General features: G+C 41.3%; 3 protein-coding genes and 1 long non-coding RNA gene across 6 annotated transcripts in view; 2 read left to right on the forward strand and 2 right to left on the reverse strand.

Annotated features, from left to right (window-relative positions):
* The window catches only part of LOC109903238 (uncharacterized), a 41,461-nt gene extending 39,993 nt beyond the window's left edge, over positions 1-1,468 (forward strand). For all 3 annotated transcript variants that reach the window (XR_002256988.2, XR_002256989.2, XR_002256990.2), the window contains exons 2-3: positions 1,050-1,137; positions 1,332-1,468. This is a non-coding gene — a long non-coding RNA (uncharacterized LOC109903238). The remainder of the gene's footprint in view (positions 1-1,049; positions 1,138-1,331) is intronic.
* A 1,622-nt stretch (positions 1,469-3,090) lies between these two features.
* Positions 3,091-5,073, forward strand: dusp23b (dual specificity phosphatase 23b). Its single transcript, XM_020499885.2, has 3 exons — positions 3,091-3,328; positions 3,894-4,175; positions 4,395-5,073. The coding sequence occupies exons 2-3, from the start codon at positions 3,906-3,908 to the stop codon at positions 4,578-4,580; spliced, it is 456 nt and encodes a 151-aa protein (XP_020355474.1). The 5' UTR covers positions 3,091-3,328; positions 3,894-3,905; the 3' UTR covers positions 4,581-5,073.
* Positions 5,074-12,008: 6,935 nt separating this feature from the next.
* On the reverse strand, positions 12,009-47,031 carry LOC109886716 (solute carrier family 22 member 3). Its single transcript, XM_074933752.1, is given in 12 exon segments — positions 12,009-12,024; positions 15,726-15,825; positions 16,148-16,260; positions 21,094-21,202; positions 21,654-21,868; positions 22,627-22,742; positions 40,745-40,862; positions 41,262-41,430; positions 42,303-42,457; positions 42,755-42,858; positions 46,611-46,830; positions 46,832-47,031. Coding segments are annotated over 12 exon segments (1,635 nt in total).
* Positions 47,032-55,650: 8,619 nt separating this feature from the next.
* Positions 55,651-70,592, reverse strand: txlnbb (taxilin beta b). The gene is made up of 10 exons (XM_020478324.2): positions 70,484-70,592; positions 68,558-68,798; positions 67,653-67,744; positions 64,573-64,743; positions 62,298-62,492; positions 60,124-60,243; positions 59,801-59,875; positions 59,438-59,530; positions 56,916-57,011; positions 55,651-56,420 (listed from the first exon to the last, which is right to left on the reverse strand). Exons 2-10 carry the CDS (start codon positions 68,787-68,789, stop codon positions 55,752-55,754), a joined length of 1,743 nt encoding a protein of 580 aa, XP_020333913.2. The 5' UTR covers positions 68,790-68,798; positions 70,484-70,592; the 3' UTR covers positions 55,651-55,751.
* Positions 70,593-72,089: the final 1,497 nt, after the last annotated feature.

A 72,089-nucleotide genomic window follows, 5' to 3' on the forward strand; every position in this document is an offset into this window, starting at 1 on the left:
TCCTATCAGGGTTATCCTATCAGGGTTATCCTATCAGAGTTATCCTCAGTGAACAAGTTTCAGATAACAATACATCCATAAAGCCGTCAGAGTTATCCTATCAGGGTTATCCTATCAGAGTTATCCTACCAGGGTTATCCCATCAGAGTTATCCTATCAGAGTTATTCTATCAGGATTATCCTAACAGAGTTATCCTATCAGAGTTATCCTATCAGGGTTATCCTATCAGAGTTATCCTCAGTGAACAAGTTTCAGATAACAATACATCCATAAAGCTATCACAGTTATCTTCAGTGAACAAGTGTCAGATAGAGACCAAACATGGACATAAAACATTAGTCAGTCCTCTGAATACTGTAACAAGAGGGGGAAGAGTTGACTAGTCATGGGGCATTGTCATTTGTGCTTTCCTTGTGTTCCTGGACAATTTGCCATGCAGCTCCAGCTGAGTTGGGACCGAGCCGTGATGACATGTGCTCTTTCATAACAAATGCTCTAATAATTTTAACTATGTGTTGTTTTTGTGGAATACAAATGTGTATTAAAAAAAATGTACACAAAAAAACGCTAAAATATTTGACTGCTAAGTGGTAGCATTCTTGTTTTACTTTTGTAAATAAAGTGGTGGTTTGTTGAGGAGAAGAACTTCAAGCAAATATTTGCTTACTAGCTAACTTAGCTGGCCAACTTTAGCTAGCTAAACATCAGCTATTTGACTAATCCTCCATGGATATGGTACGTTTAAATGTTTACCTGTTGTAGCTCTCTGTGTGATGAGGATTTTGATATCCTCATAAAATGTTTCAGATTGATGATTTAATGAAATTATGTCCCACTTCAATAATGAAGGGACATAGGAGGAGCAAACATGCCTGTGCATTTGTTTGTAGTTGGTAAGGAAATGTGAACAGTTGACATAGACAATCAGACCTTTTTAATAGATTCTGACTGTTAAAGATATTTTACTGTGCATTACTGTTCTGTTGTGTCCTGCATGCCCACATTATGCCAATCGATCATTTATTTTCTTCTCTTTTTGTTCTTGCAGTAAGTGTCAAGACAAGCCAGAAAACTCAGGAGGTTGGTGTGTTGTGGGCTGTCCGTAAAGTCCTAAAATATGCCCCTGAGGATGCAAAGTATGTATGTGAGCAAGTTGCTCTTTTTTGAAAGCATCTCTAAGTGATAACTGCGACAAACTTCTTCAACCTGTACCATGAAATTACTTTTAGGTAGCTGAGTTCAGAAAGTTTCTTCAGGAATGACCTTTTCTCATTTTCTTTTAAAATCTTAAATTAATACATTTGTAATACGCTGACTCTCTTCACTGCAGATCTGACCCATCACACTACTCTTCAAGAGGGCCACTACGCTCCAGATTGTCTTCTGTCCTCAGAGGTCCTTGTTGAGGATCTACCCTATCATATCACTCATATTGTTCAGTAATACAAATAAAACAATGGGCCTTTATATACTCTGTGTCGCTCACTCTATGGGTGAATTACGAATCAATTACTGTATGCACATGTGCAAAAAAATTGTGATGAAGATTTTGTTTTGCTATTGCTTGTTATTGTTTTGCTATCTGTTTTAAATGTAAGATGATTTAGCAGATTTAAACTTTAATTGGTGACTATGGAAACAGACAGAGATGTAATGAACCATATTTTCAATATCCAACTTTATCCTCTGCAATACTTTTTACTGTAGGTAATACGCTGTAGTCAGGTGGTCGTTACCAGGTTATGATGAGGTCTTAACTATAACCAGTAGGCAGCATAATATAGCACATAATATATTGGTCAGAATTATGACCAGCAAGTCAGATAGAGCTCACAATCATGACCAACTGCTCGTATGGCGGTCACAAAAAGACGTTAAAAAATAACTTTTTTTCAACCAGTTTGCGACCAGAATAAGACATCGTAAAAAGACGTCATTTTGACGTCTTTTCACAAAGGTTTTGTTCAATCAAATGTAATTTGTCACATGCGCCGAATATCTTACCGTGAATGCTTACTTTCAAGCCCTTAACCAACAATTCAGTTTTAAGAAAAATACTCCCCAAAAAAGAAAATAAATAAAAGAAACAAATAATTAAAGAGCAGCAGTAAAATAACAATAGCGAGGCTATGTACAGGGGGTACCGGTACAGAGTCAATGTGCGGGGTCATTGAGGTAATATGTACATGTCGGTAGAGTTATTAAAGTGACTATGCTTAGTTAGAAATGGGACACTGGGACCTGTATGATGCCGCTAAGGTGGCAGTTGGAGGCCAGCTCCAGACCCTTACTGCAATCTCTCTGCCGCAACGGTCCAATTAAAAACCAATGGCTTCCGCCGCGACTTTGGCAACGCATGTCATCACAGAATAAGGAGCTATAAACAAGTTCTGACTACAAGGAGTACATCTACGACCAGAAGTGACTTTTCAAAGCAGGTTAGAATAATTACCGTGAGGGGTTAGGAGACTTAGTTTAAGTTTAGGAAAGGGGTTGGAGTTCGCTAAAATGCCCCCCTAACTACAAAAGGTCCCAACCAATGCTGTATATAAACCCTAGATTGTTGATGCTATGTATTGGCCAATGGGAGGCTTTAAAGCCACTGAGGACGCCATATTGGCACTCCTCAGAATAAGCAGTCCTCTGTCGGAATTTATGGAATTATACAGAATTTCAATTAAATGTTTCAAGGACAAAATTACATACATTTATGTATTTTGGTTGTTGTAGTGGGGACAGTAACATTAGTACTGTAACAACCCTGGGTTTACACCAATGTAATGAAACAGGCAGGGAGCAGGTCTCGAACCCTCGACCTTCTAGTCCGAGGTCCGGAGCGCTATCGACTGTGCCGCAAAAGCATGCTCGTGCGGCAGAGTCGATTTCCGCGCTTATAAACCCAGGGTCGTTACACGTACTTTTATTTTTTTTAAATCATACTTTTAAGATTTTATTTATATGTTTCGTTCAGATAATAATAATGCATTAAGGTGTCTGTAATATAATAAACGTGGCAAAAACAAATGTAGACATTATAAATGCATTTCTGTACAGTAACTTCCCAAACATTTTTTTTTACCACGGTGAGGAGTGCCAAGATGGAGGTACCGTGGCCTCAAAACAAAAATTGTCTAGTGTATGTATAAATGATTGTTCACCGTCATCGTTCTAAAGACGGATTAAGCTCCAGTGTAGGTTGTGTTCTATGTTGTTTAACAGGACATCACACACCACACCCTGACTTTAGTCGTTTAGCTAGCTGCAAAACCTTTTCACGCCAAATCTGACGTTTTTATACACGGATTTCTTCAGAAAACAATACTGAATGTAAGTAAATAAGTGTATTGCATTGCATGAATGAATTGACAGGTGCCAGTAGCATGCTAGCTAGCAACCTATTTTATAAACTTCACGTAAAGATAGCTAGTAAGCAAACTTTATATTACATTTTGATTTTTGGCAATATAGAAAATGTTAGTTTGTCATCTGTTTTGTTTGTACACAGACTTGACGCCCACCGTTTGTCATGGACGCTTATGGATTTATTTAGCTAACTCAACTAGTAGCTACTACTACTAACTAGCTGCTTTAGAGTGGGTTGAAGTGTCAAAGTCACAGATGAAAGGGGAAATCTTTAGTTAACTAGTTATACCAACCGTTTGTTTATAATAAACCTTGTTCGAGTATCATGCGGTCTCCCAGTGGAGTACAATTCAACTCGGCCAGATTTCAGTCATCTTTCCTAAATACTACACAACTGAGGCCAAACAGTTTCACCGTTGTAACGTTAACACAGCAATGGGTTTATGGGCATCTGAATGCACATTGTGACTGGCTGTGAATATGAGATTATTGAATGGTAAAACAATCTCTACATTTCACAATATTTCAGATTGACTTTGCCATGGCCTGTAGTCCACCCCCTAATTTCTCCTGGGTCGAACCTAAAAAGTTGGCAGGACTGGCTCTTCCTCGAATGACTGCCCACTACCAATACCTTCTGGACAATGGCATTCAACACCTGGTCTGCTTGTGTGAGAAAAAACCTCCCAACTATGATACCGTCCCAGGAGTGAAACTACACCACATCAAGATAATTGACTTCACCCCACCAACTCCAGAACAAATTCAGAGGTTTCTGTCTATTGTGGAGGAATCAAATGCTAAAGGCGAGGTAAGGGTTCAGTTACCCATTATTCAGCTACTACATCAGAGGACCTCCTTACTTCTGTTTTGACACACGAAACCAAACAAACATTGACCACTGAGTTCACAGTGGTCACAGTCAAAATGTACACAGTTTAATTATTGTCAACCATTGATGTACATTAACACACATCCTTCTGTATCTTTATCTATGTAAGTCAACCACATGTATTTCTCGCTGCTGTAGGGTGTAGCTGTTCACTGTATGCATGGCCATGGGAGGACAGGGACCATGTTGGCCTGCTATCTGGTGAAGACCAGGAAGATCTCAGGCATCGACGCCATCAGTGAGATCAGAAGACTACGTCACGGCTCTATTGAGACACACGACCAGGAGAAAGCAGTGGTGCAGTTTTACCAGCGCATTAAATAACTGTTTTTGTTTAAATATTTGACGTTTAAATAATTTTAAAGGGGAAATCAACTTGTATACCTGTACTGTACACATCTATAACTTGACCAATTGAAGTGGACAAATTTAAAAAGGGGGACACATTTTTATATATTGTGGCTGCATTTCTTCTTTAAAGCTGCTACTCAGGTTTGGAACTACATGGATTCTTTTAGGAGTGCCTGTTTTTAACTCTAGGACGGTGTCCTGAATTGTATGGGAAGTATACGGTACATCTATAATGTGTACCATGACCACTGTGCCTCTGCATTGCTCACTCTTTGGGGTTTTAGGCTGGGTATCTATAATGCACTTTGTGACAACTGCTAATGTAAAATGGGCTTTATAAAAACACATTTGATTGCTGTTGTAAATTTGCCAAAAATAACCATTAATTTATTACAAAAAAATCCATTAATGACGTACCTAAGTTTTGATTTGAGTTCAATTAAACAACATACTCATGCAATAAGCATTTGTGACTCATCGCCTGGATTCAGTCTTATGTAGCAACATTTGAAATTGGGTGTTTTACATTGGATAAAAGTAGAGACTCCGTTACAACATGGCATATCATACACTGCATTTTTGAGGAACAATGGATAAGTAATTCTGCTTTGAAAGTTGATATACTTGTAAACTGACTTTTGAGAAAATGGCCTTTGAATGTTTTGGTACCTACTGGAGAGCTCTACTTTGTCTATATTGTCTATACACATTCAGCACTGTTCACACACTCTTAAGCCAGCCCCACCCATCTCTTTAAGGATTCACATGTGCAGTCATGCACTGAACAGTGAGTAGTGTAGTAAAGATTAAGACTTAAAGTGGTAGTAGCCTACAATAAGGAAAGAGTCCAGGTAAACAAAGTTTCCAGATGTAAAGATACCTTAATAGAAAATGACTGAAGTTAAAGTCACACAGTAAAATACTACTTGAGTAAAAGTCTAAAAGTATTTGCTTTTTAAAAAAAATACTTAAGTATCAAAAGTACATGAACCTCTTTGGGCCGTTAAGTATCAAAAGTACATGAACCTCTTTGGGCCGTTAAGTATCAAAAGTACATGAACCTCTTTGGGCCGTTAAGTATCAAAAGTACATGAACCTCTTTGGGCCGTTAAGTATCAAAAGTAAAAGTCAGATTGCTTAAACCAGATGGCCCTATTTTTATTTTTTATTGACGGATAGCCAGGGGCACACTCCAACACTCAGATATAATTTACAAACGAAGCATTTGTGTTTAGTGAGTCTGTGTGGTATGTCACAAAATCATGTTACGACCACACATATCAATATTCATTTTATATATCAATATTTTGCTAAGTGGATGGGTCTTTACAGAAGGTGTAAATTATACAGCCAAATGGTTACATGCGTAGTAGCATTATCAGAAATAGTGCAAATATAAACTGATATACAGTATGTACACAAACAATAACAGTAGTGATAGACGAGGTAGTTGTATGCATACAATCAGGTAAAGTGGTGAGGCAATGCAGATAGTGCTGATGAGTGGTCTGTCCGAACCACGCATGAACAAGATAATCTATATTCGGAGAGCCTGTTTCTGCCCTGCCCTTGACTTTGGTGCAGGGCATGTGATGCCCATAGCCTCTTCATTGCAAAACTCCCTGATCTTCTCAAAAAGATAAGTTTGTCCAGTCCAGGTGGTGCTTGTACAGGTAGACCATCTATGGGAGGAAGGATGTCAGCGTTGTGCAGCAGCTGAAATCTGGTCCCGACTGAGTCAGAACGCTCCTTGGCGACAATACCACCAGGCTCCAGAGCACCGAAGCTGTAAAACAGGAAATAACAAAAATAGCTGTGCAGCGACGCTCCCCATCCATCTAGACAGAACTTGATAGGATCTGCAGAGAAGAATGGGATAAACTCCCCAAAACATCTTGGCCATGTTCTGTTATAATCTCCACCCGGCACAGCCAGAAGAGGACTGGCCACCCCACATAGCCTGGTTCCTCTCTAGGTTTCTTCCTAGGTATTGGCCTTTCTAGGGAGTTTTTCCTAGCCACCGTGCTTCTACACCTGCATTGCTTGCTGTTTGGGGTTTTAGGCTGGGTTTCTGTACAGCACTTTGAGATATCAGCTGATGTACGAAGGGCTATATAAATAAATTTGATTTGATTTGATTTGAAATACAATTGTGGCAAGCTTGTTGTGTTATACCCAAGAAAACTCTAGGCTGTAATCGCTGTCAAAGGTGCTTCAACAAAGTACTGAGTAAAGGGTCTGAAAACTTATGTAAATGTGATTGTAAAGTTTTTTATTTGTAATACATTTGCAAAACTGTCTAAACCTGTTTTTGTTGTGTCATTATGGGGCATTGTGTGTAGATTGATGAGGGGGAAAAACTATTTCATCCATTTTAGATTAAGGCTGTAACGTAACAAAATGTGGAAAAAGTCAAGGGGTCTGAATACTTTCTGAATGCACTGTATGTAGTGTGAGTGGGTGGGGGTTTTGTGTGAGAGTGTCAGTGTAGTGTGTGAGTGTGTGTATATAGTGTGAATATATGGTCTTGTGAGTGTGCATAGAGCCAGGCGCTGGTGGAGTGGAAGAGCTGGGAGAACAGCTGGATGGTGAGGGCTGCGTTGACCTGGCAGCACAGCAGCACATACATGTCATACATGTTCAGTACGCCATCTGGTGGTAGGAATAGGGAGTGACAGAAACTAGTAAAAACTTAATCTCAAAACAGAACAAAATCTTGCGCGTTAAAACATTTTGGAGGGGGGATTTGTTCACCAGGTATTCCCACACACACACAAAAATAGACATATACGATCGTCTCTCATCGTAATCGAGGTATGAACTGTTTAAAAAAATGTAATACAATCTCTTTTTGGGTTTAGTTGCGGTCAATTTGCAGAGTAAAAAATATAATTATATTCTGGCCCCGAACACCCACTCCGAGAAAAATCATCCCACAGCTGAATCTAGTTCTCTAGAAGGACACTCCTCCCAGTTGTCCTGTATATACAACGAACAAAAATATAAACACAACATGCAACAATTTAAAATATTTTACTGAGTTTACCTCTGCCACTCTTCCTTCCCTGTCATGTCCAGTCAACCCAGTAAATACTAAAGGGACAGTGTTGGCCACACTCTGCCTTCATTGGCCACACTCTTCCTCCAGTGCACTATCCTGCAATTTACAAGAGAGCAAATCCAAAGCCTTTTCCTGTGTCTCCTGTATTACCCATCTGTAGTACAACTCTGAATGCCTATACATAATAACGTAAATACTTTCTCTAGCAGCAGGCCCTGGGACGCCTCCTCACCTCTGTTAGTGGCGGGCCATTGCACCCTTGTTATGTGTGACAGCAATGGACTGGCCTCTTTATCAAATTATTATAGCTGCTACCCAGATGACTGTATTGATCGTAGCTGCTACCCAGATGACTGTATTGATCGTAGCTGCTACCCAGATGACTGTATTGATCGTAACTGCTACCCAGATGACTGTATTGATCGTAGCTGCTACCCAGATGACTGGATTGATCGTAGCTGCTACCCAGATGATTGGATTGATTGTAGCTGCTACCCAGATGACTGTATTGATCGTAGCTGCTACCCAGATGACTGTATTGATCGTAGCTGCTACCCAGATGACTGTATTGATCGTAGCTGCTACCCAGATGACTGGATTGATAGTAGATGCTACCCAGATGACTGGATTGATCGTAGCTGCTACCCAGATGACTGGATTGATAGTAGATGCTACCCAGATGACTGGATTGATCGTAGCTGCTACCCAGATGACTGGATTGATCGTAGATGCTACCCAGATGACTGGATTGATCGTAGCTGCTACCCAGATGACTGGATTGATCGTAGATGCTACCCAGATGACTTGATTCTATAATAATACATATTTCACTTCCTGTGTACAATATTATAGCATAACAATATCAACAGTAAAATCAACATCACCAAGTCTATGGGCCCAATAGCTATTGTTTTTACTGTAAAAGTGGCCAGTGTCCTAGTTCATTTCATAGTCAACTAGTGTGGATAATCTGGTATGGGATGTATGCCTATGAAAAACTGGGAAAACCCCCACACCCTGTGGTTTATGGTACCCCCTTACAAGCCTAATCATCAAAGTGTATGCACAATATCTTCTCATGGAAAAAGTATATTCAGTCACTCTTGAGGCAATGAGATGCAGCTAGTGTGTTCAGGAGGTGTCTGGTGCAGTGTACCCTACTGATACAGTTCAATCATTGATCTGAATCATGACGATACAGTAGATACCCTGAATCCTAAAAGTCAGCCCCAGCTTGCTAGAGTATGTTTGAGCACATTCCACCCTCCTTTAGTGGCGTCCGGGAAGTTATCATGTTTGAGTGGAGTCCGCTTCTGATGGACATACATTGGGGCAAAAAAGTATTTAGTCAGCCACCAATTGTGCAAGTTCTCCCACTTAAAAAGATGAGAGAGGCCTGTAATTTTCATCATAGGTACACTTCAACTATGACAGACAAAATGAGAAAAAAAATCCAGAAAATCACATTGTAGGATTTTTAATGAATTTATTTGCAAATTATGGTGGAAAATAAGTATTTTTGCACATTTCTGTTTGAAAAAGCTAGCCTTTGCTTTTCTAACTGCCTGTGTATATTGATTCCTAACTTCCCTGAAAAGTTGCATATCGCGGGGGCTATTCAATGCTAATGCAGTACACCACAGGATGTTTTTGTGCTTGTCAAGGGCAGTCAGGTCTAGAGTGAACCAAGGGCTATATCTGTTCCTGGTTCTACATTTTTTGAATGGTGCATGCTTACTTAAGATGGTGAGGAAAGCACTTTTAAAGAATAACCAGGCATCCTCTACTGACTGAATGAGGTCAGTATCCTTCCAGGATACCCGGGCCAGGCCCATTAGAAATGCCTGCTTGCTGAAGTGTTTTAGGGAGCGTTTGACAGTGATGAGGGGTGGTCGTTTGACCGCAGACCCATTACGGACGCAGGCAATGTGGCAGTGATTGCTGAGATCTTGGTTGAAGACAGCAGAGGTGTATTTGGAGGGCAGGTTGGTTAGGATGATATCTATGAGGGTTCCCGTGTTTACGGATTTGGGGTTGTACCTGGTGGGTTCATTGATCATTTGTGTGAGATTAAGAGCATCTACCTTAGATTGTAGGATGGCCGGGGTGTTAAGCATGTCCCAGTTTAGATCACCTAACAGCACGAGCTCTGAAGATAGATGGGGGCAATCAATTCACATATGGCATCCATGGCACAGCTGGGGGCAGAGGGTGGTCTATAGCAGGCGGCAATGGTAAGAGACTTATTTCTGGAAAGATGGATTTTTAAAAGTAGAAGCTCAAATTGTTTGGGCACAGACCTGGATAGTAAGACAGAACTATCAGAACTGGATAGTAAGACAGTAGATTGCAACTCCGCCCCCTTTGGCAGTTCTATCTTGTCGGGAAAATGTTATAGTTAGGGATGGAAATGTCAGTGTTTTTGGTGGTCTTCCTAAACCAGGATTCAGACACGGCTAGGACATCCGAGTGTGCTAGGGCAGTGAACAAAACCTACTTCGGGAGGAGGCCTCTAATGTTAACATGCATGAAAGATAATGTAGTCACCTGGAAAGCATTTACATTATCAGGTGTGCCTTCTTAAAAGTTAATTGGTGTAATTTATTTATTTATTATTGTGTTTGAGCCAATCAGTTGTGTTGTGACAAGGTAGGGGGTATACAGAAGATAGCCCTATTTAGTAAAATACCAAGTCCATATTATGGCAAGAACAGCTCAAATAAGCAAAGAGAAACTACAGTCCATCATTACTTTAAAACATGAAGGTCAGTCAATACGGAAAATGTGCGGTCGCAAAAAACATATAGTGCCATGATGAAACAGGCTCTCATGAGGACCGCCACAGGAAAGGAAGACCCAGAGTTACCTCTGCTGCAGAGGATAAGTTCATTAGAGTTACCAGCCTCAGAAATTGCAGCCCAAATAAATGCTTCACAGAGTTCAAGTAACAGACACATCTCAACATCAAATGTTCAGAGGAGCCTGTGTGAATCAGGCCTTCATAGCTGAATTGCTGCAGTGAAACCATTACTAAAAGGACACCAACAAGAATAAAAATAGCTTGAGCCAAGAAATACAAGCAACGGACATACCAGTGGAAATTTGTCCTTCGGTCTTATTAGTCCAAATTTGAGATTTGTGGTTCCAACTGTCATGTATTTGTGAGATGCAGTGTGGGTGAACAGATGATCTCTGCATGTGTATTTCCCACCGTGAAGCATGGATGGGGCGGTGTGATGTGTGGGGGTGCTTTGCTGGTGACACTGTCAGTGATTTATTTAGAATTCAAGGCACACTTAACCAGCATGGCTACCACAGCATGCTGCAGCGATACGCCATCCCATTTGGTTTACGCTTAGTGGGACTATCATTTGTTTTTCAACAGGACAATGACCCAACACACCTCCAGGCTGTGTAAGGGATATTTTACCAAGAAGGAGAGTGATGGAGTGCTGCATCAGATGACCTGGCCTCCACAATCCACCGACCTCAACCAAATTGAGATGGTTTGGGATGAGTCGGACCGCAGAGTGAAGCAAAGGCAGCCAACAAGTGCTCAACATATGTGGGATCTCCTTCAAGACTGTTGGAAAAGCATTCCAAGTGAAGCTGGTTGAGAGAATACCAAGAGTGTGCAAAACTGTCATCTGTGGCTATTTGAAGAATTTCAAATAGAAAATATATTTGGATTTGTTTAACACTTTTTTGGTTACTAAATGATTCCATATGTTTTGATGTCTTCACTATTATTCTACATTGTAGAAAATAGTAAAAATAAAGAAAAACCCTTGAATGAGAAGGAGTTCTAAAACTTTTGACCGATAGTTTATATATGAGGGATTGGAAATGCTGCAGACGATTACATTGATAGAAGCCACAATCTATCTGCAATAATAAAGCTGATCTACTCCCTAATCTTTTATAAAAAATATTTGCTATTGTCGTCTGGATGTTGAAAATGCTATTGTATTCCATCATTCCATCAGTTTTAATTTTCCAAAATGTATTACAATACACAATTACTTTCAATATCACATTTATCATGGGTATACAATTGTGTTCCTTAAACAAACAATTGTTATGGTATGAAACATTTTATTTTATGATGCTATAAACATTTTACAGACAAAAAGTTTTTCATTATTGCTCCTCTCGTCTCTTAATTCTACTTTACATGTCACTTTTCTTCCTCCCAAGACTCGCGGAGTAACAGATAGCAGTACGTGTATAAATGTGTGTGTATACTGTATGAAATTCACCAAATTCACCAAAATATAGGGAATATGTTAGATGATGTATTATTTTCTGTTACTTCTGTTGGCGTCGTTTCCTTTTGAGACTTATCTGTATCTCCTCCTGGTAACACAGAGAGTGCATAATAAGGGACTAATGCTAATTAATATAAACATAAACACAAACATAAACATAAACACAAACACAAACATTAACATAAACACAAACACAAACATAAACATAAACATAAACATAAACACAAACATTAACATAAACATAAACATAAACATAAACATAAACATAAACACAAACACAAACACAAACATAAACATAAACATAAACATTAACATTAACATAAACATAAACACAAACATAAACATAAACATAAACATAAACATTAACATAAACACAAACATAAACATAAACATTAACACAAACACAAACACAAACACAAACACAAACATAAACATAAACATTAACATAAACACAAACATTAACATAAACACAAAGACAAACACAAACACTAACATAAACATAAACACAAACACAAACACAAACATTAACATAAACACAATCACAAACACAAACATTAACATAAACATAAACACAAACACGAACATGAACATGAACATAAACACAAACACAAACACAAACACAAACATTAACATAAACACAAACACTAACATAAACATAAACACAAACACAAACACGAACAAACATTAACATAAACACAAACATTAACATAAACATAAACACAAACACAAACACGAACATAAACACAAACACAAACATTAACATAAACACAAACACAAACACAAACATTAACATAAACATAAACACAAACACAAACACTAACATAAACATAAACACAAACACAAACACTAACATAAACACAAACACAAACACTAACACAAACATAAACATAAACATAAACACAAACACAAACACAAACACAAACACTAACATAAACATAAACATAAACACAAACACAAACACAAACACTAACATAAACACAAACACAAACACAAACACAAACACTAACATTAACATTAACATTAACATTAACATTAACATAAACACAAACACAAACACAAACACAAACACAAACACTAACATTAACATTAACATTAACATAAACATAAACACAAACACAAACACAAACACTAACACTAACACAAACACAAACACAAACACAAACACAAACACAAACACTAACATTAACATTAACATTAACATAAACATAAACACAAACACAAACACAAACACAAACACTAACATTAACATTAACATTAACATTAACATAAACACAAACACAAACACAAACACAAACACTAACATTAACATTAACATTAACATTAACATAAACATAAACACAAACACAAACACAAACACTAACACAAACACAAACACAAACACAAACACAAACACAAACACTAACACTAACATTAACATTAACATTAACATAAACATAAACATAAACACAAACACAAACACAAACACAAACACAAACACTAACACTAACATTAACATTAACATTAACATAAACATAAACATAAACACAAACACAAACACAAACACTAACATTAACATTAACATTAACATTAACATAAACACAAACACAAACACAAACACAAACACAAACACTAACATTAACATTAACATTAACATAAACATAAACACAAACACAAACACAAACACTAACACAAACACAAACACAAACACAAACACAAACACAAACACTAACACTAACATTAACATTAACATTAACATAAACATAAACATAAACACAAACACAAACACAAACACAAACACAAACACTAACACTAACATTAACATTAACATTAACATAAACATAAACATAAACACAAACACAAACACAAACACAAACACTAACATTAACATTAACATTAACATTAACATTAACATAAACACAAACACAAACACAAACACAAACACAAACACTAACATTAACATTAACATTAACATAAACATAAACACAAACACAAACACAAACACTAACACAAACACAAACACAAACACAAACACAAACACAAACACTAACATTAACATTAACATTAACATAAACATAAACACAAACACAAACACAAACACAAACACTAACATTAACATTAACATTAACATTAACATAAACACAAACACAAACACAAACACAAACACTAACACTAACATTAACATTAACATTAACATAAACATAAACACAAACACAAACACAAACACTAACACAAACACAAACACAAACACAAACACTAACACTAACATTAACATTAACATTAACATAAACATAAACATAAACACAAACACAAACACAAACACAAACACTAACATTAACATTAACATTAACATTAACATAAACATAAACATAAACACAAACACAAACACAAACACTAACACTAACACAAACACAAACACAAACACAAACACTAACATTAACATTAACATTAACATTAACATTAACATTAACATTAACATTAACATAAACATAAACACAAACACAAACACAAACACAAACACAAACACTAACACTAACATTAACATTAACATTAACATAAACATAAACATAAACACAAACACAAACACAAACACTAACATTAACATTAACATTAACATTAACATTAACATTAACATTAACATAAACATAAACATAAACACAAACACAAACACAAACACAAACACAAACACTAACACTAACATTAACATTAACATTAACATAAACATAAACATAAACACAAACACAAACACAAACACTAACATTAACATTAACATTAACATTAACATTAACATAAACACAAACACAAACACAAACACAAACACAAACACTAACATTAACATTAACATTAACATAAACATAAACACAAACACAAACACAAACACTAACACAAACACAAACACAAACACAAACACAAACACAAACACTAACACTAACATTAACATTAACATTAACATAAACATAAACATAAACACAAACACAAACACAAACACAAACACAAACACTAACACTAACATTAACATTAACATTAACATAAACATAAACATAAACACAAACACAAACACAAACACAAACACTAACATTAACATTAACATTAACATTAACATTAACATAAACACAAACACAAACACAAACACAAACACAAACACTAACATTAACATTAACATTAACATAAACATAAACACAAACACAAACACAAACACTAACACAAACACAAACACAAACACAAACACAAACACAAACACTAACATTAACATTAACATTAACATAAACATAAACACAAACACAAACACAAACACAAACACTAACATTAACATTAACATTAACATTAACATAAACACAAACACAAACACAAACACAAACACTAACACTAACATTAACATTAACATTAACATAAACATAAACACAAACACAAACACAAACACTAACACAAACACAAACACAAACACAAACACTAACACTAACATTAACATTAACATTAACATAAACATAAACATAAACACAAACACAAACACAAACACAAACACTAACATTAACATTAACATTAACATTAACATAAACATAAACATAAACACAAACACAAACACAAACACTAACACTAACACAAACACAAACACAAACACAAACACTAACATTAACATTAACATTAACATTAACATTAACATTAACATTAACATTAACATAAACACAAACACAAACACAAACACAAACACAAACACTAACATTAACATTAACATTAACATTAACATTAACATTAACATTAACATTAACATTAACATAAACACAAACACAAACATTAACATAAACGCAAACATACCCATTTAAGTTCTCCACGTCTTCTATGGTCTCAGGGAAATCGATGCCTCTCATCTCTGGTCATAGCATGACCAGTCCACTGGACAACACGGTCATGACACCTACAGATAGACATGGTACGGTATTATCAAGCAGTGGAGCTGACAGTTCTGAGATGCAGAGATATGAGCTGTATATCACAGTAAGATCAATCGTTTGACGTCAATGTGAGAGTTTAATAATATTTTCTTCATCAATTTATCTGCATGTATTTCTAAAATACAAAATATGCAAAGAAGAGGAGGGCACTCAACAAACGTGAGTGGGGGTGCAACCCCCCCAAAACATTTTTTTATAATCTTTGCAAAGGAAAGGCACAAAAATACAAAATAAATGCAAATATATATATATATTTTAAAAATGTAAAATACAATTGTGAAATACCATAGAGGAAGAGAGGCAGTTCCTGCCAGATACTGGCCAGTCTGTAGAGCAAGAAAGGGGCAACTATAGCTCCTATATCACTGGCTGATGAGCACACAGACACGCCCAGGTTTCTGTCAAATACAAGCGATATTAGTCTTGATATACAGTACACTACGTCATATCAATATGATTTCATTATTCTTTTCAAACACTCGATCATACAGTAGTGTTTACACATATTCCAATGTGTATTATTGCATGTTACGGTTCACATACACTTAGGTTGGAGTCATTAAAACTCGTTTTTCAACCATCCACAAATTTCTTGTTAACAAACTAGATTTTTGACAAGTTGGTTAGGACATCTACTTTGTGCATGACACAAGTCATTTTTCTAACAATTGTTTACAGACAGACTATTTCACTTATAATTCACTGTATCACAATTCCAGTGGATCAGAAGTTTACATACACTAAGTTGACTGTGCCTTTAAACTACTTGGAAAATTCCAGAAAATGATATCATGGCTTTAGAAGCTTCTGATAGGCAAATTGACATAATTTAAGTCAATTGGAGGTGTACCTGTGGATGTATTTCAAGGCTTACCTTCAAACTCATTGCCTCTTTGCATGACATCACAGGAAAATCAAAAGAAATCAGCCAAGACCTCAGAAAATAAATTGAGACTTCCACAAGTCTGGTTCATCCTTGGGAGCAATTTCCAAATGCCTGAAGGTACCACGTTCATCTGTACAAACAATAGTACGCAAGTATAAACACCATGGGACCATGCAGCCGTCATACCGCTCAGGAAGTTCTGTCTCCTAGAGATGAACGTACTTTGGTGTGAAAAGTGCAAATCAATCCCAGAACAACAGCAAAGGACCTTGTGAAGATAATGGAGGAAACAGGTACAAAAGTATCTATATCCACAGTAAATCAAGTCCTATATCGACATAACCTGAAAAGCTGTTCTGCAAGGAAGAAGCCACTGCTCCAAAACCGCCATAAGAAAGCCAGACTATGGTTTGCAACTGCACATGGGGACAAAGATCGTACTTTTTGGAGAAATGTCTTTTGGTCTGATGAAACAAAAACAGAACTGTTTGGCTATAATGACCATCGTTATGTTTGGAGGAAAAAGGGGGAGGCTTGCAAGCTGAAGAATACCATCCCAACTGTGAAGCACAGGGGTGGCAGCATCATGTTGTGGGGGTGGCAGCATCATGTTGTGGGGGTGCTTTGCTGCAGGAGGGATGGTGCACTTCACAAAATAGATGGCATCATGAGGGAGGAAAATTATGTGGATATATTGAAGCAACATCTCAAGACATCTGTCAGGAAGTTAAAGCTTGGTCCAAAATGGGTCTTCCAAATGGAGAATGACCCCAAGCATACTTCCAAAGTTGTGGCAAAATGGCTTAAGGACAACAATGTCAAGGTATTGGAGTGGCCATCACAAAGCCCTGACTTCAATCCCATAGAAAATATGTGGGCAGAACTGAAAAAGCGTGTGCGAGCAAGGAGGCCTACAAACCTGACCCAGTTACACCAGCTCTGTCAGGAGGAATGGTCCAAAATTCACCCAACTTATTGTGGGAAGCTTGTGGAAGGCTACCCGAAACGTTTGACCCAAGTTAAACAATTTAAAGGCAATGCTACCATATACTAATTGAGTGTATGTAAACTTCTGACCCACTGGGAATGTGATGAAAGAAATAAAAGCTGAAATAAATCATTCTCTCTACTATTATTCTGACATTTCACATTCTTAAAATAAAGTGGTGATCCTAACTGACTTAAGACTGGGAATTTTTACTAGGATTAAATGTCAAGAATTGTGAAAAACTGAGTTTAAATGTATTTGGCTAAGGTGTATGTAAACTTCCGACTTCAACTGTACTACTAACAGCAGTGTTGTGTTCGAGACCGCCTAAAGCGAGACTCAAGACCAAGACCGGAGAAGACCGAGACCAAAAAAATGGGAGTCCATTTCAAGACCATGATTGCAATTTTGTCAAATAATCACCATAATAAGAGTTCTAAATGTCCAGTATTTCTGTGTTCATATTTCACAACAACATCTGGATTCTTTAGACATTTAGAATAGTGAAAAAATGCATTCTGGGGGAAAATAGAGCCCCTCTACAAATTATTACTAACCCAAACACAGTGGGGAACAATGGGCCTTCAACTCCTTTAGAGAAGGGCTAAGGATTTATACAAATAATTATTATAATAATAATTATCATTATATTATTATTTTCAATGATGTTCTAATTTAATCTCTTGAGGTTTTGTTGGAAAGGAAATAGTTATCATTGCCCTTGCCAGTTAGATTCTATTGACATTTCCAGCCTTAGTTACATTCGTCCGTTTTTGTCCAGAATATTGAGTAATTGAAACTGAAACAGTGCAACCCGAATGGAGGCAACAAACTATGTACCAGACCAGCTGTGATATACAACCAGAAAGCAATATTTTGTTTGTATTAGTGAATTATATTAATCATGCATTAAACTGCATCCATCTATCCATCTATTCTGACAACAATGCCTTAATGTACGTCATGGAACGTTGAGTTCAAATAGGACATATTTTAAAATCTCTTATGAAGTTAGTTTTGTAGGATAAATTGGGAATTGTATCTTTTTGACTGATATTATGATTGTCTGTTTGTTTCATATCTGCAAAGTATTTAAAACATTGTCAGTTCCACTTTAAACTCACCGGTTACTTTGTGTGCTAAATGTGACATTGTTGTGCAATGGGAAGTAATAGTTGTACATTTCGGCCCTATCCAATGGAGTAGTGGTGCTTTGACATCATGCTGTGTGTGACTGCTGTCTTTCCATCAGCCCCTATCCAATGGAGTAGTGGTGCTTTGACATCATGCTGTGTGTGACTGCTGTCTTTCCATCAGCCCTATCCAATGGAGTAGTGGTGCTTTAGCATCATGCTGTGTGTGACTGCTGTCTTTCCATCAGCCCCTATCCAATGGAGTAGTGGTGCTTTGACATCATGCTGTGTGTGACTGCTGTCTTTCCATCAGCCCCTATCCAATGGAGTAGTGGTGCTTTGACATCATGCTGTGTGTGACTGCTGTCTTTCCATCAGCCCTATCCAATGGAGTAGTGGTGCTTTAACATCATGCTGTTGTGTGACTGCTGTCTTTCCATCAGCCCTGTGCAGTGGTGTAGTGGTGCCTGGAGATGTGGGTATACTCTAATTTTGTCAGAAAGTTAAGCTGTGTTTTCCTATAGATTTGTCAGATTTTCACTCTCAAAATCACCATTTTGTTTTTATAGAAAAAATGCAAGCATTTGATGGTCTAAGTCCTCAACAATGCTTAAACCACATCAATCTGATTGGGTGGGCCTGTCAGGTCTTGACTCCCCATTGGGTGGGCCTGTCAGGTTCTGGCTGATTTTGGCATGGAATGACATCGGTAGCCGGTAGCGTAGGAAAGACCTTTCAATTCATGATATCGACCAGTAAATGCTAACTAAGGCAACAATGGGGGGTGTAGACATGGATGGGCCTGGGTGGACACAGGCCCACCCAATGGGGACTCAGGACCTGGCAGGCCCACCCAATGGGGAGCCAGCCAGTAGGTGGGCCTTTCCGATCCTGACTCCCCAGTGGGTGGGTCTGTCAGGTCCTGGCTGATTGACATCGATGTCATTCCATGCCCAAACCAGTTGAGAGCTGAACACTCTTGCTGCCTGCAGATTCTGTTGAAACTAGGCTATGTGAATATATTCCACGTGCTTTGCGATTGGGTAGGCTACTTTGTGCACAATTTTTCTTTTGTACTACATAACTGATAAATCATACACCTCCACTACACTACTTTGATACACATCAGTAGGGATTAAGAAGTGAGTATATGCAATGCCCACTGACAAAAAGTGGATATATGGTTATACCTGTGTATACCCTCTACTACACTGTCCCTTTCTGTTTTACAAAAAGTGCCCTCTCCTACATGAGTGCGCTGGTATTACGGATGCTGTCATTTCAGAATCACCAACCTGTCACTGACTGAAGGCCTATAGGTTCGCCACTTCACAAACATGTCTATAATAGACAAAGCTGTTAAGATATTAATGTTTAAAGAATGGTGTATATGTTTGGACTGGTGAGGCGGTTTTATGTGCTGACTGAATGGAAAGAGTTTTTTACTCCGCTGGTCTCAGCTGATCTCGTGAAGAAATTGCGAGTCCTCATTTGCCCGAGACCGAGTCAAGACCGCATGACACTGAGTCAAGACTGCATGACACCGAGACGAGACCGCATGACACCGAGACGAGAACGAGTCAAGACCGCATGACACCGAGACGAGACCGAGTCAAGACCGCATGACACCGAGTCAAGACCGCATGACACCGAGACGAGACCGAGTCAAGACCGCATGACACCGAGTCAAGACCGTATGACACCGAGTCAAGACCGCATGACACCGAGACAAGACCGAGTCAAGACCGTATGACACAGAGTCAAGACCGCATGACACTGAGACAAGACCGAGTCAAGACCGCATGACACCGAGACAAGACCGAGTCAAGACCGTATGACACCGAGTCAAGACCGCATGACACTGAGACAAGACCGAGTCAAGACCGTATGACACCGAGACAAGACCGAGTCAAGACCGTATGACACCGAGTCAAGACCGCATGACACCTAGACAAGACCGAGTCAAGACCGCATGACACCTAGACAAGACCGAGTCAAGACAGCATGACACCAAGACAAGACCGAGTCAAGACCGCATGACACCGAGACAAGACCGAGTCAAGACCGCATGACACCGAGACAAGACCGAGTCAAGACCGCATGACACAGAGACAAGACCGAGACAAGACCGAGTCAAGACCGCATGTAATCCAGGTTGTAAAAACGTTAGGTTGAGCAGCATTAATGACTTGAGTTTGATGTTATTATTTGGTCCTACTCTCACCTGAGAGGTGTTGGGTACAGCTCAGAGTTGGCAAAATTGACCGTCTCAAATCCAATGGCGACAGAAAGCCTCCCAATGATTGCTATGGCTTTCTTCAGCCACAGATAGTCTATAGAAGATGAAAAGAGAAGGGTGAATAGATTAAACTATCCATCATATTTTAACGGACAAATTAAGCAGAATGGTCATCCCAGAAATGTTAAGGATCGGAATACAACAGATAATCTCATGACGAAAGTAAACAATCAGAAATAAAGAGAGGAAAATAAAAACGAATAAAAGGGGGAAAAGCAACTCTCAGAATCCATCATTTTCAGTCTGAGCTTCACCATGTCAGTTATCATCAGAGTTGTGTAACTGAGTTTTAATTGGTTGACCTCCATCGTCAGCTTGAAATGCCACCACCAGGAGCAACGTGGGATTGAATCCCACCCCAACCACTTCTCACGTTCTCCTCTCTACAATAATATCTGCATTCTGAGCTTAATAATATAATAATGCAGAAAGTGGACAAGTCTCTATTCTCCTATTTCAAATAATACATTCAAATACCAACTCACCTACTGAGACGAAGGGCACTATGAGGCAGGCGACTCCTCCTATGAAGTTAGACACAGCCATGAGAGGTCTCCGTCCAACCCTGTCCACCAACAGGTAGAAGATGAGGCCGGTGGGCAGCTCCACGGCTGCAGAGATGAAGAAATCTCGGAAGATATTGTTTCCAGTGATCGCCAGGCGGAGAACCAACCCTTGGAAAACCACTGCGCTCGTGAACCTTGGAGGAAGACCAGCAGGGAGAGGTTCATGTGGAATGTAGCCCATAACAGAGACAGGGTGATGTTTTGGATTCATTGATCTGAGGACTTCATGTACAGATAAAGTATTATTTGACGGGCGTCACAGAACAGCATGCGGCACTCACCTGGCACAACATAATTTAATGACCATGGTGATGAGGAGGATGTGTGGCATTTGTTCAATTAAATGCAGTAAAATATTTTTCTCCAGTTGAGTGCAGCAATCACATGATACAAACTGCATCTGAATGCAGCCTAGTCTATTACAAATAAACTCTTTGAGTGGAACAGTAAACATCATGTACAGTGCACATTCCATTTCAAATGTGTCTGGCACCAGCCATGACAGTTATTTGGTGTATGTGGTGAATTTTCTAAACTCTTAGTACAAACATCCAAACTGGTAAACACTTGTAACGAAACCAGTTTTACATTCAAAACCTTTCATTGTGCATTCATTTTGTTTGTAGACATCACCACACAACCATTGACAAAAAAATATATATGTGTTGTGGATGGGATAGAGGAAAAGTCACAGGTTCAATCCCAGAGCTCGGCACTGGTTTAAATTTGTTCTGTTTCAACCCTGTCTCAAACCTTAACCCTTACCTTCAAAATTCAGGAATTAATGCCTAAACTTGACCTTCCAAATTTGACGTTTACCCCCGCACTGGACAAACGTTAAATACTTAAGTGAGACCGTGATATCTTGTTGCCCAGTTGGCTTGTCTCTTACCAAGCGTAGATGAGGATCAGAGTGTTTCTCCTCATGTTGGACGTCCTAAACAGATCCGTGAATGACGGACGACTTATCTCTGCCTCCTGCTCCTGCTTCTCCTCCAGAGGATCACACTGAAAAAAGACTGATATGTGATAAGCGATATGCCTGATGATACCCCCCCCCCCCCCCCAGTGTGTGTATCATTTAACCATAACCATACTCCGAAGAGAGCTCCCTGAAGCACAATAAGATGTTTCAGACACTACTCCGAAGAGAGCTCCCTGAAGCACAATAAGATGTTTCAGACACTACTCCGAAGAGAGCTCCCTGAAGCACAATAAGATGTTTCAGACACTACTCCGAAGAGAGCTCCCTGAAGCACAATAAGATGTTTCAGACACTACTCCGAAGAGAGCTCCCTGAAGCACAATAAAATGTTTCAGACACTACTCCGAAGAGAGCTCCCTGAAGCTCAATAAGATGTTTCAGACACTACTCCGAAGAGAGCTCCCTGAAGCACAATAAGATGTTTCAGACACTACTCTGAAGAGAGCTCCCTGAAGCACAACAAGATGTTTCAGACACGACTCCGAAGAGAGCTCCCTGAAGCACAATAAGATGTTTCAGACACTACTCCGAAGAGAGCTCCCTGAAGCACAACAAGATGTTTCAGACACTACTCCGAAGAGAGCTCCCTGAAGCACAATAAGATGTTTCAGACACTACTCCGAAGAGAACTCTATGAAGCACAACAAGATGTTTCAGACACTACCCCAAAGAGAGCTCTATGAAGCACAACAAGATGTTTCAGAAACTACTCCGAAGAGAGCTCCCTGAAGCACAATAAGATGTTTCAGACACTACTCCGAAGAGAGCTCCCTGAAGCACAACAAGATGTTTCAGAAACTACTCCGAAGAGAACTCTATGAAGCACAACAAGATGTTTCAGACACTACTCCGAAGAGAACTCTAAGAAGCACATCAAGATGTTTCAGACACTACCCCGAAGAGAGCTCTATGAAGCACAACAAGATGCTTCAGACACTACTCCGAAGAGAGCTCCCTAAAGCACAATAAGATGTTTCAGACACTACTCCGAAGAGAGCTCCCTGAAGCACAACAAGATGTTTCAGACACTACTCCGAAGAGAGCTCCCTGAAGCACAACAAGATGTTTCAGACACCACTCCGAAGAGAGCTCCCTGAAGCACAACAAGATGTTTCAGACACTACCCCGAAGAGAGCTCTATGACGCACAACAAGATGTTTCAGACACTACTCCGAAGAGAGCTCTATGACGCACAACAAGATGTTTCAGACACTACTCCGGAGAGCTCTATGAAGCACATCAAGATGTTTCAGACACTACTCCGGAGAGCTCTATGAAGCACATCAAGATGTTTCAGACACTACTCCGAAGAGAGCTCCCTGAAGCACAATAAGATGTTTCAGACACTACTCCGAAGAGAGCTCCCTGAAGCACAATAAGATGTTTCAGACACTACTCCGAAGAGAACTCTATGAAGCACAACAAGATGTTTCAGACACTACTCCGAAGAGAACTCTATGAAGCACAACAAGATGTTTCAGACACTACCCCAAAGAGAGCTCTATGAAGCACAACAAGATGTTTCAGAAACTACTCCGAAGAGAGCTCCCTGAAGCACAATAAGATGTTTCAGACACTACTCCGGAGAGCTCCCTGAAGCACAACAAGATGTTTCAGACACTACTCCGAAGAGAGCTCCCTAAAGCACAATAAGATGTTTCAGACACTACTCCGAAGAGAGCTCCCTAAAGCACAATAAGATGTTTCAGACACTACTCCGAAGAGAGCTCCCTGAAGCACAACAAGATGTTTCAGACACCACTCCGAAGAGAGCTCCCTGAAGCACAACAAGATGTTTCAGACACTACCCCGAAGAGAGCTCTATGACGCACAACAAGATGTTTCAGACACTACTCCGAAGAGAGCTCTATGACGCACAACAAGATGTTTCAGACACTACTCCGGAGAGCTCTATGAAGCACATCAAGATGTTTCAGACACTACTCCGGAGAGCTCTATGAAGCACATCAAGATGTTTCAGACACTACTCCGAAGAGAGCTCCCTGAAGCACAATAAGATGTTTCAGACACTACTCCGAAGAGAGCTCCCTGAAGCACAATAAGATGTTTCAGACACTACTCCGAAGAGAGCTCCCTGAAGCACAATAAGATGTTTCAGACACTACTCCGAAGAGAGCTCCCTGAAGCACAATAAGATGTTTCAGACACTACTCCGAAGAGAGCTCCCTGAAGCACAATAAAATGTTTCAGACACTACTCCGAAGAGAGCTCCCTGAAGCTCAATAAGATGTTTCAGACACTACTCCGAAGAGAGCTCCCTGAAGCACAATAAGATGTTTCAGACACTACTCCGAAGAGAGCTCCCTGAAGCACAATAAAATGTTTCAGACACTACTCCGAAGAGAGCTCCCTGAAGCTCAATAAGATGTTTCAGACACTACTCCGAAGAGAGCTCCCTGAAGCACAATAAGATGTTTCAGACACTACTCTGAAGAGAGCTCCCTGAAGCACAACAAGATGTTTCAGACACGACTCCGAAGAGAGCTCCCTGAAGCACAATAAGATGTTTCAGACACTACTCCGAAGAGAGCTCCCTGAAGCACAACAAGATGTTTCAGACACTACTCCGAAGAGAGCTCCCTGAAGCACAATAAGATGTTTCAGACACTACTCCGAAGAGAACTCTATGAAGCACAACAAGATGTTTCAGACACTACCCCAAAGAGAGCTCTATGAAGCACAACAAGATGTTTCAGAAACTACTCCGAAGAGAGCTCCCTGAAGCACAATAAGATGTTTCAGACACTACTCCGAAGAGAGCTCCCTGAAGCACAACAAGATGTTTCAGAAACTACTCCGAAGAGAACTCTATGAAGCACAACAAGATGTTTCAGACACTACTCCGAAGAGAACTCTAAGAAGCACATCAAGATGTTTCAGACACTACCCCGAAGAGAGCTCTATGAAGCACAACAAGATGCTTCAGACACTACTCCGAAGAGAGCTCCCTAAAGCACAATAAGATGTTTCAGACACTACTCCGAAGAGAGCTCCCTGAAGCACAACAAGATGTTTCAGACACTACTCCGAAGAGAGCTCCCTGAAGCACAACAAGATGTTTCAGACACCACTCCGAAGAGAGCTCCCTGAAGCACAACAAGATGTTTCAGACACTACCCCGAAGAGAGCTCTATGACGCACAACAAGATGTTTCAGACACTACTCCGAAGAGAGCTCTATGACGCACAACAAGATGTTTCAGACACTACTCCGGAGAGCTCTATGAAGCACATCAAGATGTTTCAGACACTACTCCGGAGAGCTCTATGAAGCACATCAAGATGTTTCAGACACTACTCCGAAGAGAGCTCCCTGAAGCACAATAAGATGTTTCAGACACTACTCCGAAGAGAGCTCCCTGAAGCACAATAAGATGTTTCAGACACTACTCCGAAGAGAACTCTATGAAGCACAACTAGATGTTTCAGACACTACTCCGAAGAGAACTCTATGAAGCACAACAAGATGTTTCAGACACTACCCCAAAGAGAGCTCTATGAAGCACAACAAGATGTTTCAGAAACTACTCCGAAGAGAGCTCCCTGAAGCACAATAAGATGTTTCAGACACTACTCCGAAGAGAGCTCCCTGAAGCACAACAAGATGTTTCAGAAACTACTCCGAAGAGAACTCTATGAAGCACAACAAGATGTTTCAGACACTACTCCGAAGAGAACTCTAAGAAGCACATCAAGATGTTTCAGACACTACCCCGAAGAGAGCTCTATGAAGCACAACAAGATGCTTCAGACACTACTCCGAAGAGAGCTCCCTAAAGCACAATAAGATGTTTCAGACACTACTCCGAAGAGAGCTCCCTGAAGCACAACAAGATGTTTCAGACACTACTCCGAAGAGAGCTCCCTGAAGCACAACAAGATGTTTCAGACACCACTCCGAAGAGAGCTCCCTGAAGCACAACAAGATGTTTCAGACACTACCCCGAAGAGAGCTCTATGACGCACAACAAGATGTTTCAGACACTACTCCGAAGAGAGCTCTATGACGCACAACAAGATGTTTCAGACACTACTCCGGAGAGCTCTATGAAGCACATCAAGATGTTTCAGACACTACTCCGGAGAGCTCTATGAAGCACATCAAGATGTTTCAGACACTACTCCGAAGAGAGCTCCCTGAAGCACAATAAGATGTTTCAGACACTACTCCGAAGAGAGCTCCCTGAAGCACAATAAGATGTTTCAGACACTACTCCGAAGAGAACTCTATGAAGCACAACAAGATGTTTCAGACACTACTCCGAAGAGAACTCTATGAAGCACAACAAGATGTTTCAGACACTACCCCAAAGAGAGCTCTATGAAGCACAACAAGATGTTTCAGAAACTACTCCGAAGAGAGCTCCCTGAAGCACAATAAGATGTTTCAGACACTACTCCGGAGAGCTCCCTGAAGCACAACAAGATGTTTCAGACACTACTCCGAAGAGAGCTCCCTAAAGCACAATAAGATGTTTCAGACACTACTCCGAAGAGAGCTCCCTAAAGCACAATAAGATGTTTCAGACACTACTCCGAAGAGAGCTCCCTGAAGCACAACAAGATGTTTCAGACACCACTCCGAAGAGAGCTCCCTGAAGCACAACAAGATGTTTCAGACACTACCCCGAAGAGAGCTCTATGACGCACAACAAGATGTTTCAGACACTACTCCGAAGAGAGCTCTATGACGCACAACAAGATGTTTCAGACACTACTCCGGAGAGCTCTATGAAGCACATCAAGATGTTTCAGACACTACTCCGGAGAGCTCTATGAAGCACATCAAGATGTTTCAGACACTACTCCGAAGAGAGCTCCCTGAAGCACAATAAGATGTTTCAGACACTACTCCGAAGAGAGCTCCCTGAAGCACAATAAGATGTTTCAGACACTACTCCGAAGAGAGCTCCCTGAAGCACAATAAGATGTTTCAGACACTACTCCGAAGAGAGCTCCCTGAAGCACAATAAGATGTTTCAGACACTACTCCGAAGAGAGCTCCCTGAAGCACAATAAAATGTTTCAGACACTACTCCGAAGAGAGCTCCCTGAAGCTCAATAAGATGTTTCAGACACTACTCCGAAGAGAGCTCCCTGAAGCACAATAAGATGTTTCAGACACTACTCTGAAGAGAGCTCCCTGAAGCACAACAAGATGTTTCAGACACGACTCCGAAGAGAGCTCCCTGAAGCACAATAAGATGTTTCAGACACTACTCCGAAGAGAGCTCCCTGAAGCACAACAAGATGTTTCAGACACTACTCCGAAGAGAGCTCCCTGAAGCACAATAAGATGTTTCAGACACTACTCCGAAGAGAACTCTATGAAGCACAACAAGATGTTTCAGACACTACCCCAAAGAGAGCTCTATGAAGCACAACAAGATGTTTCAGAAACTACTCCGAAGAGAGCTCCCTGAAGCACAATAAGATGTTTCAGACACTACTCCGAAGAGAGCTCCCTGAAGCACAACAAGATGTTTCAGAAACTACTCCGAAGAGAACTCTATGAAGCACAACAAGATGTTTCAGACACTACTCCGAAGAGAACTCTATGAAGCACAACAAGATGTTTCAGACACTACCCCAAAGAGAGCTCTATGAAGCACAACAAGATGTTTCAGAAACTACTCCGAAGAGAGCTCCCTGAAGCACAATAAGATGTTTCAGACACTACTCCGGAGAGCTCCCTGAAGCACAACAAGATGTTTCAGACACTACTCCGAAGAGAGCTCCCTAAAGCACAATAAGATGTTTCAGACACTACTCCGAAGAGAGCTCCCTAAAGCACAATAAGATGTTTCAGACACTACTCCGAAGAGAGCTCCCTGAAGCACAACAAGATGTTTCAGACACCACTCCGAAGAGAGCTCCCTGAAGCACAACAAGATGTTTCAGACACTACCCCGAAGAGAGCTCTATGACGCACAACAAGATGTTTCAGACACTACTCCGAAGAGAGCTCTATGACGCACAACAAGATGTTTCAGACACTATTCCGGAGAGCTCTATGAAGCACATCAAGATGTTTCAGACACTACTCCGGAGAGCTCTATGAAGCACATCAAGATGTTTCAGACACTACTCCGAAGAGAGCTCCCTGAAGCACAATAAGATGTTTCAGACACTACTCCGAAGAGAGCTCCCTGAAGCACAATAAGATGTTTCAGACACTACTCCGAAGAGAACTCTATGAAGCACAACAAGATGTTTCAGACACTACCCCAAAGAGAGCTCTATGAAGCACAACAAGATGTTTCAGAAACTACTCCGAAGAGAGCTCCCTGAAGCACAATAAGATGTTTCAGACACTACTCCGAAGAGAACTCTATGAAGCACAACAAGATGTTTCAGACACTACCCCGAAGAGAGCTCTGTGAAGCACAACAAGATGTTTCAGACACTACTCCGAAGAGAGCTCCCTAAAGCACAATAAGATGTTTCAGACACTACTCCGAAGAGAGCTCCCTAAAGCACAATAAGATGTTTCAGACACTACTCCGAAGAGAGCTCTGTGAAGCACAACAAGATGTTTCAGACACTACTCCGAAGAGAGCTCCCTAAAGCACAATAAGATGTTTCAGACACTACTCCGAAGAGAGCTCCCTAAAGCACAATAAGATGTTTCAGACACTACTCCGAAGAGAGCTCCCTGAAGCACAACAAGATGTTTCAGACACTACTCCGAAGAGAGCTCCCTGAAGCACAATAAGATGTTTCAGACACTACCCCAAAGAGAGCTCTATGAAGCACAACAAGATGTTTCAGAAACTACTCCGAAGAGAGCTCCCTGAAGCACAACAAGATGTTTCAGACACTACTCCGAAGAGAGCTCCCTAAAGCACAATAAGATGTTTCAGACACTACTCCGAAGAGAGCTCCCTAAAGCACAATAAGATGTTTCAGACACTACTCCGAAGAGAGCTCTGTGAAGCACAACAAGATGTTTCAGACACTACTCCGAAGAGAGCTCCCTAAAGCACAATAAGATGTTTCAGACACTACTCCGAAGAGAGCTCCCTAAAGCACAATAAGATGTTTCAGACACTACTCCGAAGAGAGCTCCCTGAAGCACAACAAGATGTTTCAGACACTACTCCGAAGAGAGCTCCCTGAAGCACAATAAGATGTTTCAGACACTACCCCAAAGAGAGCTCTATGAAGCACAACAAGATGTTTCAGAAACTACTCCGAAGAGAGCTCCCTGAAGCACAACAAGATGTTTCAGACACTACTCCGAAGAGAGCTCCCTAAAGCACAATAAGATGTTTCAGACACTACTCCGAAGAGAGCTCCCTAAAGCACAATAAGATGTTTCAGACACTACTCCGAAGAGAGCTCTGTGAAGCACAACAAGATGTTTCAGACACTACTCCGAAGAGAGCTCCCTAAAGCACAATAAGATGTTTCAGACACTACTCCGAAGAGAGCTCCCTAAAGCACAATAAGATGTTTCAGACACTACTCCGAAGAGAGCTCCCTGAAGCACAACAAGATGTTTCAGACACTACTCCGAAGAGAGCTCCCTGAAGCACAATAAGATGTTTCAGACACTACCCCAAAGAGAGCTCTATGAAGCACAACAAGATGTTTCAGAAACTACTCCGAAGAGAGCTCCCTGAAGCACAATAAGATGTTTCAGACACTACTCCGGAGAGCTCCCTGAAGCACAACAAGATGTTTCAGACACTACTCCGAAGAGAGCTCCCTAAAGCACAATAAGATGTTTCAGACACTACTCCGAAGAGAGCTCCCTAAAGCACAATAAGATGTTTCAGACACTACTCCGAAGAGAGCTCCCTGAAGCACAACAAGATGTTTCAGACACCACTCCGAAGAGAGCTCCCTGAAGCACAACAAGATGTTTCAGACACTACCCCGAAGAGAGCTCTATGACGCACAACAAGATGTTTCAGACACTACTCCGAAGAGAGCTCTATGACGCACAACAAGATGTTTCAGACACTACTCCGGAGAGCTCTATGAAGCACATCAAGATGTTTCAGACACTACTCCGGAGAGCTCTATGAAGCACATCAAGATGTTTCAGACACTACTCCGAAGAGAGCTCCCTGAAGCACAATAAGATGTTTCAGACACTACTCCGAAGAGAGCTCCCTGAAGCACAATAAGATGTTTCAGACACTACTCCGAAGAGAGCTCCCTGAAGCACAATAAGATGTTTCAGACACTACTCCGAAGAGAGCTCCCTGAAGCACAATAAGATGTTTCAGACACTACTCCGAAGAGAGCTCCCTGAAGCACAATAAAATGTTTCAGACACTACTCCGAAGAGAGCTCCCTGAAGCTCAATAAGATGTTTCAGACACTACTCCGAAGAGAGCTCCCTGAAGCACAATAAGATGTTTCAGACACTACTCTGAAGAGAGCTCCCTGAAGCACAACAAGATGTTTCAGACACGACTCCGAAGAGAGCTCCCTGAAGCACAATAAGATGTTTCAGACACTACTCCGAAGAGAGCTCCCTGAAGCACAACAAGATGTTTCAGACACTACTCCGAAGAGAGCTCCCTGAAGCACAATAAGATGTTTCAGACACTACTCCGAAGAGAACTCTATGAAGCACAACAAGATGTTTCAGACACTACCCCAAAGAGAGCTCTATGAAGCACAACAAGATGTTTCAGAAACTACTCCGAAGAGAGCTCCCTGAAGCACAATAAGATGTTTCAGACACTACTCCGAAGAGAGCTCCCTGAAGCACAACAAGATGTTTCAGAAACTACTCCGAAGAGAACTCTATGAAGCACAACAAGATGTTTCAGACACTACTCCGAAGAGAACTCTATGAAGCACAACAAGATGTTTCAGACACTACCCCAAAGAGAGCTCTATGAAGCACAACAAGATGTTTCAGAAACTACTCCGAAGAGAGCTCCCTGAAGCACAATAAGATGTTTCAGACACTACTCCGGAGAGCTCCCTGAAGCACAACAAGATGTTTCAGACACTACTCCGAAGAGAGCTCCCTAAAGCACAATAAGATGTTTCAGACACTACTCCGAAGAGAGCTCCCTAAAGCACAATAAGATGTTTCAGACACTACTCCGAAGAGAGCTCCCTGAAGCACAACAAGATGTTTCAGACACCACTCCGAAGAGAGCTCCCTGAAGCACAACAAGATGTTTCAGACACTACCCCGAAGAGAGCTCTATGACGCACAACAAGATGTTTCAGACACTACTCCGAAGAGAGCTCTATGACGCACAACAAGATGTTTCAGACACTATTCCGGAGAGCTCTATGAAGCACATCAAGATGTTTCAGACACTACTCCGGAGAGCTCTATGAAGCACATCAAGATGTTTCAGACACTACTCCGAAGAGAGCTCCCTGAAGCACAATAAGATGTTTCAGACACTACTCCGAAGAGAGCTCCCTGAAGCACAATAAGATGTTTCAGACACTACTCCGAAGAGAACTCTATGAAGCACAACAAGATGTTTCAGACACTACCCCAAAGAGAGCTCTATGAAGCACAACAAGATGTTTCAGAAACTACTCCGAAGAGAGCTCCCTGAAGCACAATAAGATGTTTCAGACACTACTCCGAAGAGAACTCTATGAAGCACAACAAGATGTTTCAGACACTACCCCGAAGAGAGCTCTGTGAAGCACAACAAGATGTTTCAGACACTACTCCGAAGAGAGCTCCCTAAAGCACAATAAGATGTTTCAGACACTACTCCGAAGAGAGCTCCCTAAAGCACAATAAGATGTTTCAGACACTACTCCGAAGAGAGCTCTGTGAAGCACAACAAGATGTTTCAGACACTACTCCGAAGAGAGCTCCCTAAAGCACAATAAGATGTTTCAGACACTACTCCGAAGAGAGCTCCCTAAAGCACAATAAGATGTTTCAGACACTACTCCGAAGAGAGCTCCCTGAAGCACAACAAGATGTTTCAGACACTACTCCGAAGAGAGCTCCCTGAAGCACAATAAGATGTTTCAGACACTACTCCGAAGAGAACTCTATGAAGCACAACAAGATGTTTCAGACACTACTCCGAAGAGAACTCTATGAAGCACAACAAGATGTTTCAGACACTACCCCAAAGAGAGCTCTATGAAGCACAACAAGATGTTTCAGAAACTACTCCGAAGAGAGCTCCCTGAAGCACAATAAGATGTTTCAGACACTACTCCGGAGAGCTCCCTGAAGCACAACAAAATGTTTCAGAAACTACTCCGAAGAGAACTCTATGAAGCACAACAAGATGTTTCAGACACTACCCCGAAGAGAGCTCTGTGAAGCACAACAAGATGTTTCAGACACTACTCCGAAGAGAGCTCCCTAAAGCACAATAAGATGTTTCAGACACTACTCCGAAGAGAGCTCCCTAAAGCACAATAAGATGTTTCAGACACTACTCCGAAGAGAGCTCCCTGAAGCACAACAAGATGTTTCAGACACCACTCCGAAGAGAGCTCCCTGAAGCACAACAAGATGTTTCAGACACTACCCCGAAGAGAGCTCTATGACGCACAACAAGATGTTTCAGACACTACTCCGAAGAGAGCTCTATGGCGCACAACAAGATGTTTCAGACACTACTCCGGAGAACTCTATGAAGCACATCAAGATGTTTCAGACACTACTCCGGAGAGCTCTATGAAGCACATCAAGATGTTTCAGACACTACTCCGAAGAGAGCTCCCTGAAGCACATCAAGATGTTTCAGACACTACTCGGAAGAGAGCTCCCTGAAGCACATCAAGATGTTTCAGACACTACTCCGAAGAGAGCTCCCTGAAGCACAACAAGATGTTTCAGACACTACTCCGAAGACAGCTCCCTGAAGCACAACAAGATGTTTCAGACACTACTCCGAAGAGAGCTCCCTGAAGCACAATAAGATGTTTCAGACACTACTCCGAAGAGAGCTCCCTGAAGCACAATAAGATGTTTCAGACACTACTCCGAAGAGAGCTCCCTGAAGCACAATAAAATGTTTCAGACACTACTCCGAAGAGAACTCTATGAAGCACAACAAGATGTTTCAGAAACTACTCCGAAGAGAGCTCCCTGAAGCACAATAAGATGTTTCAGACACTACTCCGAAGAGAACTCTATGAAGCACAACAAGATGTTTCAGACACTACTCCGAAGAGAACTCTATGAAGCACAACAAGATGTTTCAGACACTACCCCAAAGAGAGCTCTATGAAGCACAACAAGATGTTTCAGAAACTACTCCGAAGAGAGCTCCCTGAAGCACAATAAGATGTTTCAGACACTACTCCGGAGAGCTCCCTGAAGCACAACAAGATGTTTCAGACACTACTCCGAAGAGAGCTCCCTAAAGCACAATAAGATGTTTCAGACACTACTCCGAAGAGAGCTCCCTAAAGCACAATAAGATGTTTCAGACACTACTCCGAAGAGAGCTCCCTGAAGCACAACAAGATGTTTCAGACACCACTCCGAAGAGAGCTCCCTGAAGCACAACAAGATGTTTCAGACACTACCCCGAAGAGAGCTCTATGACGCACAACAAGATGTTTCAGACACTACTCCGAAGAGAGCTCTATGACGCACAACAAGATGTTTCAGACACTACTCCGGAGAGCTCTATGAAGCACATCAAGATGTTTCAGACACTACTCCGGAGAGCTCTATGAAGCACATCAAGATGTTTCAGACACTACTCCGAAGAGAGCTCCCTGAAGCACAATAAGATGTTTCAGACACTACTCCGAAGAGAGCTCCCTGAAGCACAATAAGATGTTTCAGACACTACTCCGAAGAGAGCTCCCTGAAGCACAATAAGATGTTTCAGACACTACTCCGAAGAGAGCTCCCTGAAGCACAATAAGATGTTTCAGACACTACTCCGAAGAGAGCTCCCTGAAGCACAATAAAATGTTTCAGACACTACTCCGAAGAGAGCTCCCTGAAGCTCAATAAGATGTTTCAGACACTACTCCGAAGAGAGCTCCCTGAAGCACAATAAGATGTTTCAGACACTACTCCGAAGAGAGCTCCCTGAAGCACAATAAAATGTTTCAGACACTACTCCGAAGAGAGCTCCCTGAAGCTCAATAAGATGTTTCAGACACTACTCCGAAGAGAGCTCCCTGAAGCACAATAAGATGTTTCAGACACTACTCTGAAGAGAGCTCCCTGAAGCACAACAAGATGTTTCAGACACGACTCCGAAGAGAGCTCCCTGAAGCACAATAAGATGTTTCAGACACTACTCCGAAGAGAGCTCCCTGAAGCACAACAAGATGTTTCAGACACTACTCCGAAGAGAGCTCCCTGAAGCACAATAAGATGTTTCAGACACTACTCCGAAGAGAACTCTATGAAGCACAACAAGATGTTTCAGACACTACCCCAAAGAGAGCTCTATGAAGCACAACAAGATGTTTCAGAAACTACTCCGAAGAGAGCTCCCTGAAGCACAATAAGATGTTTCAGACACTACTCCGAAGAGAGCTCCCTGAAGCACAACAAGATGTTTCAGAAACTACTCCGAAGAGAACTCTATGAAGCACAACAAGATGTTTCAGACACTACTCCGAAGAGAACTCTAAGAAGCACATCAAGATGTTTCAGACACTACCCCGAAGAGAGCTCTATGAAGCACAACAAGATGCTTCAGACACTACTCCGAAGAGAGCTCCCTAAAGCACAATAAGATGTTTCAGACACTACTCCGAAGAGAGCTCCCTGAAGCACAACAAGATGTTTCAGACACTACTCCGAAGAGAGCTCCCTGAAGCACAACAAGATGTTTCAGACACCACTCCGAAGAGAGCTCCCTGAAGCACAACAAGATGTTTCAGACACTACCCCGAAGAGAGCTCTATGACGCACAACAAGATGTTTCAGACACTACTCCGAAGAGAGCTCTATGACGCACAACAAGATGTTTCAGACACTACTCCGGAGAGCTCTATGAAGCACATCAAGATGTTTCAGACACTACTCCGGAGAGCTCTATGAAGCACATCAAGATGTTTCAGACACTACTCCGAAGAGAGCTCCCTGAAGCACAATAAGATGTTTCAGACACTACTCCGAAGAGAGCTCCCTGAAGCACAATAAGATGTTTCAGACACTACTCCGAAGAGAACTCTATGAAGCACAACTAGATGTTTCAGACACTACTCCGAAGAGAACTCTATGAAGCACAACAAGATGTTTCAGACACTACCCCAAAGAGAGCTCTATGAAGCACAACAAGATGTTTCAGAAACTACTCCGAAGAGAGCTCCCTGAAGCACAATAAGATGTTTCAGACACTACTCCGAAGAGAGCTCCCTGAAGCACAACAAGATGTTTCAGAAACTACTCCGAAGAGAACTCTATGAAGCACAACAAGATGTTTCAGACACTACTCCGAAGAGAACTCTAAGAAGCACATCAAGATGTTTCAGACACTACCCCGAAGAGAGCTCTATGAAGCACAACAAGATGCTTCAGACACTACTCCGAAGAGAGCTCCCTAAAGCACAATAAGATGTTTCAGACACTACTCCGAAGAGAGCTCCCTGAAGCACAACAAGATGTTTCAGACACTACTCCGAAGAGAGCTCCCTGAAGCACAACAAGATGTTTCAGACACCACTCCGAAGAGAGCTCCCTGAAGCACAACAAGATGTTTCAGACACTACCCCGAAGAGAGCTCTATGACGCACAACAAGATGTTTCAGACACTACTCCGAAGAGAGCTCTATGACGCACAACAAGATGTTTCAGACACTACTCCGGAGAGCTCTATGAAGCACATCAAGATGTTTCAGACACTACTCCGGAGAGCTCTATGAAGCACATCAAGATGTTTCAGACACTACTCCGAAGAGAGCTCCCTGAAGCACAATAAGATGTTTCAGACACTACTCCGAAGAGAGCTCCCTGAAGCACAATAAGATGTTTCAGACACTACTCCGAAGAGAACTCTATGAAGCACAACAAGATGTTTCAGACACTACTCCGAAGAGAACTCTATGAAGCACAACAAGATGTTTCAGACACTACCCCAAAGAGAGCTCTATGAAGCACAACAAGATGTTTCAGAAACTACTCCGAAGAGAGCTCCCTGAAGCACAATAAGATGTTTCAGACACTACTCCGGAGAGCTCCCTGAAGCACAACAAGATGTTTCAGACACTACTCCGAAGAGAGCTCCCTAAAGCACAATAAGATGTTTCAGACACTACTCCGAAGAGAGCTCCCTAAAGCACAATAAGATGTTTCAGACACTACTCCGAAGAGAGCTCCCTGAAGCACAACAAGATGTTTCAGACACCACTCCGAAGAGAGCTCCCTGAAGCACAACAAGATGTTTCAGACACTACCCCGAAGAGAGCTCTATGACGCACAACAAGATGTTTCAGACACTACTCCGAAGAGAGCTCTATGACGCACAACAAGATGTTTCAGACACTACTCCGGAGAGCTCTATGAAGCACATCAAGATGTTTCAGACACTACTCCGGAGAGCTCTATGAAGCACATCAAGATGTTTCAGACACTACTCCGAAGAGAGCTCCCTGAAGCACAATAAGATGTTTCAGACACTACTCCGAAGAGAGCTCCCTGAAGCACAATAAGATGTTTCAGACACTACTCCGAAGAGAGCTCCCTGAAGCACAATAAGATGTTTCAGACACTACTCCGAAGAGAGCTCCCTGAAGCACAATAAGATGTTTCAGACACTACTCCGAAGAGAGCTCCCTGAAGCACAATAAAATGTTTCAGACACTACTCCGAAGAGAGCTCCCTGAAGCTCAATAAGATGTTTCAGACACTACTCCGAAGAGAGCTCCCTGAAGCACAATAAGATGTTTCAGACACTACTCTGAAGAGAGCTCCCTGAAGCACAACAAGATGTTTCAGACACGACTCCGAAGAGAGCTCCCTGAAGCACAATAAGATGTTTCAGACACTACTCCGAAGAGAGCTCCCTGAAGCACAACAAGATGTTTCAGACACTACTCCGAAGAGAGCTCCCTGAAGCACAATAAGATGTTTCAGACACTACTCCGAAGAGAACTCTATGAAGCACAACAAGATGTTTCAGACACTACCCCAAAGAGAGCTCTATGAAGCACAACAAGATGTTTCAGAAACTACTCCGAAGAGAGCTCCCTGAAGCACAATAAGATGTTTCAGACACTACTCCGAAGAGAGCTCCCTGAAGCACAACAAGATGTTTCAGAAACTACTCCGAAGAGAACTCTATGAAGCACAACAAGATGTTTCAGACACTACTCCGAAGAGAACTCTATGAAGCACAACAAGATGTTTCAGACACTACCCCAAAGAGAGCTCTATGAAGCACAACAAGATGTTTCAGAAACTACTCCGAAGAGAGCTCCCTGAAGCACAATAAGATGTTTCAGACACTACTCCGGAGAGCTCCCTGAAGCACAACAAGATGTTTCAGACACTACTCCGAAGAGAGCTCCCTAAAGCACAATAAGATGTTTCAGACACTACTCCGAAGAGAGCTCCCTAAAGCACAATAAGATGTTTCAGACACTACTCCGAAGAGAGCTCCCTGAAGCACAACAAGATGTTTCAGACACCACTCCGAAGAGAGCTCCCTGAAGCACAACAAGATGTTTCAGACACTACCCCGAAGAGAGCTCTATGACGCACAACAAGATGTTTCAGACACTACTCCGAAGAGAGCTCTATGACGCACAACAAGATGTTTCAGACACTATTCCGGAGAGCTCTATGAAGCACATCAAGATGTTTCAGACACTACTCCGGAGAGCTCTATGAAGCACATCAAGATGTTTCAGACACTACTCCGAAGAGAGCTCCCTGAAGCACAATAAGATGTTTCAGACACTACTCCGAAGAGAGCTCCCTGAAGCACAATAAGATGTTTCAGACACTACTCCGAAGAGAACTCTATGAAGCACAACAAGATGTTTCAGACACTACCCCAAAGAGAGCTCTATGAAGCACAACAAGATGTTTCAGAAACTACTCCGAAGAGAGCTCCCTGAAGCACAATAAGATGTTTCAGACACTACTCCGAAGAGAACTCTATGAAGCACAACAAGATGTTTCAGACACTACCCCGAAGAGAGCTCTGTGAAGCACAACAAGATGTTTCAGACACTACTCCGAAGAGAGCTCCCTAAAGCACAATAAGATGTTTCAGACACTACTCCGAAGAGAGCTCCCTAAAGCACAATAAGATGTTTCAGACACTACTCCGAAGAGAGCTCTGTGAAGCACAACAAGATGTTTCAGACACTACTCCGAAGAGAGCTCCCTAAAGCACAATAAGATGTTTCAGACACTACTCCGAAGAGAGCTCCCTAAAGCACAATAAGATGTTTCAGACACTACTCCGAAGAGAGCTCCCTGAAGCACAACAAGATGTTTCAGACACTACTCCGAAGAGAGCTCCCTGAAGCACAATAAGATGTTTCAGACACTACTCCGAAGAGAACTCTATGAAGCACAACAAGATGTTTCAGACACTACTCCGAAGAGAACTCTATGAAGCACAACAAGATGTTTCAGACACTACCCCAAAGAGAGCTCTATGAAGCACAACAAGATGTTTCAGAAACTACTCCGAAGAGAGCTCCCTGAAGCACAATAAGATGTTTCAGACACTACTCCGGAGAGCTCCCTGAAGCACAACAAAATGTTTCAGAAACTACTCCGAAGAGAACTCTATGAAGCACAACAAGATGTTTCAGACACTACCCCGAAGAGAGCTCTGTGAAGCACAACAAGATGTTTCAGACACTACTCCGAAGAGAGCTCCCTAAAGCACAATAAGATGTTTCAGACACTACTCCGAAGAGAGCTCCCTAAAGCACAATAAGATGTTTCAGACACTACTCCGAAGAGAGCTCCCTGAAGCACAACAAGATGTTTCAGACACCACTCCGAAGAGAGCTCCCTGAAGCACAACAAGATGTTTCAGACACTACCCCGAAGAGAGCTCTATGACGCACAACAAGATGTTTCAGACACTACTCCGAAGAGAGCTCTATGGCGCACAACAAGATGTTTCAGACACTACTCCGGAGAACTCTATGAAGCACATCAAGATGTTTCAGACACTACTCCGGAGAGCTCTATGAAGCACATCAAGATGTTTCAGACACTACTCCGAAGAGAGCTCCCTGAAGCACATCAAGATGTTTCAGACACTACTCGGAAGAGAGCTCCCTGAAGCACATCAAGATGTTTCAGACACTACTCCGAAGAGAGCTCCCTGAAGCACAACAAGATGTTTCAGACACTACTCCGAAGACAGCTCCCTGAAGCACAACAAGATGTTTCAGACACTACTCCGAAGAGAGCTCCCTGAAGCACAATAAGATGTTTCAGACACTACTCCGAAGAGAGCTCCCTGAAGCACAATAAGATGTTTCAGACACTACTCCGAAGAGAGCTCCCTGAAGCACAATAAAATGTTTCAGACACTACTCCGAAGAGAACTCTATGAAGCACAACAAGATGTTTCAGAAACTACTCCGAAGAGAGCTCCCTGAAGCACAATAAGATGTTTCAGACACTACTCCGAAGAGAGCTCCCTGAAGCACAATAAGATGTTTCAGACACTACTCCGAAGAGAACTCTATGAAGCACAACAAGATGTTTCAGACACTACTCTGAAGAGAACTCTATGAAGCACAACAAGATGTTTCAGACACTACCCCAAAGAGAGCTCTATGAAGCACAACAAGATGTTTCAGAAACTACTCCGAAGAGAGCTCCCTGAAGCACAATAAGATGTTTCAGACACTACTCCGGAGAGCTCCCTGAAGCACAACAAGATGTTTCAGAAACTACTCCGAAGAGAGCTCCCTGAAGCACAACAAGATGTTTCAGAAACTACTCCGAAGAGAGCTCCCTAAAGCACAATAAGATGTTTCAGACACTACTCCGGAGAGCTCCCTGAAGCACAACAAGATGTTTCAGACACTACTCCGAAGAGAGCTCCCTGAAGCACATCAAGATGTTTCAGAAATCAAAAGTAGGCAACCTCTCTAAAATTCTCAGGGACAGTTCTCTTATTGCACTTGGTAATGTTTTTAGCGATCCTCATAGCCTCTTTGGTTCTTCGTTGTGACAACAACCAGCGAGGAGATTCTGGAATGAGCCTGAAATGGAAAATATGTTTTTATATTTTTATTATAATAATCAGCTTAATTGTATAGGTTTTACTCAAACCCCTGGACACCACACACTATAGGATCATCAAGGCAGATTGCATTTTTATAAAGTATAATTTTGCATTATAATTTCATAAGTCATGTCACAATGTTTGGTGGCCAGAACAACAACTGTCACCTGTCATCTGTGTGTGTGTGTGTGTGTGTGTGTGTGTGTGTGTGTGTGTGTGTGTGTGTGTGTGTGTGTGTGTGTGTGTGTGTGTGTGTGTGTGTGTGTGTGTGTGTGTGTGTGTGGGTGGGTGTGGGTGTGGGTGTGTGTGTGTGTGTGTGTGTGCGTGCCCTGCGTGCGTGCGTGCGTGCGTGCGTGCGGAAATATTGACATATTACCAAAAGTAAGTGATGAAGATGAAGCAGGGGAGACTCATGGCCAGCTGCAGGGTTTTCCAGGAGGGCAAGAAGTATGCCAAGAGAGGTAGGATGGCCATCCCAGTGGAATAAAAGGTGCGGGACAGCAATGAGACAAACTTCCAGTTGTTTGAGCCAAAGAACTCAATGACTATCAAAGACAAAAACAAGAAAGACCACAATAACAGAAACGTCAAAACAGGAGCCGGTACAGAACGGAGCACAAAACCTCCCATTTCATTCCTCTGAACACTAATATGGACGCTGACTTTCTACCTAAAAACTGGAAGAACTTGTCCTGATTGGTATTTTTAAATCACTGATGAATGATCTTGAGACTGATTCCCTGACCTGTCAATGTTTTTAAATCACTGATGAATGATTATGAGACTGATTCCCTGACCTGTCAATGTTTTTAAATCACTGATGAATGATCTTGAGACTGATTCCCTGACCTGTCAATGTTTTTAATTAGCTGTTTTTGATTTTGTTATACTCTTGTGAATTCTATGGTTTTTACCAGATTACTTGTAGTTTTTCATGTTGTTTGTCTGTAATTCATGTTGTTTGTCTGTATAACGCTCTTGAAAAAGAGATTTTAAATCTCAATGAGCCCTTCCTGGTTAAATAAAGGTTAAATAAAAGAATACATTAAAATAATAATAAAAACCTTGTATGGACTGTGTTCCTGTGTTCCTGTGTTCCTGTGTTCCTATTTTTCTGTGTTCCTGTGTTCCTGTGTTCCTATTTTTCTGTGTTCCTGTGTTCCTGTGTTCCTGTGTTCCTGTGTTCCTGTGTTCCTGTGTTCTGTTTTTGTGTTCCGTGATTTATAATTTTGCATATATTATTAATAAATGTTTACTTTGTAAAAACAATACCCATGTGTTTCAGTGATGTTATGTGTGACTGCATTTCTAGTCAACGAAGAGCAGAGAACACCTCCTTTACATAGCAGTATTTCACATTTAAGGCTGGATTCTGGTGCTTCCATACCAGTCACTGTGATTTCAATAAAGAACTTACTAAACACATAGCTGACTGTCCATGCTCCCTTGCAACAGAAGCCCTGGAGAACTCTGAAGAGCAGCAGCAGGGGGTAAGAGGGTGACAGCATCACAACTATCCCTGACACCTCCAGGCCAAACATAGACAGGATGAAACAGGGCTTCCTTCCAAACCTGTTGGAGGAGGAATGATGAAAGTGTAAGAATGCAACTGACATCATTTAAATGATTAAGTAGCATGTCAGAATAACTACTTTTAAGGAAAGGTAGGCTACTACTGCAGAAAGGCAGTAGTAGCCTACCTAACTGTGTTTTTACTCTGCTGCATAAGGGGAATGATCCCATAATACCCATACAGGTTATATTGACAGTATTTATTTACAGTATATAAACAGCTGCTTTGGTGGCATTTACATTGATTGATGCTATGTATTATTATCATCACAGTGTTGAAACAAAATGCTGGTGTACCTGTCTGCCAAGTATCCAGTGACAAAAGCACCAATGAAGAACCCTCCAGCCAGGGACACCTGAATCAAATCTGCAAGCCATGAATCCTCACACACTAAGGAAAACTGGGATAGATAAAGAAACGAGTAAATACATAGATAACATGATGTATATTGGTGACAAATGCACCTTTTATATTGCTGAGAAAACAGATCCTTGCTCAAGGGGGGGGGAAGTCATGCTTAGTTTAAGATGAAGGAGTGACCCTTCTCACTGATGCTGACATGCTGTCAAATTATCAATGATAAATGTTGCACTTTAACTTTTGTTAGGATATTCAGTAAATGTACCAACCATTGCACTTGCAACAGATTGTAATGAATTCATTCCCGACCCTGACTTGGCTCTAGAAAATGTATCCTTCCTATTTGTTTCTCTGGCAGATAAACACACCCCTTTTAAACAATTCAGAGTGAAAGATAGATCTAACTCTTAGTTTTGTTCTGAGTTATCTGAGCTTATTCAGATGAGAAATCAGGCCTGGGACAAAGACTCTGTAGTGGACTGGTCATTTTTCAGACAATTGAGAAACAGATGTACTATCTCGATTAAAAAAGCTAAATCAAGCTACTTTTAAAGCTCCATCTCTGACTCTGCTAGTGATCCTTCTAAATGTTAGAAAACAGTAAATTGCACTAAAGCGTACAAATTCCTCTCCTTCCCTGCCTAAGCAAGTTTTGTCTGACGCTGGCATCATAACTGAGAAGAATGGGATGAGTGATGCTTTTAATCATCATTTTATCTCAGAAGTATTTTTATTCGAGAGAAACCGTGGTCTAATTGACGTTGGTCAGTCAATCGACTGCTCTTCCCACTCCCAGCCTCTAGCTGACTTGTCGGTTAACACATCAACTTCTAGTGAATCTTTGTTTTCATTTCAGCAATTTACTATTTGTGATGTGCTAGATGTCGTGCTTGTGACTGATGTATAAAAAAAATCAATTTGATCCGATATGCTTGATCCATTTTCGCTGCAGCTCTCTGCCCCCCTCATTGCTGAACCATTAACCCATTTATGATTTTTTAAATATTTTTTTGTATTTATTATGGGTCCTTGGCAAAAAAAATGATGACTGCCTTGGCAAAAACAATGATGACTGCCTTGGCAAAAACAATGATGACTGCCTTGGCAAAAACAATGATGACTGCCTTGGCAAAAACGTATGTTGACAGAGCTCCATTGTTCCTCTGTGGAGATGGGAGAAGCGTCCAGAAGGACAACCATCTCTACAGCACTCCACCAATCAGGCCTTTATAGTAGAGTGGCCTATGCATTTGTAATCGTGTGTATAGTGTATATGTTAACATGTGTGTGTATAGTGTGTATGTTATCGCTTGTGTGTATGCAAGTGTCTGTGTCTATGTTATCTTTCAAATCTATTCTTTCTAAATGTACACCAGTCAAGTTTTGGACCAGGTCATAGCACTATCTCTGCTGCAGCCCTAGTTATAAATGATGTGCTTAATTGTATGGATAAAGGGCAACATTCTGCTGCCCTCTTCCTTGACCAGCCAAAGGCTTTGGATACTGATGATCACTCACTGCTAATTCAGAGGCATTTCTTAATTGGCCTAGACCAGGCTGCATGTAACTGGCTAATAAATTACTTGACAGACAGAACTCAATGCATATCTACTGATGGTGGTAAATCAGGTTTTCTGGGTATTACAAAAGGTTTGGGTCCTTTACTTTTTAGTCTGTAAAAAAAAAAAATGTGTGCAACTTCCAGCACGTGTTGACTGTGAACACTGAGGCAGTACCCGCTTTAAGTTACCGTTTTAACAGCTAACAAGTAGGCTACCGTGGCTATTTGATCGTAATGTAGGCAAACCAGACTGGACTACCATCAAAAACTATAGAGAAAATGCATTCCATAATATTTTAACATGGAAATAGCTGTTCTATCATTCAGCCTACAGTAGCAGCCAGTGTGTGGTATCCATGAGACTTTTGAAAAAGATATGCAGGGCTTGACATAAACCTGTTTATACACTTGTCCTTTAGATAACGAGGTGACAGAAAATGTTGTTGTGTTGTTTGATGGAAGAAACCACAAGTATTACAGAGAACAAGACAAATTATTCTACCCTCTGCCTATTGGCTACTTAGTTTATTCAAGCCTGTTCCAAAATACAACACTGCCCCTTTAAGACAAAAAATATATATTCACCTGTACTGCTTTTCAAAGATGTCTAGAAATGCACATGTTTTGTGCTCTTGAAGGAAGCAATCACTTCCATTCATGACTACAAATTATATACAACTGAGCTAATAACTCACTAACTAGCAAAGGATATGAACAAAATGTGCACATGTGGCTACATGCAGCTCTCTCTTTGATCTCATGACAAGCGCATCTACCTGCGACCGCTCCTGCTGTACAAGTAAAAGACACAGATCCATATATGGCAATGGACTATTTGCATAAAGGCCTACTGCAGCGCTGATTGGTTATTCCGCACGAGTCTGTGCACAGTACAACTGAGTCAGGTGCAATAGAATCCAACTCTGATGCGTTCTGCCTACAACAAAATATCTTGCATAGTTCGTTTTGTTTCGGTATGTTGCATTGAAAGAGAGGTTCATATTTTGTTGATTCGATCACAATTGTCACAGTTAAGAGAAACGTCGATAGTCTTAACTAACAGGGAAAACTCTAGAAAGTTGAGTGAAATTCAATCTGGTGCTTCTCTCTGTGGAGTGATATTTATTCTGTGCTCTGCACGGCAGTCCAAGGGGAGCTGCACGGCAGTCTCGGTGCAGTAGTACTACATTAGTGAATATAGGTCTAGAGCACCATAAAAACAGTTCTAATGATTTGAGCATATGTACTTTGGATGGTGTCCATATTGATCATGTCCCTGGATAGATGAAAAGCTGTCTTTTAAAAAGCATATTGAGGGGTTAATAGAATATGACTTAAGTAAAAGTGAAAGTCACCCAGTAAATAAGTCTAAAATGATTTGGTTTTAAATATACTTAAAAATATTTTTCTATAGAAATAGGTTCTGCCTCTCGATAAGTAGTAGAAAGCAGGTTATTCAGTCAAAGTTCCTATCTGTCCAAGACTACGACGACAGCATTTATCACAGGAGGTTGGTGGCACGTTCATTTGTGAGGACGGGCTCGTGGTAATGGCTGAAGCGAAATTATAAGAATGGTATCAAACACACGGTTGCCATTCCATTTGCGACGTTCCAGGCATTATTATGAGCCATCCTCCCCTCATCCTCCTCCACTGTCATTTATATGAACACAGCTGCTACTTCATTAAAGCTGTTAGATCCCTCTTTGATGTCGTGTAGGTTGATACATTGCTATGTTTTCCTTTACAAAAAAAATCCCACTGTACCTAACATCATCACTAAACTTTAGACATACAAGTTACCACCCCTGTTCTCAGAGATGGATAACTCTGGAAATTCCTTTGGTCTCTACTGAGTTCGGTAAATCAGCTTTCAGTTCTTGCATCATAATTGAGGAACAATCTTCAAAATGTCCTGAAATTTGCTGTTTTGATGCCTATAGGTCAATTCAGAAGGCTGATTGAGGACCTTTTTACTGATTAATATCTTTGTTTTTTATGACTATGTTTTTCTTTCTGCTTGCATTTTGTATTTAAATTGATGTGTGTATTTTCTGTAATTTAGTTCAGGGCTCATCTGTAAAATATACATTTCATCTCACTATGACTCCCTGATAAAATGAAGGTTAAATAAAAAGGAATTAATTAATTCATTCGTTCAATTATTTCTTAGTAGAATTTGAGCTCCTGAACTTCCAGACACAGCGGGGTTTTTTGAAGACCAAATTTACTTCTGAAACGATAGTAGTGCGAGACGGATCAAACACCCAGCCGCTATCGCACGCGACTACCGGTAACTGGGTGAGATTAGAAATCAAGGGCCAGTCGATGAGGTCACTGCAGTTGCTCTGGCTGCCGTTCCAGAACTTCCAGGCCACATCGAACCTCTGGCAGCGACTGTAGGTGCCCAATGCGCCCTGTCCCGACTCATCCAACAGCGGGACGGTGAGTCTTGTCTGTCCAGTCACATTCGTCCTGGATGTGCTCTGTCCCGGAGGTCCGGCACCAGTGCACGGGAGTGTTCCCCAAGAACACGACTCCTACGAGGACTAACGCGAAGGTCAGCACCGGCAGAGACCCGAGGACAGTGATTCTCCTTTGGTATGGTCCGTATTCTCCGATGTGGACGAGCAGGTCATCTAAATTCGGCATTGTTTTATTTCTTTATCTTGGGTTGACAGATGTCACTGGTGGCGAGGAGGGCTCATCATCCTTTTAAAGAGAGGGTCAAGTAATTTGACAAGGCACTTCTTTTGTTCAAGTCAATCATTTGGTTAGGTTAACTCCATGCGTAATTGTACCTTACTACAGATGTAGAATCTTAATTTGATCACTCTGTTGCTGCTGATAATTGTCCTGCACAGCAGGAAATGCAAACTTGTAGTGTATTCAATGTTTAAAAATGCTTTTAAAGTTTGTAATTTCAACTTTGAAATGTCAGACTTGATTTGCCCTAACAAAATGTTAACAACCCGTAAAAAAACAACAACATTTAATTATATTAATTCACATTTCCTTTTTCTTCAGGATCATTTTCCTGCTGTAGCAAACTGGCTCAAATTAAGATCCTACATATGTAGAAGTAGAGGTGGGGCTAGTCTAGAGACTTGTTCAAAGTCCCTCAAAGAGAAGGAGAAGACACTCAAGAAAGGGGCTTCATGATCTAAGCAGAACTGTGGGCTCAGTAGGCTAATGTAAATTGAACTTGATGTGTACAGATGTATGATCTTAACTTGATCACCCTGTTGCAGAACTTTTCTGCAGTGCAAGAAATGTAAAACTCGTAGTGTATTTGAGATTTTTTTTAAAGATTCTGCAGGTTGTAATTTACACTTAGAAATGTCAGACTTGATTTTCCCCAACATAAATGTACATTAATTACAATCCACATAATAATCCTAATGTCCTGTTGCTACATTATTATTTTCCTGCTGTAGCAAACTGGCTCAAATTAAGATCCTACATCTGTATAGGTTGACAGTCTGAAGTATTTCTGCCTGTAGTGCTCTGCCCATACACTGTACACTATGCAACATATATATGCAACATATTGCATTTAGCCTATATAACATGCCATATGTAACATGAACATTTTACAATATTATGTGACAGAAATTATACAATAACGAGTTGAACATCAAATGAAAGTAAACATATTCAGAGTCTAAAAATAATGCAGACTACAATATCCCCTCAGACTTATTTATTTCATAAAATAATTTTATTGAACAACTGACTAAATGTCACAACTTTTTTTAATTCAATGTGTAAAGCATGACAAGATAACTCACAAGAGTCCATTCGAAGCATTCAAAGGCTGTTTCAATAGGTAATCTATACTATTTTTTTTGTTCTTTTTTAATCCCCCTTCCACGCAGGAGGCCTGTTGTCTTTTGGTAGGCCATCACTGTAAATAAGAATTTGTTCTTAACTGACTTGGCTAGTTAAATAAAGGTTAAAAAATAAAAAATTTAAACTAATTAAAAATCTATCTCGTCTGTCCAGTTGCGCAACATTTCAAGAGAGATACGGACAGCTTGTTTATTTTCCTAACTTGGCCTTGAGTACCGGGGCACGGGACATAATAATAAGACAATCACAAGTCAATACATAACTGTTTTGAGGATTTGTACAGAATGTGAGAAGAATGTGAGATTGAATACAAATAAATGCCCCCCAAAAAATCCCCTTGAAGTTCATTTCCTTTTTGTCTTTCCTACACACTGCGTTGTCATGGTACCGAAACAAAACAAGGAACAATATTCCAGGATGATATTACATTTCTTTATTCGACAAGGACAAACCTCGCATGTTTACAAATGACACCCTATTCCCACATTAAATAGGTAATAAGGTGCCTGGTCAAAACTAGTGCACTAGGCTATAGGGAATAGTGTGACATTTGAGACAGCCCCTGTAGATAACATGGACGTTCAAATGAGACCTTGTCCTCATATGAAGCTATGTGTTACCCATCTGGATGTAATAAACAGGACTCTTCATTTTGCATGACAGACCATACATGGGTCACTGCTCTTCAGCAGAGTTGCCCTTTTACTACATCTGGCTTTAATGGTCACAACTGTTATTAAAGTCTAAGTTTTATAACTTCTAGATCTTCTTTACATTAAAGGCAATAAAAGATCTGAGGACTCATTTTGAAAGTTGTGTGCTTTGACATATTTCAGATTCACTGAATTCACATTCTTTAAGATACAGCTGTCTTGAATATATCGTAAAGAATAGCGTGTCACTGTAACATGCCCAGGTATACTGCTCATCATAATACAATGTTTTATTAGTATTTTATACATAATGATCACTAGACAAAAAAAAGATACTAAAGAACTACCTAGAAATAATTGACCCAGGTTATCCGTAAACTACCTAGAAATAATTGACCCAGGTTATCCGTAAACTACCTAGAAATAATTGACCCAGGTTATCCGTAAACTACCTAGAAATAATTGACCCAGGTTATCCGTAAACTACCTAGAAATAATTGACCCAGGTTATCCGTAAACTACCTAGAAATAATTGACCCAGGTTATCCGTAAACTACCTAGAAATAATTGACCCAGGTTATCCGTAAACTACCTAGAAATAATTGACCCAGGTTATCCGTAAACTACCTAGAAATAATTGACCCAGGTTATCCGTAAACTACCTAGAAATAATTGACCCAGGTTATCCGTAAACTACCTAGAAATAATTGACCCAGGTTATCCGTAAACTACCTAGAAATAATTGACCCAGGTTATCCGTAAACTACCTAGAAATAATTGACCCAGGTTATCCGTAAACTACCTAGAAATAATTGACCCAGGTTATCCGTAATCATGATCTAACCAACAACAATCAAAACTGTGCCTCATGTCTGCACCTTTATGTACCATAGTAGGTACAGTAGAAGAACCAAGCTCAAAAGTAGAGCATGGGTACATGACTGACATCTACGGCATCCAAAACACTTTCAAAAAGGTATACAACAGCTAGCAATTAATGATAACAAATGCAATTTACCAAGATTTTATCTATTTCTTTTGGGGGGGGGGGGTTAATAAGTCAAACCTTTTTGTGTGTTACAGCCTTTTTTTCTCACCTATTATACACACAATAACCCATAATGACAAAGTGAAAACATGTTTTTCAATTTTTTTCACATTTATTGAAAATAAAATACAGAAATATCGAATTTACATAAGTATTCACATGCCTGAGTCAAAACTTGTTAGAGTCACCTTTGCAGTGATTACAGCTGTGAGTCTTTATGGGTAGGTCTTCAGAGCTTTGCACACCTAGATTGTACAACACTTGCCCATTATTCTTTAGAAAATTCTTCAAATCTGTCAAGTTGGTTGATGATCATTGCTAGACAGCCCTTTTCAAAACTTGCCATAGATTTTCAAGCAGATTTAAGTCAAAACTGTAACTCGGCCACTCAGGAACATTTACTGTCTTCTCGGTAAGCAACTCCAGTGTAGATTTGGCCTTGTGTTTTAGGTTATTGTCCTGCTGAAAGGTGAATTAATCTCCCAGTGTCTGGTGGAAAGCACACTGAACAAGGTTTTGCCTGTGCCTAGGTCCATTCCGTTGAACTTTTATCCTAAAAAACCCCAGTACTTATCGATTACAAGCATACCCATAACATAATGCAGCCACCACTATGCTTGAAAATATGGAGAGTGGTACTCCGTAATGTCACGCCCTGACCTTAGAGAGCCGTTTTATTGATCTATTTGGTTAGGTAAGGGTGTGATGTGGGGTGGGCATTCTATGTTTTGTTTTCTATGTTTCTTTATTTCTATGTTTTGGCCGGGTATGGTTCTCATTCAGGGACAGCTGTCTATCGTTGTCTCTGATTGGTTTGGTCAGGGTGTGATATGGGGTGGGCATTCTATGTTTTGTTTTCTATGTTTCTTTATTTCTATGTTTTGGCCGGGTATGGTTCTCAATCAGGGACAGCTGTCTATCATTGTCTCTGATTGGGAATCATACTTAGGTAGCCCTTTTTCCCTAATTTCAGGTTGGGTAGTTATCTTTGTTAGTGTAACTATAGCCCTGTAAGCTTCACGGTTGTTTTTCATTTCTTGTTTTGTTGGCGACATTTTAATAAAAGACCACGCTGCACCTTGGTCTCCTTCCGACGATGGCCGCGACACGTAATGTGTTGTATTGAATTTGCCCCAAACATCAAATGTTGTATTCAGGACAACAACAAAAATGATTGCTTTGCGCCATTTTTTTGCAGTATTACTTTAGTACCTTGTTGCAAACAGGATGCATTTTTTGTAATATTTTTATTCTGTACAGGCTTCCTTCTATTCACTGTCAATTAGGTTAGTGTTGTGGAGTAACTAGAATGTTTTTGATCCATCCTCAATTATGGCCTATCACAGCCATTAAACTCTGAAACTTTTTTTAAGTCCCCTTTGGCCTCATGGTGAAATCCCTGAATGGTTTCTTTCCTCTCTGGCAACTGAGTTAGGAAGGACACCTGTATCTTGTAGTGACTGGCGGTATTGATACACCATCCAAAGTGTTATTATTAACTTCACTATGCTCCAAGGGATATTCAATATAAGCTTTTTTTGTTTTTTAAACCATCTACCAATAGGCGCCCTTCTTTGTGAGCCATTGGAAAAACTCCTTGGTGTTAGTGGTTGAATCTGTGACTCAAGACATTTCAACTTTTCCTAGTTTATTAATTGTAGAAAAAAAAAAAAAAACATAATTCCACTTTGACATTATGAGGTATTGTGTTAGGCCCGTGACAAAAACATCTCAATGTTATCCATTTTAAATTCAGGCTGGAACACATCAAAATGTGAAAATAGTCCATGTGTGTAAATACTTTCTGAAGGCGCTGTAAAAGACTGTTAGACCATGTGAGATTTGGTTCTCGCTTCTGAGATTAGTTTAGCTAGGTACTGTAGTCTCCTAACAGCTGCTGTTCTTCTCTGGCACTGGAGACTATGGTCCAGGGGTATTCAAATCTTACTCTACAAGTACTGCTCTTCTACCTCGATAATTAATTGCGCCCACCTGGTGTCTCAGGTCTAAATCAGTCCCTTATTCAAGGGGAAGAATTTAAAAAAGCAGTGAACTGGCTTCAATGTCCTTGGGACGTCACAAAATGTTTGCCTTATTAATCAGTCGTCAGGACATTTCGTCATGGTATGCTGGAGGTTTTGTCTGGTTCCCGGTTGTTCCTGGGGATGTCCCCAATTAAGTTTTTAGGACATTCTTGGGATGTTGTCTCATGGTCCCCTAAAGGCCTCTTGAACGTTCTTGGGACCTTGTGTCATGGTCCTCTGGAGGTTTTTTGTCTAGTTCCTGGTTTGTTCCGGGGACGTCACCTGATTGTCGCAAAAAAATATTCTCCCCACCCAAAAAGTACTGACCCAGGACACGTGCGCCCTAGTTTCATTACACATCACCCCTTGTTACTGTTGCCAAGGACAACAAGACCCTGAATGCTGAACCACTGATCCAATCAGATCTCTTTGTCTTTGGGCAACACTAGGGACACACACACAGTGCTTTTAACATAGTGTTTTCAATTTACAAATATGACCAACTTTGACTACATTGTGTATGTTTATTCATAAAGTAATGATTATTCCACATGTTCTAACCTGGTATTTGAACTCATATCCTCTTGTTTCATGGCATTCTAATCTCCTTGCTATACCACCTTGTTTGTACTGAAGACTGATTTCATCTGTAGGCTTATCCCTACACTTTGCACTTCAATGTAACTATCATCTTTGTTAAAAAATACACGGAAGAAAAACTATTATATTTATCTTATCGATTCAGGAGTAAGATTAAAACAGAATAATATACAGTACCCCAACAGCATACTTTAAAAAATCTAGACAAGTCAGTTAAGAATACATTTTTATTTACAATGATGGCCTACCACGGCCAAACCCTAACGACGCTGGGCCAATTGTGTGCCACCCTATGGGACTCCCATAGGGATCACAGCTGGTTGTGATAGAGCCTGGAATCTAACCAGGGTCTGTCTATAGGGCTGTCATTATGTACTACAGATCTGTCTATAGGACTGTCAGTACGTCCTCTACAGCAGGTCTGTCTATAGGACTGTCCATATGTCCTCTACAGCAGGTCTGTCTCTAGGGCTGTCAGTATGTACAGCAGGTCTGTCTAAAAGACTGTCCAAATGTCCTCTACAGCAGGTCTGTCTTTAGGGCTGTCAGTACGTCCACTACTCCCGGTCTGTCTATAGGGCTGTCAGTATGTACTGCAGGTCTGCCTATAGGACTGTCAGTATGTACTGCAGGTCTGTCTATAGGACAGTCAGTATGTACTGCAGGTCTGTCTATAGGACTGTCAGTATGTACTGCAGGTCTGTCTATAAGACTGTCAGTATGTACTGCAGGTCTGTCTATAGGACTGTCAGTATGTACTGCAGGTCTGTCTATAGGACTGTCAGTATGTACTGCAGGTCTGTCTATAGGACTGTCAGTATGTACTGCAGGTCTGTCTATAGGGCTGTCAGTTTCTCTACAGCAGGTCTGTCTATAGGGCTGTCAGTATGTACTGCAGGTCTGTCTATAGGACTGTCAGTATGTACTGCAGGTCTGTCTATAGGACTGTCAGTATGTACTGCAGGTCTGTCTATAGGGCTGTCAGTTTCTCTACAGCAGGTCTGTCTATAGGGCTGTCAGTATGTACTGCAGGTCTGTCTATAGTACTGTCAGTATGTACTGCAGGTTTGTTTATAGGGCTGTTAGTATGATCTAAACAGCAGGTTTTGCACACACCTACTCATTCAACGGTTTTTCTTTACTTTTACTATTTTCTACATTGTATAATAATAGTGAAGACATCAAAACTATGAAATAACACATATGGAATCATGTAGTAACCAAAAAAGTGTTGAACAAATCGAAACTTATTTTATATTTGAGATTCTTCAAAGTAGCCACCATTTGCCTTGATGTCAGTTTTGCACAGTCTTGGCATTCTCTCAACCAGTTTCATGAGGTAATCATCTGGAATGCAATTAAATTAACAAGTGTGCCTTCTTAAAAGTTAATTTGTGGAATTTCTTTCCTTCTTAAAGCGTTTGAGCCAATCATTTGTGTTGTGACAAGGTAAGGGTGGTATAGAGAAGATAGCCCTATTTGGTAACAGACCAAGTCCATGTTATGGCAAGAAAAGCTCAAATAAGCAAAGAGAAATGACAGTCCATCATTACTTTAAGAAATGAAGGTCAGTCAATACGGAACATTTCAAGAACTTTGAACATTATGATAAAACTGTCTCTCATGAGGACCGCCACAGGAAAGGAAGACCCAGAGTTACCTCTGCTGCAGAGGATAAGTTCATTAGAGGTACCAGCCTCAGAAATTGCAGCCCAAATAAATGCTTCACAGAGTTCAAGTAACAGACACATCTCAACATCAACTGTTAAGAGGAGACTGCGTGAATCAGGCCTTCATGGTCGAATTGCTGAAAATAAACCAATAAGAAGAAGATACTTGCTTGGGCCAAGAAACACGAGCAATGGAAATTAGACTGGTGGAAATCTGTCCTTTGGTCTGATGAGTCCAAATTTGAGATTTTTGGTTCCAACCGTCATGTCTTTGTGAGAGGCAAAATAGGTGAATGGGTGATCTCCGCATGTGTGGTTCCCACTGTGAAACTTGGAAAAGGAGGTGTGATGGTGATTTATTTAGAATTCAAGGCACACTTAACCAGCATGGCTACCACAGCATGCTGCAACGATATGCCATCCCATCTGGTTTGCGCTTAGTGGGACTATCATTTGTTTTTCAACAGGACAATGACCCAACACACCTCCAGGCTGTGTAAGGGCTATTTGACCAAGGAGAGTGATGGAGTGCTGCATCAGATGACTTGGCCTCCACAATCCCCCGACGTCAACCCAATTGAGATGATTTGGGATGAGTTGGACCGCAGAATGAAGGAAAAGCAGCCAACAAGTGCTCAGCATATGTGGGAACTCCTTCAAGACTGTTGGAAAAGCATTCCAGGTGAAGCTGGTTGAGAGAATGCCAAGAGTGTGCAAAGCTGTCATCAAGGCAAAGGGTGGCTACTTTGAAGAATCTCAAATCTCAAATATATTTTTTATTTGTTTAACACTTTTTTGGTTATTACTACATGATTCCATGTTGTTTCATAGTTTTGATGTCTTCACTATTATTCTACAATGTAGAACATTTAAAAAAAATAAAGAATAACACTTGAATGAGTAGGTGTGTCCAAACTTCTGACTGGTACTGTATATCAGCCTACTCCCAGCTGGATAAAGTCCTCAACCACATTCTGCATTTCCTTACATGTAGAGAGAGATAGAGAGCAATAACAGTAGATCATCTGTGTAACTTCTGTGTGTGCTGTTCAAAGGTTAATATAATGTGATGAATGAGATAAAGTTGATTATTACTACATGCATTGGCTCTAATAAAGTGGATCTCACAAAGGTGTTTACATTCAAAGTTAATGGTTCTCATTAGGAAAGGTAGCTATGCTAGATGTCTTACTGGTAGTTTCTCGTCCATAGTTCCTCAGCTTCCTTTTTCTTGTTCACAAAGAGGCTGGTGGTGAATAATAATCAATGTATTTTATTGTTTGTAAACATATCTGGTAATCACGTACAATAATAATAATTTAATCGATGTAGGCTAGAAGCTGCATCACCAGTGCCTGAAAGACTGGGCTTTAATTTAGTATCAGCACACAAGTGAATATAAATGATTTATGAATGGACAAGAACACGTTTTTATTGTTTATTGTTAAAAATTCCATTCAAACAAGTTATGATCACATGGTCTCCATCTCTGATTGTAACTTACTGTAACTACACCGACCCTAGTCTAGTCAACTGACTCCATATCCCTATCTCTCTGCTCCTGGGCTTCGTCTTCTTCAGCTGCTGCGGCAGAAGAAGAAGATGGGCTGGTGGTTTCCTCTGTCGTCTTTTCTCCGTTACACCCCTCTGTGTGATTCTTCTCTGGGGCCTTGGTTTCCTCGTTACTGGCCTCTGGGGCCTCAGTGTGTCCATGTGGCTCTGTGGTGGTCTCCTCCTCTTCCTCGTTGTCAAAGAATTCAGGCGGCACGACGTTGGAAAGGGTGAAGGACATTTGAATCTCCTGTAGACGGGCCTTCTGGGCTTTCAGGTCAGCCAGCTCTCTGGTCAGGGGGGTTGCAGGAGCGGGATTTTCAGTAGCAGGAGTTACGACTGCGGGGGTCTCTATAAGAATAGGGGTTACGACTGCGGGGGTCTCTATAGGAGCAGGGGTTTCAGGAGCAGGGGGTTCAGTAGCCCTGGGTTTTTCAGAGGGTGTCTCACTGGGCTTTTCAGTAGCAGGTACCCCTGGATTCTCCTTCTCTTTTGTCTCCACTACACTGGTGACAGCCGCTGGATTGGCCTCCTGGAGCTTATGAGAGAGACTGTTCCTCTCCTCCTGCAGTGCCCGGCACAGTTTCTCCAGCTTCTGAGTCTTCAAGGTGAACAGCTCAAACTCCTTCTCCTTCAAGGTTTTCTGAATGGGGTAAAAAGATACAGGGTGAGATTCGTCAAGATAAATCACAGCCATCATCCCAAATGTCCTTCTATTCCCTATGTGGTGTCTATAGCCAATAGGGCTATGGTCAAGAGTAGTGCACTGCACGAGGGAATAGGGTGCCATTTGGTACGCAAACACTATCTCCACCATGAGTCAAAGACGATCTACAGTCATATTTAAGTCTTTGTTGCTTGTTTGTCTTTCATTGGGGTGGCAGGGTAGCCTAGTGGTTAGAGCATTGGACTAGTAACTGAAAGGTTGCAAGTTCAAATCCCTGAGCTGAAAAGGTACAAAATCTGTCATTCTGCCCCTGAACAGGCAGTTAACCCACTGTTCCTAGGCCGTCATTGAAAATAAGAATTTGTTCTTAACTGACTTGCCTGGTTAAATACATTTAAAAAAATATGTCTTTGATAGAGGGGGAATATAAAAGCGCACTGGGTAATGGATGAAACATGTATGGTATCTTACGTCTGTGAGCATGTCGATAAGAGCTTTGTTGCAGCCCTCGAAACGGCTTTTCCATTGGATAGACTCCTTCTCCAGCTTCCTCATCTTCTTGGACATCTACAAGACAAAAAAAAAGACAGTTCAATTGAAAAGTAAGGGATAATCAACAAGGGGCTATGCGCTCTATGGAAAATAATGAACGACGTGGAAGGTATGTTCCACGACACGCTTGCAGAGTTCAACCAAACTTCCACAGAGTTGTATTATTTTCTAGAGAACGCATAGAGCCCAGAGTTGATTATCGCTGTTATACAATGGCTATAATTGAACACATTTGCCGCTAGAAATGTGTTCATTTGCAGGTAGAAATCTGTTAAACATCAACTGAAATAGCTCGCAAGTTTACTAGATATGACAGTAACTGTCAGCTGCCTTGGTTACCGAACAAACAGACTTGCTAGTTTAGCTAAACTAAACCAGCTGTCCTAGCTTGCTATTATGAATATCGAATTCGACAATGCCAATAATGTTTTCAATTCGACTTTTGCTTTCAAAAGCAGCTCAAACAAAGAACATGTAAGAATGAACTATTAGCCACCTACCGTGCATCTACCCTGCTTTATTTAAGAAATAAGGCAGGGGGGGGGGGGTATTGATCATATACCACAAAGCCATGAGGTGTCTTATTGCTATTATAAACTGGTTACCAACCTATTTAGAGAAGTAAAAAATAAATGCTTTGTCATACCTGTGGTATACTGTCTGATATACCACGCTGCTTTCCAGCCTCTGGATCTGACATATACAGACCCAGATTCGATCCCAGGCTGTGTCGCAGCCGGCTGTGACCGGGAGACCCATGAGGCGGCGCACAAATGGCCCAGCGTCATCCGGCTTAGGGGAGGGTTTGGCCTGCCAGGATGTCCTTGTCCCATTGTGCTCTAGTGACTCCTTATGGTGAGCCTGGTGCATGCATGCTGACTTCGGTCAACAACAGTTGTACGGTGTTTCCTCCAACACATTGGTGCAGGCTGGCTTCCGGGTTTAGCGAGCAGTGTGTCAAGAAGCAGTGCGGCTTGGCAGGGTCATGTTTTGGAGGCTCTCGTGGCTCTTGACCTTTGCCTCTCCCGAGTCCGTAGGGGAGTTGCAGCGATGGCACAAGACTGTAACTACCAATTGGATATTTTTTTAATTAAGAAAACACATTCCAGCCGGTGTCTATTCCACAAGTTACCACCGGCTATATCTATGATGTTAAAATGTCTATTTACAATCCACTGTCTCATCAGCCCAGCCAGGGAAATTATAAACTTGATCTCCACTATAAAAAGCATCTAGACATTATCTCACATTTCTTTTAGACTAACATTTAGTTTTCAACAGTGGAAATTTGTATAAACCTTGGTGTCTGTCTCTCCGACTTTTGCAACATTGTTTCAATATTCAAATTTGATCTCCAGTTGCCCCATAGTAATGAACGTGTCGGGACGAGACAGACAGGCAGGCAGCGTTTCTCAGCCAGTCAAAATCATGAATCAGCTGGCATCATTTATGGATATATACAAAGAAATGTTAATTGAAAAAAGGTTTAACAAAACCAAGTGCAGCTAGTTTGCAGTCTTTCCAGCTTCAGTTCGAAGTGATTGTGTTAGCTGTGTTGTTGGCTAGCTCCCCTGAACAACAGTGATTGTGTTAGCTGTGTTGTTGGCTAGCTCCCCTGAACAACAGTGATTGTGTTAGCTGTGTTGTTGGCTAGCTCCCCTGAACAACAGTGATTGTGTTAGCTGTGTTGTTGGCTAGCTCCCCTGAACAAGACAAGTGTGCAGATTTTCTATGCCACCCGAAATCGCACCTCATTAGGTCATTATTATGGATGTACCCAAATAAATGTCACTAGAAAACAGCTTAAACAAATGCAAATGCAGCTACTTAGCTTTTTTCTGGCTGTACTTTTTTTACGTGACTGTAAGTAGCTAGCAAGCAAGGGAAGAGAACGTTGCCAGCCAGTATGGCAATGTAACATTTAGAACCAACGACTGGGTCCCGTCCATAGATACAGAACAAAAAGACTGAACGACTGGGTCGTGTCTCTGGCAACCGTACCAATAGAACGAACGAACAGCCGGCTTTGGTAACAACCTTACATTTGTGAGTCGGGACTATATCTTTTGATTGAAATAGTATGAATAAATACATTAAAATAAAGTTTTTTATGAAAATATGTCAATTATTATTTGAATATGTTGGTAACCCGTTGCATGAAAGTGATAATGCCCACAAAGCCGGTGTTTGGAAGATATATTGGCACAGTTTGCTCTAACAACACCCATGCCAATATCCTCCAAACACCAGCTTCTCGGACATTGTCACTTCAATAATGCAAGCTCTAGAATGCCCTTAGAGCCAATCAGATATTAGTATTCAACAATGCCATGGTATAAATACATGGAATGTATTTGTGCCATGGCAACACCATTGGTGTCATAAGATTATACATAAGGTCATCACTATAGGAGATATACTGAGAGTAAGCCTTTGGCTACCTTCTCCATGTCCTGTCTGAAGCTGGCGTACACTCCATTGCTCTTTGACACCGTCCCCTGGATTTCATCAAACTTTTCGGAGTACATGGAAATCTGGAGGGAGAAATGAGAAAGTTAAGTGTGTGCAGCAGTATGTAAAAGAGAGAGAGAGAGGGTAGGGGATACAGACAGAGAGAAAGAGGGGAGAGAGAGAGAGGATAGGGGAGACAGACAGAGAGAGAAAGAGGGGAGAGAGAGAGAGGGTAGGGGAGACAGACAGAGAGAGAAAGAGGGGGGAGAGAGGGTAGGGGAGACAAACAGAGAGAAAGAGGAGAGAGAGAGAGAGGGAAGACAGACAGAGATAAAGAAACCGTCTCCATTTACCTGGGCCTGCATCCCTTCCTCTTGTTCTTTCAGAATCTGCACCTTCACCTGCGACCGTGCAGCCTTATTTATCAACTTAAAAAAATGTCAAATGAAAATATATCAGTTGTGAATTCTTTGCCTTGTCACTGAATAACATTTTTCCATTATGTTTTTTCATGTGTGTAGCTTATTCCATGCACTGATCTTCAATAATAGACAGCATATGAATACACTGTATGTGATGAAACGCTTCTCAGAGTCAATATGACCTGAAAATAAAATATTTTTAAATTGTGTAAAAATCTATTAAATCAGTCAAGTGCTGCAAGATGCTAACTTACGTGGTCTTTCTCTCGCTTGTGCTTCTCCTCTCCCGCTGCAATGATCATGTTTGCCTGTTCAAGTTTAGTTTCCAACAGCTTCTGCTGCAGGTCTCTATGTTTAAACACCTTTTCCAGGTTCTGTGAGGTAACAAGAGGTCGATTGGGTCACTTTCACTGAGACAAACACTACATGTTTTACACAGCGTTTCCACAGGTAAAGAGTGGCAATGGCTGGTTTGTATCATTGGTGTATTCCTAGTGGTAATATTTTTGCTTGAAATGTGAACTTTGACATCCCATAACCCGAGCCAAGCTCATCAGACACTAACAATAATGAGAAATGAGACAAATGAACCACTGAGCATGCCCTTGACTCAAGGAGGTGCAAGCTTATATTGTCACACAGTGACCCCTATTGTTGCATGGGCTTGTTGTGTTCAATCATGATGAGTTTCTATCTCAGTTGAGTATTGGATTGATTATAAGTGTGTGAAATGTGTGTGATGTAAAATTGTGTGTGATGTGAAGTGTGTGTGATGGATGTTAGAAAAAGACACAAATGTTGTGTACAATTTAATACTAACATTGTAACATTAGTTTTATTTTAAAGCATCTTTGAGATTATCATTGTAATGAAAAACACTATTTAAAATACATGTGTGATTGTGTGTTAATAGACAGTACCAGTCAAACGTTTGGACGCACTTACACATTCAAGTTTTTTTTGTGTGTTTAAAAAAAAACTATGTTTCTACATTGTAGAATAATATGAGATTCTTCAAAGTAGCCACCATTTGCCTTGATGACAGCTTTGCACACTCTTGGCATTCTCTCAACCAGCTTCATGAGGTAGTCACCTGGAATGCATTTAAATTAACAGGTGTGCCTTTTTAAGTTCATTTGTGGAATTTCTTTCCTTCCCAATGCATTGAGCCAATCAGTTGTGTTGTGACAAGGTAGGGGTGATATACAGAAGATAGCCCTATTTGGTAAAAGCAAAGAGAAAAGACAGTCCATCATTACTTGAAGACATGAAGGTCAGTCAATGCAGAAAATTTAAAGAACTTTTAAAGTTTCTTCAAGTGCAGTCGCAAAAATCATCAAGCTCTATGATGAAACTGGCTCTAATGAGGACCGCCACAGGAAAGGAAGACCCAGAGTTACCTCTGCTGCAGAGGATAAGTTCATTAGAGTTACCAGCCTCAGAAATTGCAGCCCAAATAAATGCTTCAGAGTTCAAGTAACAGACACATCTCAACATCAACTGTTCAGAGAAGCCTGCTTGAATCAGGCCTTCGTGGTTGAATTGCTGCAAAGAAACCACTACTAAAGGACACCCATAAGAATAATAGACTTGCTTGGGCCAAGAAACACAAGCAATGGACATTAGACAGGTGGAAATCTGTCCTTTGGTCTGATGAGTCCAAATTTGAGATTTTTGGTTCCAACCGCCGTGTCTTTGTGAGATGCAGAGTAGGTGAACAGATGATCTCTGCATGTGTGTTTCCCACCGTGAAGCATGGAGGGGGAGGTGTGATGTGTGGGGGTGTTTTGCTGGTGACACTGTCAGTGATTTATTTAGAATTCAAGGTACACTTAACCAGCATGGCTACCACAGCATTCTACAGCGATACACCATTCCATCTGGGTTGCACTTAGTGGGACTATCATTTGTTTTTCAACAGGACAATGACCCAAAACCCACCCTCCAGGCTGTGTAGGGGCTATTTGACCAAGGAGAGTGATGGAGCGCTGCATCAGATAATCTGGCCTCCACAATCATGCGACCTCAACCCAATTGAGATGGTTTGGGATAAGTTGGACCACAGAATGAAGGAAAAGCAGCCAACAAGTGCTCAGCATATGTGGGAACTCCTTCAAGACAGTTGAAATGCATTCCTCATGAAGCTGGTTGAGAGAATGCCAAGAGTGTGCAAAGCTGTTTTCAAGGCAAAGGATGGCTACTTTGAAGAATCTCAAATAGAAAATATATTTGGATTTGTTTAACACTTTTTTGGTTACTACATGATTCCATATGTGTTATTTCATAGTTTTGATGTCTTCACTATTATTCTACTATGAATAACATTGAATGAGTAGCTCTGTGCAAACATTTTACTGGTACTGTAAGTAAACACATTCAGTTTAAACTGCACTACAATATCCAGAACGTTTGTAACAGGGCTCCGTACCGCCTCTCTTGCGTCGTACTGGGAGATGAGGCTCTTGAGTTTCTCTGCCAGGTCACTGTTCTCCTGACACAGCTTGGTGTTGCGGGTACTGTGCTCCTCAATCTGGACCTGGATGTCCGTCAGCGTGCTCTGGAAGTGAGTGGTGATGTCCTTCCTCTTCAGGTCATCCTCCCTACACCTCTGGAGGGTCTCCTCCTGAACAATCACAGAATACAAGATGATGCACCATTAGGGTTTGTCCCCAATGGCACATTGGAAAAGTATGCCAGTTGGACTCCCAGACAAACTCATGTAAGGAGTGAATACACAGACAGTGTATTTACATACTAACCATACACCTGCCATATCATTTTAACTTAGTGAGGGCCACTGGTTGTTGCATCAGACCCGGATCAAATAAATAGGTAAAAGTATTTGAGATGCACTTTGATTTAGCTTGATGTTTGAACATTCAAGGCTAATCCATTGGTTTCATTTTAAAGGGCAAAGTAAATCAATAGCAGTTCAGGTATTTCAAAGTAGTATTTGATCTAATTCTGGTTGGCGGTACTAGTCAGTGAGAGGAGAGCCTCACCTTGGACATGTTACACAGAGTGTTATGGGTACTGAGGCACACTATATATACAAAAGTATGTGGACACCGGTTCAAATTAGTCGATTTGGCTATTTCAGCCACACCTGTTGTTGACAGGTGTATAAAATCGAGCACACCGCCATGCAATCTCCATAGACAAACATTGGCAGTAGAATGGCCTTACTGAAGAGCTCAGTGACTTTCAACGTAGCACTGTCATAGGATTCCACCTTTCCATCAAGTCAGTCACTCAAATTTATGCCCTGCTAGAGCTGTCCCAGTCAACTGTAAGTCCCGTTATTGTGACGTGGAAACGTGTAGGAGCAACAACGGCTAAGCCGCGAATTGGTAGGCCACACAAGCTCACAGAACGGGACCGCCGAGTACTGAAGCACGTATCACATAAAAATCGTCTGTCCTCGATTGCAACACTCCCGACCGTATTACAAACTGCCTCTGGAAGCAGCATCAACACAAGAACTGTTTGTCGGGAGCTTCATGAAATGGGTTTCCATGGCCGAGCAGCCGCACACAAGCCTAAGATTAACATGCTCAATGCCAAGCGTCGGCTGGAGTGGTGTAAAGCTCGCCGCCATTGGACTCTGGAGCAGTGGTTCTCTAGATTGATGAATCACGCTTCACAATCTGGCAGTCCAACGTACGAATCTGGGCTTGGCAGATGCCAGGAGAATAATGGTCTGGGGCTGTTTTTCATGGTTTGGGGTAGGCTCCTTAGTTCCAAATCTTAACACTACAGCATACAATGACATTCTAGACGATTCTGTGCTTGCAACTTTATGGCAACAGTTTGGCGAAGGCCCTTTCCTGTTTCAGCATAACAATGCCCCCGTGCACAAAGTGAGGTCCATACAGAAATGGTTTGTCGAGATCGGTGTGGAAGAACTTGACTGGCCTGCACAGAGCCCTAACCTCAACCTTATCGAACAAATTTGGGATGAATTGGAACTGCGAGCCAGGCCTAATCGCCCAACATCAGTGCCCAACCTCACTAATTTTCTTGTGGCTGAATGGAAGCAAGTCCCAGCAGCAATGTTCCTGTCAGGCGTGTGCGTACTTGTGGTGAAGTCAGGTGCAGGAGAGCAGAGAATTGTGAACAGGCGCACACTTTATTTCGGCAGGAGAAAGATTACAGACCGGCGCAGCTGCTTCAAAAACCTCCAGCCAACAATGCAAAGTGTAAAGCGCGCAAAAACAGTCACAAATCGTAAATGTTTAACAATTCAAACAAGCTTCGTGAAAATACACAGAAATAACGAACGCCAACCTGGCGCGTTATAAAACACTTAACACACAAACAATTTCACACAAAGACATGGAGGGGGGGGAACAGAGGAATAAATACATGCAGTGTGATTAGGGAATGTAAACCAGGTGTGCAAAACAAGACAATACAAATGGATAAATGAACAATGGAGCGGCGATGGCTAGAAAGCCGGTGACGTCGACCGCCAAACGCCGCACGAACAAGGAGAGGAGCCGACTTCGGCTGAAGTCGTGACAGTTCCAACATCTAGTGGAAAGCCTTCCCAGAAGAGTGGAGGCTGTTTAAGCAGCAAAAGGGGAACCAACTCCATATTAAAGACCCATGATTTTGGAATGAGATGTTCGACAGGCAGGTGTCCACATACTTTTGTAGTGTAGTGTCATGTAGTGTAAATCATGCTACAATGAGAGGCTCACCTTGAGGGTCTTGTTGTGTCTCTGCAGCTCCCTACACAGGGACTCCAACTTGCTGCGGGCCAGAACAGCCCTGCTGTGTTCACTCTGGAGCTGGTCCTTCTCTTTCATCACCTGGAGAAGCTTCTTCTGCAGAAACTTCAGCTGCTTCTGGTCACCCCGGTGCTCATCCAGCTACACACACACACACACACACACACACACACACACACACAAATAAAGACACAGAAACACAAACCCACACAAATACATCATTTTTCCTCTTCACAAACAAAACAAATCTATGTAGTATAAAGTGCATTCAGAAAGTATTCAGACCCCTTAACTTTTTCCACATTTTGTTACGTTACAGCCTTTTTTTTCTCATCAATCTACACAATTACCCATAATGACAAAGCGAGAAAAAAAAAGCTTTTTTTGCTAATAAAAAACAGAAATACATTTTTTACATCAGTATTCAGACCCTTTGCTAAAAAAAATCTAAATTGAGCTCAGGTGCATCCTGTTTCCATTGATCATCCTTGAGATGTTTCTGCAACTTGATTAGAATCCACCTTTGGTAAATTCAATTGATTGGACATGATTTGGAAAGATTATTTGGAAAGGCACACATCTGTCTATATAATATCCCACAGTTGAAAATGCATGTCAGAGCAAAAACCAAGCCATGAGTTTGGATGAATTGTCCGTAGAGCTCCGAGTCAGGATTGTGTCAAGGCACAGATCTGGGGAAGGGTATCAAAACATTTCTGCAGCATTGAAGGTCCCAAAAACACAGTGGCCTCCATCATTCTTAAATGGAAGAAGTTTGGAACCACCAAGACTCTTCCTAGAGCTGGCCGCCCGGCCAAACTGAGCAATCTGGGGAGAAGGGCCTTGGTCAGTGAGGTGACGAAAAGCCTGACCGTCACTCTAGAGTCAGCTCTAGAGTTCCTCTGTGGAGATGGGAGAACCTTCCAGAAGGACAACCATCTCTGCAGCACTCCACCAATCAGGCATTTAGGGTAGAGTGGCCAGATGGAAGCCACTCCTCAGTAAAATGCACACAATAGCCTGCTTGGAGTTTGCCAAAAGGTACCTCTCAGACCATGAGAAACAAGATTCTCTGGTCTGATGAAACCAAGATTGAACTCTTCGGCTTGAGTGCCAAGCGTCATGTCTTGAGGAAACCTGGCACCATCCCTACAGTGAACCATGGTGGTAGCAGCATCATGCTGTGGGGATGTTGTTCAGAGGCAGGGACTGGGAGACTAGTCAGGATTGAGGGAAGGATGAATGGAACAAAGAGATCCTTGATGAAAACCTGCTCCAGAGCGCTCAGGACCTCAGAATGGGGCAAAGGTTCAGCTTCCAACGGGACAACAACCCTAAGCACACAGCCAAGACAATGCAGGAGTGACTTCAAGTCTCTGAATGTCCTTGAGTGGCCCAGACAGATCCCGGACTTGAATCCAATCTAACATCTCTGGAGAGACGTGAAAATAGCTGTGAAAAAGGGGTACAAAAAAAATTATTTAAAAAAAAAATGTAAATAAGAAAATTACTGTACAGTGACGCTGTACAGTGACGCTCCCCATCCAACCTGACAGAGCTTTAGAGGATGTACAGAGAAGAATGGCAAAAACTCCCCAAATACAGGTGTGCTGAGCTTGTAGCTTCATACCCAAGAAGACTCGAGGCTGTAATTGCTGCCAAAGGTGTTTCAACAAAGTACTGAGTAAAGGGACTGAATACTCATGTAAATGTGATATTTCGTTTATATGCAAAAATGTCTAAAAAACTGTTTTCACTTTGTCATTATGGGGTATTGTGTGTAGATTGATGAGGGGGAAAAACGATTTAATCCATTTTACAATAAGTCTGTAACGTAACAAAATGTGGAAAAGGTCAAGTGGTCTGAATACTTTCTGAATCCACTGTACGTCTAGACCAGAGATGGCCCACCTTTTGAAAACCCTCTGATAAAATGTTATATTTATTTGGAATCAGTCTCTGTTTAATGTTGCGAAATATAATAGTAGAATACACAAGGTGCAATTTCGAAATGTTGTTGTGCATCAGCAGTTCTCTCTTGTTATGTCAGTCACTGATAGTCACTCAATTAACCCATGTCAGCTAATTTTTTTTAGATCAGTACGTTAGTCTAGCGGCAAGCTATCTTAATTTGGTAATCCCGGTTGAATTACCACCCGGGGGGCCTGGATTGATTTTATTAGTCAGTCTCACTCAGATATCACACTAAAAACTACAAACATTTCTCTCCGCTGTCATGACGTGCCCTGTGGGAAGGATCATATCTCTCTCTCTCTCTCTCTCTCTCTCTCTCTCTCTCTCTCTCTCTCTCTCTCTCGAACTGCCACACCCCTTCACACAGGGTGTGAACAGTCTTTAGACATAGTTTCAAGCTTTTTGGATATAAAGAGAATCTTTATGGAACAAAACAAACATTTATTGTGTGACTGGGAGTCTCGTGAGTGCAAACATACAAAGATCATCAAAGGTAAGCGATTATTTTTATTGCTTTTCTGACTTTCGTGACCAATCTACTTTGCTGCTAGCTGTTTGTAATGTTTTGTCTGCTGAGAGCTGTCCTCACATAATCTCATGGTTTGCTTACACCGTAAAGCTTTTTTTTAAATCTGACACGCCAGGTGGATTAACAACAAGCTAAGCTGTGTTTTGGTACATTGCACTTGTGATTTCATGAAAATAAAATATTTTTAGTTATTTAATTTTAATTTGGCGCTCTGCAATTCACCGGATGTTGATGAAAAGGATCCCGCGAAAGGGATCGGTGCTCCAAGATTAAAAAACAACAAGAAAATGATGCCATCTGGTTTGCTTAATACAAGGAACTTGAAATTATTTATACTTTTACTTTTACTTTTGCTACTTAAGTATATTTAAAAACAAATACTTTTAGACTTTTACTAAAGTAGTATTTTACTGGGTAACTTTCACTTTTACTTGAGTCATTTTCTATTAAGATATCTTTACTTTTACTCAAGTATGACAATTGGTTACTTTTTCCATCAGCACTAACTCTGAAGCATGGATCAACACTGCCTCATGGACCCGCTCACCAGCTCAGCATGTTTCTTGATGATGGCCTCCAGTTTCTGCTCTGGAGTGCCGAGCTTGTTCAAACTCTGCATCAATAGCATGGCCTCTTTACCTGAACAGAGATCGTGTTAGAGTACAGTTAATAACACAAAAACTATTGACACACTGTAACACTAGAACTATTGATACACTGTAACACTAGAACTATTGATACACTGTAACACTAGAACTATTGATACACTGTAACACTAGAACTATTGATACACTGTAACACTGGAACTATTGATACACTGTAACACTAGAACTATTGATACACTGTAACACTAGAACTATTGACACACTGTAACACTAGAACTATTGATACACTGTAACACTGGAACTATTGATACACTGTAACACTATAACTATTGATACACTGTAACACTGGAACTATTGATACACTGTAACACTAGAACTATTGATATACTGTAACACTGGAACTATTGATACACTGTAACACTAGAACTATTGACACACTGTAACACTATAACTATTGATACACTGTAACACTAGAACTATTGATACACTGTAACACTAGAACTATTGATACACTGTAACACTAGAACTATTGATACACTGTAACACTAGAACTATTGATACACTGTAACACTAGAACTATTGATACACTGTAACACTAGAACTATTGATACACTGTAACACTAGAACTATTTACACACTGTAACACTAGAACTATTGACACACTGTAACACTAGAACTATTGACACACTGTAACACTAGAACTATTGATGCACTGTAACACTAGAACCATTGACACACTGTAACACTAGAACTATTGACACACTGTAACACTAGAACTATTGATACACTGTAACACTAGAACTATTGATGCTGAACAGAACCAAAGAAGAAGAAGAAAAGAACCCACCAAGGCTTTTCAGCATCTTCTTCTCTAGTTTCTGTTCCTTGGCGGAGCTCTTCTTAGTGACCTGCTCCTTCAGCGCCTCCTCTTCCACGTCCTCCTGCTCCGTGGGCTCCTCACTGGCCTCCTGGTAGGTACTGATGATGTCCTCTAGCTGCTTGCTCAGGTCCTCTGTCAAGTCCACCTGACCCTGACCCTGGGCTGGCTCCCCCTGGCCACTCACCTGACAAGTCTCCATTCTGATAGACTAGCAACGAGAGAGAGAATGATACAGCATATAATTAGAATGACTAAAACGAATGTGGTTATATTCTAGTTCAATGTTCCCATGAAGGATGGTCATTAATGAGACAAGACCTAGAGACTATGCGCTATTACACAAACTCACAATGCAAATCCCCCGATTGGTTCCTCATGCTCGGGTAATAAAAGCAATAAAATACGCTGAGTGTACAAAACATTAGGAACACCTTCCTAATATTGAGTTGCACTCTCCTTTTGCACTCAGAACAGCCTTAAGTAGTTGGGCATGGATTCTATAAGGTGTCGAAAGTGTTCCACAGGGATGCTGGTCCATGTTGACTCCAATGCTTCCCACATTTGAGTCTAGTCGGCTGGATGTCCTTTAGGTGGAGGACCATTCTCGATACACACGGGAAACTGTTGAGCGTGAAAAACCCAGCAGCGTTGCAGTTCTTGACACACTCAAATCGGTGCACCTGGCACCTACTACCATACCCCTGTTCAAAGGCACTTAAATATTTTGTCTTCCCCATTCACCCTCTGAATGACACACGTGCACAATCCAGGTCTCAGTTGTCTCAAGGCTTAAAAATCTTTACTTAACCTGTCTCCTCCCCTTCGTCTACACTGATTGAAGTGGGTTTAACAAGTGACATCAATAAGGGATCATAGCTTTCACCTGAATTCACCTGGTCAGTCTATGTCATGGAAAGAGCATGTGTTCCTAATGTTTTGTCCACTCAGTGTATACTAATATACTTCTACTATTATACTACTGTATAAGGGGAAAACATTCAAGCCAAGGTCAATCCAAACTTCAACAGAATAGCTTTAACATAATTTCCAATATTATTACAACTGTTTTCTCTTGATTTGTATCTATTTAATGACCCTAAATTACATAGTCAATCAGATTCACAACTTAAAATATATCAACTGAAGTCTGGTGGTAGAGCTTGACTGTGGCCTGTTTATGTGCATATAATTAGTCTGCTGCCTGGGTGCAAAGCCTCTACTCATTCTCCACTTCCCGCTGCTCAGTGCTTTCACAGGCAGAGCTGAGTTGTCAGAGCACTTACCACCTGTTCTGGGCACACATGCTATTTTAGGAACTTCTTTATATGGTCATGTTATTTATTTCTTTCAAAACCTCACTTTAGTTGGTGTAAATTGTAGTAATATATGGATTGATGAAACTAATACCAGCACTTGAAATACCCAGAACAGGTGAGTACACAACAGAGTTGCAGTTGCATTTTACCCAGAAGTAGTAACACATCTATTTGTATTGTAATACTATATTCCACAGCTTCCTGTCTAAAAATGGGACACTTTTGCATGTGTATGTATTTCTAATGAATCTTTCAGATAGAGCAGTGTGATTGGCCATCGCCCTCCAAGCAGCCTGCCTAATCCATTCCACCAATGACTTTTGGAACCGAACACTAATTTGATACAACAGTAGGCCTATATTGTACTTGACAAGTTCATGTAAAAATGTCAAAGAACAAACTACTTCACAAATATGACGAATCTGTTACCCAAAAAATACAAATAGCTTATCCAAAATACTTTCAAATAATCCCCACAATGCCACAGGAAGACAAGAAACAAACACCCATGAAAATAGTTCTGTCTACATCCCACCCAAAACACAAAACGCATATGAGATATTGAAATGATTCTTACCGGAAGGTCCTGGAAGGTCTTACCAGAAGGTCCTGGGTATATGAGAAAGACAAGGAGAAATGAGAAGGAGGAAAATAGTGAGAGAGAGAGGGGGGGGAGGGGGGGTCTGGCCCACATATAGAACAGCTGTGAAAAGACCTCAAAATAAACCCCAGGGACACAACTGACACCAACACAGAGAGAGGGACAGGGGAACATACTGACACCAACACAGAGAGAGGGACAGGGGAACATACTGACACCAACACAGAGAGAGGGACAGGGGAACATACTGACACCAACACAGAGAGAGGGACAGGGACACAACTGACACCAACACAGAGAGAGGGACAGGGGAACCTACTGACACCAACACAGAGAGAGGGACAGGGACACAACTGACACCAACACAGAGAGAGGGACAGGGGAACATACTGACACCAACACAGAGAGAGGGACAGGGACACAACTGACACCAACACAGAGAGAGGGACAGGGACACAACTGACACCAACACAGAGAGAGGGACAGGGTAACATACTGACACCAACACAGAGAGAGGGACAGGGACACAACTGACACCAACACAGAGAGAGGGACAGGGGACACAACTGACACCAACACAGAGAGAGGGACAGGGACACAACTGACACCAACACAGAGAGGGACAGGGACACAACTGACACCAACACAGAGAGAGGGACAGGGACACAACTGACACCAACACAGAGAGGGACAGGGACACAACTGACACCAACACAGAGAGAGGGACAGGGACACAACTGACACCAACACAGAGAGAGGGACAGGGGAACATACTGACACCAACATAGAGAGAGGGACAGGGGAACATACTGACACCAACACAGAGAGAGGGACAGGGACACAACTGACACCAACACAGAGAGAGGGACAGGGACACAACTGACACCAACACAGAGAGAGGGACAGGGACACAACTGACACCAACACAGAGAGAGGGACAGGGGAACATACTGACACCAACACAGAGAGAAGGACAGGGACACAACTGACACTAACACAGAGAGAGGGACAGGGGAACATACTGACACCAACACAGAGAGAGGGACAGGGACACAACTGACACCAACACAGAGAGAGGGACAGGGGAACATACTGACACCAACACAGAGAGAGGGACAGGGGAACATACTGACACCAACACAGAGGGAGGGACAGGGACACAACTGACAACAACACAGAGAGAGGGACAGGGGAACATACTGACACCAACACAGAGAGAGGGACAGGGGAACATACTGACACCAACACAGAGAGAGGGACAGGGGAACATACTGACACCAACACAGAGAGAGGGACAGGGGAACATACTGACACCAACACAGAGAGAGGGACAGGGGAACATACTGACACCAACACAGAGAGGGACAAGGACACAACTGACACCAACACAGAGAGAGGGACAGGGACACAACTGACACCAACACAGAGAGAGGGACAGGGACACAACTGACACCAACACAGAGAGAGGGACAGGGACACAACTGACACCAACACAGAGAGAGGGACAGGGACACAACTGACACCAACACAGAGAGAGGGACAGGGACACAACTGACACCAACACAGAGAGAGGGACAGGGGA

This window comes from Oncorhynchus kisutch, linkage group LG14 (genome assembly GCF_002021735.2).
Source record: "Oncorhynchus kisutch isolate 150728-3 linkage group LG14, Okis_V2, whole genome shotgun sequence".
Lineage (NCBI taxonomy): Eukaryota > Metazoa > Chordata > Actinopteri > Salmoniformes > Salmonidae > Oncorhynchus > Oncorhynchus kisutch.

Coding starts and splice junctions, on each gene's coding strand:
- dusp23b (XM_020499885.2), top strand. CDS start 3,906: ATGGCCTGTAGTCCACCCCCTAATTTCTCCTGGGTCGAACCTAAAAAG. Junction 4,176..4,394: donor AATCAAATGCTAAAGGCGAG/GTAAGGGTTCAG, acceptor TCGCTGCTGTAG/GGTGTAGCTGTTCACTGTAT.
- txlnbb (XM_020478324.2), bottom strand. CDS start 68,789: ATGGAGACTTGTCAGGTGAGTGGCCAGGGGGAGCCAGCCCAGGGTCAG. Junction 60,244..62,297: donor AGTACGACGCAAGAGAGGCG/GTACGGAGCCCT, acceptor GTTACCTCACAG/AACCTGGAAAAGGTGTTTAA. Junction 59,876..60,123: donor ACAAGCGAGAGAAAGACCAC/GTAAGTTAGCAT, acceptor CATTTTTTTAAG/TTGATAAATAAGGCTGCACG.